Source organism: Camellia sinensis, chromosome 6 (genome assembly GCF_055761805.1).
Source record: "Camellia sinensis isolate YWXY chromosome 6, ASM5576180v1, whole genome shotgun sequence".
Classification (NCBI taxonomy): domain Eukaryota; kingdom Viridiplantae; phylum Streptophyta; class Magnoliopsida; order Ericales; family Theaceae; genus Camellia; species Camellia sinensis.
In genome coordinates, this window is record NC_138966.1 from 188222308 (window position 1) to 188294396 (window position 72089).

The 72089-nt window shown below is 34.5% G+C and overlaps 4 protein-coding genes across 5 annotated transcripts in view; 1 reads left to right on the forward strand and 3 right to left on the reverse strand.

Annotated features, from left to right (window-relative positions):
• Positions 1-5878: 5878 nt before the first annotated feature.
• Positions 5879-10571, reverse strand: LOC114282269 (mavicyanin). The gene is made up of 2 exons (XM_082875662.1): positions 10220-10571; positions 5879-6408 (listed from the first exon to the last, which is right to left on the reverse strand). Exons 1-2 carry the CDS (start codon positions 10398-10400, stop codon positions 6038-6040), a joined length of 552 nt encoding a protein of 183 aa, XP_082731788.1. The 5' UTR covers positions 10401-10571; the 3' UTR covers positions 5879-6037.
• A 14842-nt stretch (positions 10572-25413) lies between these two features.
• On the reverse strand, positions 25414-35053 carry LOC145793916 (protein FAR1-RELATED SEQUENCE 5-like). The gene is made up of 3 exons (XM_082876815.1): positions 35024-35053; positions 26921-27005; positions 25414-26108 (listed from the first exon to the last, which is right to left on the reverse strand). The coding sequence occupies exons 1-3, from the start codon at positions 35051-35053 to the stop codon at positions 25414-25416; spliced, it is 810 nt and encodes a 269-aa protein (XP_082732941.1).
• An 11776-nt stretch (positions 35054-46829) lies between these two features.
• Positions 46830-54490, reverse strand: LOC114287094 (sugar transport protein 13). Its single transcript, XM_082875663.1, has 5 exons — positions 54123-54490; positions 52042-52364; positions 50024-50148; positions 48089-48380; positions 46830-47789 (listed from the first exon to the last, which is right to left on the reverse strand). The coding sequence occupies exons 1-5, from the start codon at positions 54253-54255 to the stop codon at positions 47070-47072; spliced, it is 1593 nt and encodes a 530-aa protein (XP_082731789.1). The 5' UTR covers positions 54256-54490; the 3' UTR covers positions 46830-47069.
• Positions 54491-70442: 15952 nt separating this feature from the next.
• LOC114287042 (phosphoenolpyruvate carboxylase 2-like) overlaps positions 70443-72089 on the forward strand; it is a 7987-nt gene continuing 6340 nt past the window's right edge. For both annotated transcript variants that reach the window (XM_082875664.1, XM_082875665.1), the window contains exons 1-2: positions 70443-70889; positions 71004-71088. In XM_082875664.1, the coding sequence (XP_082731790.1) occupies positions 70726-70889; positions 71004-71088 (249 nt within the window). In that variant the 5' untranslated portion in view covers positions 70443-70725. The remainder of the gene's footprint in view (positions 70890-71003; positions 71089-72089) is intronic.

Consider the following 72089-nt stretch of genomic DNA (forward strand, 5'->3'; position numbering starts at 1 on the left):
AGTGCCTCGAAATGCGTGCACACGGGCACGCAAACCGAGGCGATGGCAAAATGTGATGAAACATGGCAAAAATGATATGCAAGCATGCTAATGGAATTTCAGCATTAAAATATGGGGGAAAACAGTCCCGAAATGAAGCGAAATGACATGAAATGCAAGGAAATGTCCCGAAATGCAACACTAGGCGCCCGAAATGGCCTATAGCTATGCTAAACATGCACAATATGGGCATGCAATACAAAGACAGAAGCTAGAAAGTCCCAAAAAATGCACTTTCACAGTTATAGACATGGCCAAACAGCAAGTATAGGTAGGGGAAAAATAGCATGCAAGAATAGGGGCCAAAAGGGGGGTAATGAAGCAAGTGGCATAAGAAAAACCCAAACTGAAAAATTTCCTTCTACAACACTGAAGATGGACCAAAAATATGAACATTTACAGTATATGGCAGCCTCAAAATCAGTATACAAATATGCTAAAAATGTGATGCAAAACAAGGCTCAAAAGGTGCTATAACATGAAGTATACAAAATAATCACCAAACAGCCAAAGACCCTTAACAAAACATGTAGAATGGACCAAAATAAGAACTTTTTCAGAACTGTAAAATGGCCAAAAACAAAAGCATGGTAGGTTAACTAAACATGCAAGAATGGGGAATAAAAGAGGGATATAACATGAAGTGACCTATGGAAGTCCCAAACCATGAAAGGACCTAAATGAAACATGAAGTATGGACCAAAATAAGAACGTTTTCAGAACTGTAAAATGGCCAAAAACAAAAGCATGGTAGGCTGCCATTGCATGCAAGGATGGGGAAGAAAAGAGGAGTATAAAGGGAGGTACAACATGGAAGTCCCAAATGATGTTGAGCCCTTCTTCAATGTTGAAGAGGGGCTCAAAATAAGCCTTATATCAGTTTACAACATGCTCGAAAATAAATTGCTCATGGGTCAAAAATAGCATGCAAAATTATGACATACAAGAGGATCAATGAAGCAAGTGTATTATGGAGGGCTCAAACAGGGTTGAGCCCTTAATGAAAAGTGAATATGAGCTCAAAAGAGGGCCCTTTTCAGTTAGGGCCGGAGCTTGAAACAAAAAGCAAGTGGGGCTTAGAAATAGATCAAGAAAAAGGGTTAAAAGGGTAAAATTATTACTTACCCTTGAAGACTCAAGCTTTTGTTGCTTCTTGGATGGATTTGCAGCTTCTTTGACCTTTGAGAAACCTTCCTTGTTGCTGGAAATGAGATGGTGGTGGTAGAGCTTGGTGGTGTAGAAGGAATGATGGTTAGGGACTTAGGTTTTTTTTAAGGAATTGAGAGCTATGGAGATGGAGTTCTATATGGGAGCTTGAAGAAGAGTTTTTCTAACCCTTGTAAGTGAGGCCACCAGCTGGTTAAAAGGGTTCAAAAGGGGGTGTAAAGGTGGGGGAGAAGGAGAGCAAAACTCTCCCACAAAATATCCCCCGGATACAGATAATATCTGGGGGATATTGCCCCACAGCTGTAAAGTGCACAGTGCGAGGAACACGGCCGGCCTATCACTTTTGCTGGAGGTGGCCGGCCGGCCACATCACCTAGCCGGCCGGCTAGGGGTCAAAAGGTTCAATGAGATTTTCTGGCCGGCCAGCTACTGGGGAGGTACTCCTATGTGTGTACAACACAATCATGTGGTTGAAAGTTCAAGAAAGTGGGTCAAAGGGGTTCAACATTGGCTCGGAAAGAGGGGGTCAAAAGGGTCAAGTTGAATTACTGGCCGGCCATGAACTTTTAGGGGCCTCCCAGGTGTGTACATCACAGATATGTGGTTGAAAGTTCAAGAAAAAAGGTCCAAGGGGTTCAACATTAGCCCGGAAGAAAGGGGTCAAAAGGGTCAGGTAACCTTAATGGCCGGCCACCAACTTTTAGGGGCCTCCCATGTGTGTAGATCACAGATATGTGGTTGAAAGTTGGCAACACTAACCCTAGGGTGTTCAACATTAGCCCGGAAGTTGGAAAAACGGGCGCCGGGAGGCTCCGGAGGAGAGATAACTGGCTGCTGCAACAATTGCTGGCCTCCCACCCTTCAGTGACCTTCCCTGTGATGAAACAGAGGTACCTACCAAAAATGAACGAAAACCGTTGCAAAACAAATGTTCGGGGGCCAAAACGCGCAGTTCGGGATCCCAGAAATGGGCTGTTAAACACCGAAAGTGGCGTTCGGCCACGAAGTGGGTTTCTGGGACCCCAGTGTCCCTCAAAAGGGAGAAAATAGGAAGTATACCAAAAATCAGAGCAATAGGAGATGGTTAAGCGGTCCCGAACCGAGGCACACGGCCTGACGGCTCCGAAAACCGGGAACCGGGCTCCGAAATGGGCAAAATGGCCTACGGCCACCAAATGTAGCCTACGGACATTGAGAGATGGTCTACGGGACCTCTCCCTCCCCTCAGGAAAAGAAACAGAGAAAACCGAGTCTGGTTCGCAAACCGAGACAAGGCACAAAAAAGGGTTCGGAAGTCCGGAGGCAGGGCTCACGGCCGCGACTCTGAAACTTCTGAACGAGTACATTATGCAACATCACCAAGCACTCAATCGGTGACGTCTGAGTCTTAAGGTCGGTCAAAAATGGGGTGTCTACAGGAAGTTTGATGTATGCAATGGTGTATACCCGGCCAGACATAGCTCACGTAGTTGGCGTTGTGAGCAGATTCCTCCCCAATCTAGGAAAGGAGCATTGGGAGGCGGTCAAATGGATTCTTCGATACTTGAAGGGAACTTCAAAGATGTGTTTATGTTTTAGGGGAGCTGAACCAATTTTGGAGGGTTTTACAGATGCCGATATGGCAGGTGATCTTGATGGTAGAAAGTCTACATCAGGATTCCTATTTACCTTTGCAGGAGGAGCTGTTTCATGGCAGTCCAAACTACAAATGTGTGTTGCTTTATCTACAACAGAGGCAGAGTACATTGCTACCGCAGATGTTGGAAAGGAAATGTTGTGGTTAAAGCGGTTTCTCCAAGAATTGGGTCTACAGCAGGAAGAGTATAGGGTACATTGTGATAGTCAGAGTGCAATTGATCTGAGCAAGAATTTCATGTACCATTCACGCACAAAACACATTAATGTCCGGTATCATTGGATACGAGAAGTGATGAAAAAGCAGCTGATGAAGCTAGTGAAGATTCACACGGACAAGAATCCTTCTGACATGATGACCAAGGGTGTCACCAGAGACAAACTGGAAGTTTGCAAAAATCTGACCAGGATGGACTTCAAGTGAGAAGTCAGTTATCCATGTGGGCGTGGAGGGAGAGAATTGTTAGCTTCATCCACTACCCACATGGTAAGGAGCCCACTATTAACATGGTATGGGTGGCACCATGTGGTAAATGAAGCTGGTGGGGTAGTACCAACTCACCAAAGGTAGATGGTGAGGGTGGCACAACCAAGCCCACTCATGGCTATCACTTCACATACTCCTCTTCACTTGGTTATAAATTGACATGAGTGAGGAGGGGTTGGAGAGAGATATGGGAGTGACACACTGAGCTGAGAATACACAAAGGAGAGTATAATCTGTGAGTGTGAGAGTTCTATAGAGAGTTGTGAGGTGTGAGTTCTGTAATCTCCCTCCAGGATAATTCTATAGTAGATATCTCTCCGTGGACGTAGACATTTGCCGAACCACGTAAATATTCTTGTGTTATTGTGTGAAATTGATTTCTGGTGTCCCATAGTCCTAACATGGTGCTGGTGTGCTTGTATGTTATGTGCTTTGCATGGTCATGGGGACCTCTTAGTTGGCTGATTCCTAGCGAAACCTTCCCTCTCGAGACTAGAACCTCAGGCTTTGCTTTCGCTGTCAGCTCCAACATGTTGATGACTTTCCTGGTGGCTCAAGCTTTCTTATCGATGCTCTGTCACATGCGAGCCTTCATATTTTTTTTCTTCTCGCCTTGGATTTTGGTCATGGGATTGTTTGTGGTGTTCCTCGTGCCGGAAACGAAGGGCGTTCCGATCGATTCCATTGTGGAAAGGGTGTGGAAACATCATCCAGTGTGGAAGAAGTTCATGAATGATGACGGTCCAAAGAGCCAGGAGATGATCTGATCGTGACACACTTATTAAAACTGATTGTTGATACGAATAAGATTTTCTTCCCATTTTTTTGGGAATTGTTTTTAGTGTTTTCATGGAGTTTGTTAATTGGCGTGGAAGATATGTCATGCAAAGCTTTTCTTATGTCCCCCCTCCCTCGAAATTGACTATGAAATTTTAAAGTATAAGAAAAATAATGTGTTTTCATGGAGTTAGTTAATTGTTTTGGAAGATATGTTGCATATATAATTTTTTTTTTTAATGTTTTATTGTTATTTTTTCCCCCCCAAATTGATTATGAAATTTTAAGAAAGTATAAGGCTCTGTTTGTTTTGACGTAAAATATTTTATAGAAAAAATATTTTTCTTGTAAATTGATTTTACAAAAAATAAAATTTGTCTTTTGTTTTTCAGCGTTTAGTTGACGCTTGAAACAAAAATATTTTATTACTTAAAAGAGAAATTTTGATTCAATAAAGTGTTATTTATAACCTTTTAGTGTGTTAAAATATTTATTTGAAAATGTAGTGATTGATAGTCAATTTTGTAAAAAATTAATTTAAGAAATTTTTTAAGGTAAATCATTTTTGGAAAAATGATGTAAAAATATTTTTATTAAAAAATGTTTTACTTACTTCCAAACGATGGAAAATGAAAAAAATATTTTAGATGAAAACAAATAGAGCCTATTGTTTTATTTTATTTTATTTTATCCCCCAAATTGACTATGAAATTTTGAAGTATCAAAGAAAATTTTGGTAGTGTTTGGTTTTAGATTGGAATCATGATTCCAATAAAAAAATTTCAAAACTCTTTTAAAATACTATTTTCAAAACTCATAACAAACTCTTTTCAAATTTTTTTTTTTTTTAAAAAAAAAAGTTTTATTTTGTTCTTTAAAATTATTTTTATTTTTGATTTTTTTTGAAAAAATATTTTTTTCAGATAATATTATTTTTATTTTTATTTTTTAAGAAAAATATTTTATTATTTTTTTTGAAAAAAATATTTTGTTATTTTTTTTAAATATTGGCCAAATAATTTGTTATGATTTAAATATATATGGGTGATTCAATATTTTTTAAAATTTTAAAAAAAAAATTATAAAAAATATTTAAAATATTTGAAATAAAAAATATGAAAATATTTAAAATAAAGATTATATATTTAAAATAAAAAATATATTTTTTAAAATATTTTAAAAAATTTAGCACACAAATGTAGCAAATACAGCGCACATTAAAAAACTAATTAAATATTTACCCTACAAAAATAAAATTAAGAAATTTTTTAAATATTTTAAAAAAATTAATCCAAAATAATTTCAAAATACAACTCAAAATTCAAAACGAAACAAGTTTTCTCTTTTCAAAACTTACTTCAATTTTATTTTTATTTTTTCAAAATACAACTAAATACTCAAATCATGATTTTAAAACTAAACTAAACGGAATGTTTTCATGGAGTTCTCTAATTGTTTTAGAAGATATGTCACGTATATAGTTTTTTTTTTTTTTTTTTGCAAATTGATTATGAAATTTTAAGAAAGTATTACACAAAATATTTGCAAATTTTGTTCGACTGATTTTTTTTGTTTTTTGTGTGTGAATACCACAGGTTCAAAGGCAAAAAGAACTCGCAGCGGATGTCAATATATAACAATTAAAAAATTATTGATCAAAAAAAAAAATTACAATGAAAAAATTAAATATATATATATATATAAATTTTTTTAATTTAATACCACTAATATGGAACTTCTAACATGGCTCATTCAAATCACAAAGAAGTGGTATGTACTGTAACAAATTATTTGAATATTGATAAGTTGTTTTGGATGCAAAATACCCATCTGTGTCTAAAAGTAAACTGAACAATCTCCACTTTACACACACAATGATGAAATAAACTACCCAAAAACCCATAAACTGAACTGAGAGACTCTCTTCCCTGATTAAGCAAAACCTGAAAGAAAAACTGCGAAAACCGCCATAGACAATCCGAGCTTACCAAGAAGCCCCATCAAAGCATACCGTGGAGCAGCAGCACTTGGAGGAGGTGCAGCAGGTGCTATGGTGGCAGGACTTGAAGGGGACGGTGAAGGGGTCGGAGAGAGTGGAGTCCGAGGCACATTGATGTCAACCTTCTGTCCAGCCTGGCAGTGACCGGTGAAGCCACATAGGAAGAGGTGATGGCCGCGTTTGGTGATGGTGATGGAGTCGTTTCCCGTGCTGTAGGTGGCGATTGGGGCTGAGGAATTGCAGGCTTGGTACTCTTTGTGGGTCACTTGCAACACGTTGTGATATTGAGAATTGTATTCGAAAACTGTTTCGCCATTTAACATAAATTTTGTTAGGATAATGTGTGAACACAACAAATATCAGAAACATGAGGTAGAAGTAAGAAAACAGAGAATGACATGTCACAAGATGAGCAGGACTATGGGATTTTAGTCTTACTATTGCACAATATAATTTTCATCCTTCTATTTTCTTTCTACCGATTATTGAAAAATAAAAACCCAAACCCTATCCAGCCCAACCTGAATCATGCATGGACTCATTTACAAACTTTTATGCCCTTTCTCTCCCTTCCTTGGTGGTCGATTTTGAGCTTAAGTTGACTTACCCTGGTCCATGGATTTTTTTCTGATGGATGATATTTTTGTTTAGTAGGGGCAAAATCTTACTTTAAACCATTCAATTTTTTTTTTCCTGACTGACAATTGAATATTTTCCCTTAATCTAAACCTAATTTTTAAAAAATTGGATGCAATTCAACTAAATTGGACCCCAATGCCAAACACCTAACATCCATAAAATTCAGGAAATCTACAAAATTTTGCCCGAATATGTTAAAAACACAATTTAATACAGTGAATCCAGTGCATAAAAACAATAAAATTTAACACAGTAAATTTATTGCATAAATTAATTTGTATATTTAAATTTTGTGTAGCTTTCATTCTCTTACTTTGTCAATTGTATATTTATGTTGTGATGTACAATATAGACTTATTTACGAAGAAATCATTACAAGGGACAAATAACAGATCTAAAATGGTCAAATATAATAAGTAGCAAAGGATAAACAATGTTTTCATTTTCAAAATTTAGTGCACTCTGCCTCTGCCTAAGGTAAGTCCACCCTGCTGAGCTAGGTGCTACGCTCATACATCATGTGGTAAAGTTTTTTCATAACCCAACAAAGTTTGCTTAATTTTCTTTATAGGAAAACAACAAATCAGATTATTTGATTAAAAAATGTTTATAAAAATATGGGATGCAATCATTTTTGGTGAAAAAAATACAACAAAATCGTATCCAAAAAGTTATTATTTGATCTCTTTAGTTTTACCATTTTGTAAAAAAATAATAAATAAAATATGAAAACCGCGCCTGCTAACTATATATTTATAAAATAAATCTAAAGTATTTTAGACATAATCCAGTTGGAATCCACCCTTTGTCTCTCAATTGTACCATTAGGTAAATTTTTTTTTTAGCACGACTACATATATAATTAGAATTACAAATACACAAAATTTCAAAATACACTTCATTTATAATTGAGTGATTAATGTCTAGTGTACATCCCTAACAAAAATTGGTTACTAATAGCTTTGTCATATATGTGTGTGTGTGTTTGTTTGTTTGTTTTTTTTTTTTTTTCAATACCAAATTAATTCATTGATTGTTATTTATATACTATGTTTTTTTTTGTACTATGCATGGACATCTACTGCAAACACAACGTACAACAGTTGGATTTTAAATTCAAAAATGTTGTGTATTATGAAAAAATATTTTAAAATTTATTGCGAAATAAATTATGTAATATAAATTTTAAATTGATATAATTATAATTTATAAATGTTTTTTTTTTAATTTATAATATTACTATCATAATTAATGGCCATCATAATTAAAGCAGTGCACGTGATGATATGATTAGAGTTGGGAGTATGTGTTTTGGGTAATGAATTTTGAAGTGGGGCCATCAACACTAAGCCTCCGTTTGTGAAGTGGGTTGACTTTTTGATTTTTTTGGCTATTTTAGCCTGGGCTAAAAAGTTTGGTTTGGGAATGACTTTTTGGCTTTTTTGACTTTTTTTTGTGAGAGAAGAATGTAATGATTATAGGTTGGATGTGATGTTTTGTTTGTTATGGCTAAAATAGCCTATTTTGTTTTTTGTGACTAAAATAGTCAAAAAAATCTAAAAAAGCCCTTGCCAAACACAGGCTAACTACGCACCACTGGCCACACATCATCAACTTCAAAAACAAAAATATTTCAGAATTCAAGAGCTTTAGAGTTGCTTTAATGAGATGATAATGGTGTGGGTCTTATCTTAGCTCTTGTCTGTAAATAGATTAATTTAGTAATTTTTTATTATTTAATTAAAATATAAATTAATAAAAATTAATATATTTGATATAATTTTTTAATTTTTTATAAAAAAATGTATAAAAAGTAAAGAGAAAAGAAAATTTTTGACTTTTTAATAAAAATTATTGACTTTTTAATTTTTTTAATAACTTTTTAATTTTTTAACTAAAAAAATCACTTGTTAAACAAGGTCTTAATATGATATTTTGATTTAATTTTTTTTGTATTTAGAAGTACAAACTCAATGGAGCTCTGCTTTAAGCTCTATGTTTAGAGCTACTAATCACTACTGTTCCAAAAAAAATAGAGGGATGGATATGATTGATTCGCTAGGACACTGGACCATTGGAGGCGTCCACGTGTCATGAAGTTGGGCCAAACAACAAAGGCCAACTTTGTTGGTATCCCACAAAGCTGTGGCAGACAACTCAAAAGAAGCCGACCACTCAAAAGAAGCCTAAGCTATCAACTACTCTTCTATTTGCATAGGAATATGTGAATGTTAGAGACCCTCTATGGTGTGATGTCACACATATCGTAATAAAAATTTTGATAAATTTTCTAGTCTTAATATTTCAGCAATGCTAAGTATCATGAAAAGTCTTTCATAAAAATGATCATGAAAGATTTATGACCTTTGGATTACACTTACAATAAAACACCACACAGTAATCAAGACAATCTAAGGATCACAAATTTTTTATAATCATTTTCATAAAAAAATTTTCATAATCCCTAATATTTCTCTTAATATTTTTCATATGTGAATAACACTCTATTGTGCTACATGCAAGCCAAAGAAAAATAGAGATAGAGCAGCGATAGGACAATAATAGATATTTTGGCATATTTAAAAGTCTTTTGATTGAATTGTAAGTTGATATTGAATGAGTTTATTATGGCGCTGTTTGGATAGTTAGGTTTTTGATTTTTTTTTTATTAAAAGACAAATTGATTACAAAATCAAAAAAATTAAATCCAAATAAAATATCACATTAAATTTCATAATCATTTTACTTTTTCTCTCACAAACATCACATCTAACCACAAAAAAAAATTCAATTATTTTCCCAAACATAAATTTTTTTGTTCAATTATATTCTACAATTAAAAAAATTTACAAAAAAACTCATTTTCCAAACACCACTGTAACACATTTCTTATTTTTCCCTTCCGTTGCCAGCAACAATAAACTCATGTTTGATCGTCCAAAAAACTAATTTAAAAATCATGTCAATGACCATCAAATAAATGCCATTATATGACAGTCTGAAAAAAAAAAACCAATCAAATAAAGCCAAATTTTTGTTTCAGCCAAGCTGAGAAGAGGTTTTACTACCATGGGTCCCAAACAACTAAAAATCAATCTACTGTTTATGGTTTTCTTTCTTTCTTTCAAGCGTTCTCACCAACCAAACAAAGCAAAAGCGAACACTCTGTTTGGAATTGAAGAATTTTGAAATGCTAGTATTCAACCAAGAGATGCATACATACAATACATAAAGACATATATGCACACACGATACATGTAGATATACAACGATCAAGATATCCGGTCTCTAAAGTTCTTTATTTCCCTATAGTAAATACTAATAGTAATTATGTAAAAATCTCAAAACACATACTTTTTCCACATAATTCAACAATTGCGAGTATTTTAAAACAGTAAAACCGAGTTATTTGGACCTGGAGATCTCGTGCCGATGCCATATAAAACAAAACAGGGAGCATGAAAGAGTAAACTTACTGATGACATCTCCAACATGAAACGTCTTGGAAGCAGCCCAGGCTTTGTAATCAATATTCCCAATGATGGTCCAACCAGCTGAGTCCCCAACCTTGTACACTGTTGCCTTTGAAACCTCCAAGCCAGCAAACATGGCTACCAACAACAGAGCCACCGCTCTACACCCCACACTCAAATCCATGGCTCAGAGAGAGACAGAGAGAGCTGAAGGGTCGTTTCTGTTTGGGGCCCTCTACAAATTGGCTGAGAGAGAGAGAGAGAGAGGGGGAGAGACAGAGCTGAAGGGTCTTATCTGTTTGGGGCCCTTTATAATTTTTTGGACTCACCAATGGTTTGTTTGGAGCCTTCGAATAATGTCAAACAAGTTTGGTAAGATTTATTTTTAATTTATTTTAATTTTTTATTTAATTTAAATTATTTTGATGTATTTAGTTTAACTTAACAATACAGTTTATAACTTTTTGTAAGTCAAAAATCAACTTATTCTTTGAGTGGATGAGGATAAGCTTAATTTATAAGTCAAAAATCAACTTATGTTTATAGCTATAAGTTATAAATTGTTAAGATATAAGTTATAATCACTTTTCTACAACTCTACCAAACGATGTTAGAGACATTAAATTTTGGGTGATATTACATTATTCACACACACGTAGATTTGTAAGAGTCTTACCCATGTGAAAAGTTTAATAAAATATTTAATAGAATATTTGAGATATATAGCACAAAACTAATGCTAACAAGTACTTAAGTTAAAGTGGATTTAATACGTTATTAAGGGATTGTTTGGGATGACCTAAATAAGTGTACTTTTTTTCTTTTTACGAAAAGATGTGCAGAAAAGTAGAGAGGTGATGTGATATAAAAAATATAAAATATAAAAAGATGGGTTATTTTTGAGTCGTCAAACTTGACCTAAATTATTTTGATTTTATTAAGTTTCAAATTTTAACTTTTCATTAAATTGATAATTTTCTAATTTTAGTAATCCATTAAATTGAATGTATTTATGTTTCAATGAATTTTGAATTTGAATACAACTAATATTTTCCATTTTCATGCATAAAAATAAGGGAGATATATTAGAAGGGAAGTGATTGAGACACTCTCCAATCACCACCCCCACTCCCTATACACATGTGGTGGGTGGTGATTGGAGGAGAAGGAAAAAAAGAAAAAGAAAAAAGAAAAATTGGCCAATCAGAGAGAGATGGAGTCAAAGGGAGTGCCTCTTTGAGGGAGTTCAATTCATTTTTCATATTAGAAAATCTTTTTTTTTAAGTGTTTGTATCCTTGTGATCAAAAAATAAATAAATATATTTGTATCCTAATTAGTCTATAAGACATTCTTGTATTTCAATCAGTCCCATTATTTGAACATGTCATCTACCAAATCCTAATTCTCATATTTGAAGTATTTTTTGAATATTTCTACCGTTACAAATATTTTTTTAACAGTTAGCAATTTGGTGATGTGAACATTCATATTTATAATGTGAATATTTACATTGACGTGTGAATGGTCACATTGACATATTAACATTCACATTGATGGTGTGAACATTCATATTGACGGTGTGAACATTTACATCAAGAAACATTCACGCTATAAATGTGAATATTATTAGAGGTATTTTGGTAACTATATCACTCATAAGACTTATTGGAGTATAAGAAAATAATATGAACTAAATGAAACATAAATAGGTGAAAAAAAAATATGAAAAAGTGGCCCAAAAATAATTATTACTTAATATTTAACAAATTTTAAAAACGTAATAAAATATCATTAATTATTCTTAATGACTCATAATAAAATAATAACAATACTATAAACTCAAACTTACGAATCCAGAATTTATTCTAAAAAAAAAAAAAAATTCAATGGTTAAAATTCATTTTACTCATAGACCCTACACTTCATAAATTTAATATCCACCATACGAACACATTCTTTACAAATTAATCAATGATTAAAATTCATTTTATTCATGAACCCCACACTTTATAAATTTAATATCTACCATACAAACACATTCTTCACAAATTATAGGTTGATAAGTCTTGGTCACAACATTTTTCATAACATAGAAGTTATTTTATTATTTTATTTTATTTTTACAGTGACAGACCTTTCTGGTGAAATTACAATTGTTGTCTTCGTCCAATAAAAGCTACTCTCTTATAATTTCTGTTTTGTTGCTTTGTAGATTTATTGGAGATATTTTTTTTGTTCCCTTCTTGTTCATTTCTAAGAGCCATAAAGTAGAATTCTGAATTATCTCATGGATCATAATTACAATTTGTCTCATGTTCGATTATTTCTAAACTCGTGATTTATAGGTTTTTGCAAGAACATTTTTTTTATAAAGATTTTGTCTGGCTGGAAGCGGGAATGGATTGGGGATTCTAATTTTGAGAACGAAAATGCATGTAATTCTTAATTTAAAAAAATTGTTGCAAAAGTTTAAAATACAATATAAAATTTTATTAACACAAAAAAATTAATAATATTACTCTTAATTAGTCTACCATATTCTTTTGTTTGCATTCTTACAAAAATAGTGGTTTTACTATGTCGCTTTATGGTAAAGTAAGTAATTTGAAAATACTATACTCAACATATTTTTTTTGATACATAGAAAAAAAAAACAAAAAAATCTATGATATGTTCGATATTAAAATCTCAAGTAATATTATTTTTAATAAATATGATCAAATAATCATCGTCTATCTTATTACACAATTCAATCTTTATATATTTCATAATTTAAACAATTAAAACATGTAAAATTAACATAAGATAAATCAATCTATAAAGAAGAGAGAGTAATCCATTTCAATAAATATTATCAAATTTTATGAACTTATTTTAAAAAATGTCATGTCAAATGCACACTACCCTTACGCCCTCCCAAGATCCATCATAGGTTGGAGCTTGGAGGTCTAAACTGGGAATTTGAACATGCACGTTGATAGCGAAGGCAAAAAATTTGCATGTCAATTTCTAAACCATAAGTCATGTATCTTGCATTTCGAATATTGTAATTATCAATTAACAAAGGGTAATATTAAACGAACCAAAATAAAAGTCTCATGTTCCAATCAAATTAATCATTTTTTATCATTCTACATTGTCAAGGGATAAAAATATTCTTGTATGTTTTTCCTGGGTTATTTCTGAAGTTCTTAATTAACTTTAATTATGTTTAAATCTTGAATTTTTAGAAACATTTACAAAGGGAAAAAAATGAAAAAGAAAAAATAAACTTCTTTATTTCTCTTCCTTTTTTTTTTGCACCATAATTTAATATCCAAATACAATCTTGATTAATCTGAAAGAAAATATTGGGTGTATAATCCACGATGACAATTTTAATTATTTTTCTGCTAGTTGATATCCCACACCAAGGCTGTTGGGAAATTAATATGCACAATATAATTAAGTAGATAAATCCTAGCATATAATAAGATGAAATCAATGCAGAATTTCCTACTACGTACGTTGCTTAATGCCTTGTTATTATGGGTATCACTTGTTTCTGATTCTTTCTTACTATAGAACCTTATTATATACCAAATCTTTTTATTAAAGTAATTGGAAGACATATTTTAATAGTCTTACCCGTATTAGTTGTATGCCACATGAATGTAATCAATTAGGTTTAAGGCCATTGTTGAAAATCTTGGAAGGAAAGAATGTTGGGTAGTGCCGTAATGACATCCCATACTATAATTTTTTAATTTTTTATTATAGAGAAAAGATTACTATATTTTTACTTCATTCTGGTCCAACCATATTGCTTCATACATTGAAGATGTTAATAAATGGATTTGTGATATACACTCCGCAGGATTTTAATGTGCAATGCAGTACCAACCAGGCCCCACTGATCATTGTGTAATGCTTTCACTTGTAAAAGTTCTCAGTTATGCTACGTAGCTCGAATCTTCCCTTCCCCGAATCCCTCGAATTCAAAACGACGTCGTTTCGTTGTTTTGATTTTTTTTTTTTTTTCAATAACGCAGAAGAAGAAAAATAAAAAAAGAAGAAGAAGAAAGAAGAAGAAGAAAGGAGGAGGAGGAAGAGGAGAGGAGGAAGAGGAGAGTAGCAGAGAGAGAGAGAGAAAAAAAAATCATCAACAACAACATCATTATCATCATCTTCAGATCTTCATCACCATCATCATCAACACATTTTTAGAAGCTGCGATCGATCTGAAAAAAAAAAAAAATGGGCTGAAGATGATGAGGCGGAGGCGGAGGCGGAGGCGACGGCGATCGACCCTCTCTCTCTCTCCATTCCCTCTTCCCCTCTCTTCTCTTTCTCTCCCTCTTCCTCTTCTTCTCTCTGCTCTCCCTCTCTCTTTCTCTCCCTCTGTTTCAGACATAAGGAGAGGAAAAAAAAAAATTTTTTGCCCAAAACGACGTTGTTTTGGGCAGTCGGGGGATTCAGGGGGAAAAATTTCAAGCTACAAAACATTATTCAAAAGTTCTTTGCAGATGTATATGTTGATGTGATTTTGTTAGCTACTCATATAAAGATTTTCTTTTTAGCATAAAAAATTATTGCGGGTGACATTGATGTTGCTTTTTCTCATGTTTAGTGTTGGATAATGGATGGTGGTAGAGTCAAAATTTTGACTCAGAAGGGAAACACTGAGTTAAATTCTTAGCATGATTTATCTTAATTTAATTGATGGTAAGGTGACTAAAAATTCTTTTCATTTGATGGTAAGGTCACTAAAAATTAGTAGTTATGTTTGAATCAATGAATTATTTAATTTATTATTAATTTAATTTTCAAGAAGGGTAGAAAAACAAATGAGAGAACATAAAATATGAGAGACATACCTGAAACTTCAAATGAGCAAATTAAAAAAAAAAAATTAAATGTAAAAGTATAATTAAAAAAAAAATAAATTAAAAAGGGACATGTGCCCGGTCCCTATGTGGCTTTATGAGAAACTTTTCCTCCAATTGAATGATTAATTTATTGTGTCACATAATTTTTGGCACAATTGTAAATAAAGGTTGTTTTATAAATGAGCTATTTTAGTATTTGTTTTTAATTTTTTCTGAAAATAAGTGTAAAAAAATGAGGAGAAGAAGTGACTTTTATAATTCGTTTTTTTTAAGTCTGTTTTTTTTTGTCCTTAGAGAATGTATTAAATAATAAACAAACTCATTTTTAGACTCATTTTGTAAATCTAATAATATGATTGAGAAAATATAAGAGAGAGCGTTACCTTAGATATCCTGTTTGTAAATTGAATCTAATTTTTAAATTTTTATATTACAATGCCCATCAAAGAAACATCATAAAAACAACTATTAGGAGGGACCACCATGTTACGACCCAAACCCATCCCTATAGGTTTAGCACTATAACCGGCCAGTAATCCGTGATTACCGAAGGCCTACTTAACAGTAATAAGAATAATACAGAGTACAGGGGCTGGCAGAAGCCAAAACAGTAATAAAAGATGTCCAATAAGCTGTGACAATCAAAATGCAAAAAGACTTTTCATAACACATTCACATTCAGTACAAAAGCAGTATGTATATACATCATATACAGGCATTCAGGTTAGCGACCAAATCCCTATCATAATAGTACAGTACAAGTCTATACAGTCTATACAAAACAGAGACAGGAAGGGGGAATCTAAACACCCTGAAGCAACCTTGGCTTGGACACACTTGGAACCTCGCAGTGAGGCACGTTGGTTGACTTGACAAAAAGGGAGTTTAACCCAATGCTCCTAGCTCCGATCCGGTGCCTAGACACCTACATATATATATAAACAGTAAGTTAAAGCCCAGTGAATAACAGTTATGTAAAGAGGCTAAGAATGAATGTCATTTCAGTCAATAAGCAGTCATATCAGTCATTTAGAAACAATAACAGTTATAAGTGGTATATCCAATAGCAAAACAGTACAGTAGGTCTTAGCAGAACGAACAGTCAGTTGATGGCCATCATAACAGTAAACAGTAGTGGTTCCAACATGGGAACCGACAGAGATCTCTGTAACAGTAGCAGTACAGTAACAGTAAGTTGCTATAGATACCACAAGTACAGTTCATCAATAGGACATCATTCATTCAGTAAGAAATATCATTTCAAAAAGCAGTACAGTAGATCATTCAGAAAATATTCATGATTAAACATATCTTTACAATATTGTTATTCACAGAGTTCTAGGCTACAGATAGGCTAGTGAGCATCCTCGGATGCCAACCCTACACAGTTACAAGATGAACACACACTAAGTTGCATGTTTGGGAATCAATAACTTAGTCTCTATCTTGACTCGATGTGGTTCTACATCAATAACCTCATTAAGATGCCTTAGACTAGGCCTAAGAATGCCTAGGATGAAATGAGGATGCAAAGATATACTTTAAAACACTTTTCAGAATTTTTAGAAAATAGGGGTTTCGCTCAAGCGTGGCTTTCTACACTCCAGCGGACATGCAGACAAAGGAGCTCCGCTCGAGCATGACTTTTCTCGCTCGAGCAGACTACAAAAATACTGGATGCATGAAATTCACGCTTGATGGGCGCTCTGTCACGACCCGCTCCCCGTACCCAAGGGTTAAACATCGTGATGGCCAGTAACTGATGTTACCTTCGGCCAATTCTTTAAACAAATTAATAAACGCAAGCGGAAGTAATATTTAAGTAAGGGTACCAAAATAATCATTGGAGTTTCTATTTTTATTACAAAATTTATTGACCCAAAAAGGCCGATATTTACATATAAAAATATCAATAAAAGTACTGTGTGTGTCTATTCCGCAACCCGACTTTCCAAAAAGCTATTTCTGAAGTGCATTGATTCCTGAAAATTGGTAAACAACTATAAGCACATGGCAGAGTGAGAAATATTATACCAAGAGTATAAGGGACACGAAATAACCATGGATAGTTATGTAGCCAAAACATTTACATAAACAAATCATTTGAGTAGTAGAAATCATTTAAGTTACAGAAACTGAAATACAGATATTATATAAATATATCACCATAACCACGGTACAGAACAGAGGTCACAGAAGTGACAGTCGGAACAGAGGTACGGATTCAAGAGGTGGCTCGTACGGATTCTAGAGGTGGCTTCCACAATAGTGTAGCATTTAGCTCCGCACAGCACTTTGGTCCGCACAGCACTGAGGTCAATGGATCAGAGGGCCACAAAGTAACCAAATAGAGGCTAATAGTTATTTAAGTCCCCCAAGGCGTGGAACTCCCGTGGTGGTACTTACAAAACATAATTGTTTATAAGGTCATAGTCAAATATTCTTTAAGATATAAAGAGACATATCCATGAGTTTCCTTTTAAGGAAATAGGATTCAGAAATAAAACCATGTAACTGAAATGTTTATAGTTTATAATAATTTAAAAAACATAACTTATATAAAATAGATTTTGGTAAGTCAAAATATACATGAAATACATTTTGATAACTCAAAATATAATATAACTCACCTTAATTTTAATACCAATTCTTTCTTTCCACTACCAAAAACTCTTTCAACCTCCTTATCTTTTTTTTCCTTCGTTTCCTCTCTTTCTTTTCTTTCTCTCCCTTTCTTTTTCTCTTCTTTCTTTCCGTTTCTTTTTCTTCTCACACCAGTCGGATCACCTCCCTATTTATAGCGTCCGGATCCTCTAGAGTAACTCTCTAGAGTGATCCTCTAGAGTGGATGATCGGACGGTTCAGAATCGTCCTCACCAAAACGACGTCGTTTTGGTAAGGACAAAAAAAAAAAAAAAACTTTTTTCCCCATTTCAAAACAACGAATGAGGGTTCCTGTTGAATGCAAATCTGAAATTAGAGAGAGAGAGAGAGAGAGAAGGGCCCGACTCGCCACTGTCGCCGCTGTCACTCGCCACCGTCGTCGCTGCCGCTTGCCACCGTCGCCGCTGCCGCTGCCACACCGCTGGGTCACCATACTCAACAGATTGAAAGAAAAAACCACAGGTTCGTTTCATCCTCTAAACTTCAAAAAATTTAGGGCTTTGATTCAAAAAATTAGGGAAAAAATCAAAAAATATGATCTTACGGTTTTGATTTGAGACCTTTTTACATGATTTATTTCAGATCTATGCTTAGAGGAACCGAACTGTAGATGATTGGAATCATCAAAGAAATTTATGAATATATATATATATATATGCATCTGTGTGTAATGGGCCTGAAATGGGCATTTAATCTGTGTGTAATTTAAATTAATGACACAAAGTTGTAGTATTTAAATTCCAAACATGGGCATCTGTATGTAATTTAAAATGACCCTCTATGTGTATAATTTAATCTGTGTGTAATTTAAATATAGTATTTCTCTGGTTGATCATAAAATAGGCATTCTGAGTTTGGAAGACAGAGGAATGTGAGAGAATGATATATGTAATTAAGTTTGTTTAGAGTCAATGAGCACTAATTATATTTGGTGTTTCTTCACCTAACACTAATTTCACAAATATTATTGTATATCCTTTTGTTTTATTAACCTCTACCACTTGCTACTTTTTTGTCTACAATTTTATATCATGTGCTTTATTAACTCCATTCATATGTTTTTTTGAGTTTTATTAGCACTAATTACCACTTGCTACTTTTTTGTCTACAATTTAAATAGGCATTCTGAGTTTTATTAACTCCATTCATATGTTTTTCTTTTTCAACATACCAAATTTAAATAGGCATTCTGAGTTTTCTTTTTCTTACCCATTTAGTTTCTTGTAAACAAATAATATTAATTCTCTTTTTAAAGTGTGGGAACCCTTGCTTATTTTTCACCACACCTGAGCAGTGATGTAACTAGTGACTTGGAAGAACTCCCTTGCTGATCTGTGATGCACGATCCACATTAGGACTGAAATAGGGTTTTAGCTTATGTCACATGGTAAAGGTTAGATGTCACTTCAACTGTTCTGGTTGGTTGGGATGTTGCAGAGTTGTGTGATTGTGTTTTGAATATGTCATGTATACTCGAGCTTTTTAATTCATAGTTTACTTGTCATTCAATTCATAGGGTTGCTTTAAAGTTGGTAGTGGGAAGTTCCACCTTAATATAATCTTCTTTGATAATATCTGACATTATTAGTTCTGTGAACTGTCTTGTTGACTTGGGCTTGCGAATTAATAGTTCTCTTTTCATTTCAACTTGGCTTGAATGCACCAGCAATTGAAGTTGGACACTCCTAATCAGTATGTGTTTTTCAACACTATAATTACTTGATTTGTCGGAAGTATATGCTTCACATCAATATCTGTTACACTACATATTTGCTGCAAAACAGTAATGCACATTTTCAACAAGTACTAATATAGTTGCTCTTACAATTTCTTGTAAATGCTTATTGCTTTATGTATAAATAATTGAAGAACCTTTTTATTCTTTTTTCTTTTTTCAATTTTCTTTTCCATTTTCCCCCCTCTACAAACCCAATATCCTAAGTATTGTTCCACACCCAAACATAAAATAAAATTAAAGATGAATCTGTTGGTATTTTTTATGCAGATAAACAAATGACTTCATCTTCTACTAATAATACGAACTTGACATTAAAGCCAAGGTTTTGTAACTGTGGAAGAATAGCTTCCGTGCGTATTGTACGAACCAATGCAAATGGAAATAAAGGACGTGTCTATTTTGTTTGCCCAAGAAAATATGTAAGTACCTGTTTTATAAATGAATTTGTTACTTTTTACAAATTTCGTTTGTCCTTTATTGATTAACTAATTCTTGTCCATTGTAGTCTACGAACAACCACTGCAATTACTTCAGGTGGTTCGCAGACGACGACGACAATGCCGCATCAACTTCAACCAATGTTGGACCTCGGTCAAGAACAGAAGAAATTAATGATCTGAGGACAATGCTTGGTGAGCATGATAGAAGGCTTGAAAGGATGGAGAAAATGTTCAAGGCAATGACTTATGTCATTGTATTTTGTGTATTTTTGTAATTTATCTTGTAAATGACTCAATGTAATCTACTTTGTGTATTTTGTGTATTCAAGAACAATGTACTTTTGTATTTTAGGTTTTCGAACATGCTATGAATGTAATGTACTTTTGTTCTTGTTTTGTAATATTTTTTTGGTGCTTAAAAATCTTATGGCTTGCAAAAACAAGTGTATAACAGGTTTGTTTGAGATGAAATCTGTTTGAGATGTATGCTGCGAAATAGAGATCACTCTATTTGGCAGACCTTGTTTTTGACTTTTCAAACAATACATAGATACTTTTCCAAAAACAGGTTGAAATGTATGCTGCCAAATGTATGCTAAAGTTGAAATGTATGCTGCCAAACAGGTTGAAATGTATAACAGGTTGAACGTTTGAGATGAAATCTGTTGAATTATTGGTTTGTGAAATCTATTGAGTGTATAACAGGTTTGTTTGAGTTGAACATGTTGAATTGAATAACATGTTCAATGAACAGGTTGAATAACAAGGTGTGCTACCAAACAGGTTGATTATGAACAGGTTGAAATGTATGCTGCCAAACAGGTTGATTATGAACAGGTTGAAATGTATGCTACCAAATAGATCATCAGTACCAAATGAACAGGTTAAAGTGTGTTGAATTGAAATGTATGCTGCCAAATTGATCTATGCTGCCAAATAGTTGGATTGAGATAAACAGAGATCTGTCGAGACCTAACAGTTCTTACAATCCCATGATGATTCATTATAGAATCTACAAACACTACTTTAGTCTAATTCTGGGACTGTGTTTTGCTCTTTATTTATTGGTTATTTATTATCTATTTAATAATTAACATTTTATCATTCAGTTTCTATGGTCAATTATTTATTAATGCTATAGTTTAAAAAACAATAAATAAAAAAACACCACAAAGGTTTATTTTCGCAAATAACTTTTAACTGCAGCAAAAACACATTTGGGAGGGAATTTTAAGACAAATTTATGTCTAGAACCTACCAAATCTTCCAACTATAGAAGTAATAACAACACCACTTATCTCCAACATATAACAGCCACATTAACTGTAAAACACTAAAATATCAAAATATTACGTACAGTTACACACTAAAATTCAACTCCATATCAACCTGTTGTGGCACTATCGCAAGTCCACAAGAATATACACTGGAGCTATGGTGAGACAAGAGAGAGTGCATTAGGCCTACTTTCACTGTTTAAGCTGACCGCACAACCCAATTTAACATACAAATTAGCAGGTCTTCAGGCAACATCGAAGCTTAACATACAAATTAGCAGGTCTTCAGGCAACATACAAATTAGCAGGTCTTCAGGCAACATTGGAAGAGAGAATTTAGTAAACTGCTTGGGTGGACGAACTGCAGGAATAAGAACTTTCAGGCAACATCGAAGCTTAACCGATACTACATTAGCTCAAATACCTTGTTTTGAAGCCAAAGTTATATGGGGAAAACTAAATGGTCATCATTCCCACGAATATTTCATTGTGCTCTACATAATTTGAATCTATCCCAAGTCTTAACACAACTAATCAGATAGCACTACCTAAAAGTTTCAGGTCCCCTAATTGTGCCCATATGAGGGTAACAGCAGTAATAATGGAGCTATGGTGTCACAGAAAATGAATATGTGAAACAACTTGTGTTTTAGCACAGTTGGCATGCCTTGGTCAGGTTCAATGTTGTTATAACCACCAGATAAGTGGCTGTTATATGTTGGAGAACCTACCAAATCTTTCAACTATAGAAGTAATAACAACATATAAGTTGCAGCAATTTTTTTATGATAAAGATAGTAACAATCCTGTCACAAATTTGTTCGCTCAATCAATGACAGTTACATGCTCGGGCGCAACACCACAATGAATACAAAATTCTCAAAACAAGGTTATCTAAAGATGACATCCAGCCACAGCTTGAGAATAAGAACATACACCGGAATTTTCTGTGCTTGCATATTTTCTTGTAAAATAAAAGAAGCTACAAAACCCCTACTTGGACACCGGCCTTGTGAGCTGAATGGAATGCAGAATCTGCTTCAGCGGTTAATTGGAGTGTGCATCCACTCAACAATCCTACTTATAGCATCACGGGACATCATTAATGTGTCATGTAGTAGAATGCTGTAGACATTTAAACCCTGCAAAATAATAAATTGGAACAAGATGATTTAACAACAAAGACATAAGCCAACAAAATTTCAACATTTCAAGGGAAGTTTTCTCTTGGATATTCCTTTCTTCTCTTGTCCATCTCTTCATTTTGGTGACTTAAATTGTAGGAAGTCACCAATCTATTAAGAACACTTTCTCCTGGATATTCCGTCTAGTTCCCATGTCAAGAACACTCCTGGATTTCATATTTATTAAAAACTTTTTTACTTCATAAGGTGTTCACAAGCTAACATAGGGCATGTAATGCATAAAGCATGAGGCTTATATTAAATAGTAAACTCAACTACTTAGAAATTCTTATCAGGTGCAGGTTCAACTATATCTCAGACGCACTATATCCTATAGCTTTACCCAATTATCAAGTGCCTAACACCAGTACTTCACACATAACATGAGGAGACTCCCTAATAGGAATGCACATCTTGGGCTGAGTCATGCAATCATAATAGAAACAATATCTGAGCTAATAGAAACAATAGCTCAACACAATTACATAACTCTATTAATTACATTGACACGTGTGATGTCATGCAATCATATCTGAGCTCTAAATGATAGTGATGCAGCTGGTTACATTAGAATCTAGCAATGTTGAGACTTGTTTATGGAAAACTAGAAATCAAACTAAGCTAATTTTGCAAAAAACTAATAAATACAATATTTACCATTTCAAATCTGGCATTACGTGCAGAAGCATGCCAAGTGTTGGGATTTGAACTTGGGAAAATCCAATGGGAAGTGGTGTTCATGTCATCAACCTGCATACCATTTTTAACAGAATTAATACAAGAAGTAAAGAAAATAATTACGTAAAGAAATTTATAACTTGAAATTTATAACTAGAAATTAATCAAAATTTCAACAGTTCAAAGGAAGTTTCAGCAACATTTACTGAGTAATTTGAACAGAAAATTTTTAGCAACAGTTTGATGACAAGTTTGAATATTACATATCCAACAAAAATTCACAAAAATTTCCAAAACAGGCGGATTGGCTAAGATGTTGGCGTGTGATCCACATCCCCATGCCCACGGCCACGCCCACGACCACGACCACGACCATATAGTACCTACAAAAAAAAAATAACATTACATCAAAGGAACCATAAAATAAAATGGAACTTTACATGAATGAATGACAAAATAAAAGAGGAAAGGTGAAAAAAAAATTACTTCACTACATGCGGGACTATTTGAAGCTTGCGAGTGATAACTACTTGCATTGTTAAGCAATGCTTGATAGGTTCCATGGACGGAATACATCGATGGCATTGCAAAATGCATATTGTGATGAAGAAAATTTGGCTGCAACAATAACAAACACATATCAATCTAAAATGATAATAGTCAGCTACAAATCCATACTAAAACTTTTTATTAAACTAACTTACATCATAGGCGAGATACATAAATTGAGACGGAGAAGCTCTAACTTGAGGAACACTCGGCGAGAATGGAGGAAGTTGAGGAACACTTGAAAATAAAGGAGCCGACTGAGGAATTAAGGGAGGTGCTTCAGGAGCACTTGCCGAAAATAAGGGAGGAGTTTGAGGAGTAACAGACATGGAAGTTTGAGAAGCATTATGTGAACTTGTTTTATTTTTCTTTGCCAACGCAAGCTCCAAACCACCTTTTGTCCGCCTTCGTCCCTTTCTAGTGCACTCTTTTCTCTTGAGTCCTTTTGCTTGGACTACATTTTTATCCGCTACACCATCCACTTCAAAGCTTTCGGGGCATGTGTTGGGGGGGCTTTCTTGTTGAATAGTATTTGAACAAGGCATATTGAATTTTGTGCTTAACATGGTTTCAATGTCTGCAATTAATTCATCCGCTTTCTCGACCGCCAAATTATATGTTTCCTCACTTTCAGAAGCTCTACACGCTACTGATCTGAATATTGTCATCAATGACCTATAACGTGAAGTTTGATGCAATCTTGCATCAACCTGAATATCATGCCCACACCTACCTTTCACATTTTCAGATCTTGCTTTTTTAGTCCATCTCTTCAGAATATATTGTGAAGGAATCTCTTTCAAATTGAGTCTTTCTCTAAGGATCTTCAAACAATGACTACACAAAATGCCCTTCATTTCAAACTTCCTACAATTGCAAGTGACCGAATCATCACACTCCTGCCTCACCTTTATACCATCACTATCAAGAACCATATAAACGGTACTCTCACCATCATTTTCAATTTTTTCAATGTTGACTTCAAGGGACTTGACATACTCATCCTGAAATTCTTCAAAAATTTTATTTGTGTAAACAGCTGCAGCTTGCTCCATAATCTTCACTTTAATATTCACCCTGGGCAACTTTTGGCATAGAGCATATTCAGCTTGTAACTCTTTGTACCTTTTCTCAGACAGAACTCAATCAAAATGCATGAAAAATTGCATTAAGTTATGATCAGACTGAATGAAATCCTTCAAGAAAGCATTAAAGGATTCACTAAGTTGGGTGCTACTCATGCCCGCACCCCATGCATTTCTAACATATGGCCAACCCCATTTTTCCTTGACCCCAAATGTTAACTTCAACCAATGATTATCTGTTACTTCATACTTGTCAAGCATTTCCTCCCATTTTAACATAAACTCTCCTCATCCTCAATGTCGTACATAAACTTGTATAAAACACTCTTCATCTCCTTATCCTTCATCGCCTTATCCTTGAAGATAGAATTTGCATGCCTTAATGCATTTTGCATCAAATGCCAAGTGCAAAGGTGGTGGGTTGTGTTAGGCATGACAATAGGTATGGCCTTAGCCATTGCAGCATCCTGATCCGTAAAAATTGTTTTTGGAGCCATACTTGACATTGCCTCCAAGAATCTTCTAAAAAGCCATACGAAAGAATCGGCAGTCTCATCATACATCAAAGCTGCACCAAATACCACAGTTTCCCTATGATGGTTTAATCCAACAAAAGACGCAAATGGTCTATGTGCACTATTTAACTTGTAAGTAGTGTCGAAAGTGACAACATCACCAAATTGCCCATAATCCATGATCATCTGAGCATCGGCCTAAAATATGTTCGTAATCTGCTCCTCGTTATCTAATTGGACCGAGTAAAAAAAAGATGGATTCTCCAATGATTTGTCACGAAAATATTGCAAAATGCTACCTGCCTCCCCATATGCTAAACTGTTTTGCCTCTTCGTTCTCAAATAATTTTTTTGGTCAAGTTTTGTAAACCCAAGCGACTCCCTTCCACCAACTTCATTACCCATGAGCTCAAATGCAGCATTAAGACGGATTCCAGATTTTTCGGCTAAATCTATTTCGGTTGCCTGTGATGCAGATATCTTCCTTTGGGATGGTAACATATGCGTACATTCTGCTGGTACGAAGATATGATTATGTTGTTCAACAAAATCACTAACAAAAAATTTCTGAATATTCCTATCCCACTTAATGACAACTCGGGCTTGACAACCAGTCCTCACTTCCTGCCTAGGATTTTTTGTTAATGAATCTCGCTTGTCGACAACCCGAAATCCTTCCTTATTACAAACAAATTGCCTTGAAGTGATTTGCCCCTCTTTGCTCTTGTTTACATAACCCCTTCTAATACTAAAGCCCAACCTTCCTCCATAAGTATTATAGAAATCATATGCTTCTTGTTCTGTATCAAATGTCATGCGAACTCTAGGCTTCCAATCACACTCACCCCCGTCATTCTCATGATTGTTAGGTTCCATATCAATGTGCCAAGTCACTTAAAAATAAAAAAGTGCTCAATATTAGCATAAAAACTGTATACAAACCGAATAAGATAATTAACGAATAACAAACGTACCACCTGAATATATATAAACAAACTAGGAAAAATTCTACTAATTAATAATTTTTACACTCTTATGATCAATAATTACTAGACCATATCAGGCCAAATAAGAAATGAAGCAGATAAATTCACTAGAAAGCATCAGCTACCTTTCCATATTTCTAACTAGTCATTTTCTATAAATTGAAATCCCATGTTTGCTAACTAAGAGTTCAAAGGAAAATTAGTGCAACAAAACTAAAAAAACTGATCATATGCTTACTTTAATTTGTATTTCCTTGGGCCTTAAATAGAAAATACTATAATAATAAACATTTTAAGTTTCTTCTTCTTCCTCACATTTAATTAGAAACCAAATTGACAAAAGGAAAAACAAGCACAATAGACACTTCCTAAATTAATAATTGACAAAAGGAAAAACAAGCACAATAACTTTAATTTTAGTTTATTCTTCAGCGTTGAGATTGAGGAACTGATGAGTGACAAAAATGGGAAAGAAACAGAAATTCCATTTTTGAAATAAATTCAACTCTTAATCTCTTATCTTCAGTAAGCATTATTTTATCGGCTACCAAACAAAGGAGGAGGAGGAGAAGATTGGGGAAAATCTCAGATTCTGGGTGAGGGGAGGAAAGTGAGAAATTTACTATTCCCAACAACATAGATAGGAATCCAAAAAAATTAAACCAACAACGAACCCAAAAACATTACAAAATGAAAATCAAATTTTGAAACAGCTATACCTGAAACAGAAAAACAAGATGCAACTTGCTTGAAGAAAAATAATTGATTCCAAATTCTCTGAAACTGATTCCAAATTCTGTGAAACTGCAATAGCAGAGAACATCAAATCATCAGCTAAATTGCAAAATCGAACTTGATTTTATTCTGATTTTTTCAAATACCTTTTTATACTTGGGTTTGTCTTCACAACAACGTGAATGAATTAAAGGAATATTGCGAAATTGATAGCAGATTTAAAAAGTGAATTCAGAGGAAGCTTCGATTTTTTGGGTCTTGAGATTATGAATATTGAAATTGATAAGTTGATTTCTAAGAAATCGAGAACATTTCAAAGCTTGAATCGTCGGGATTCATATCCGATTCCGATCTCGCAAAGCCAGAAACTGATCTCCTAGTTCAGATGTCATCTAAAAACTGCTTCAACATCTCCTGGAAATGTACCTGTCCAACAAAAATTGAGTTAATTACGAGGATTGATAATCAAAAGATGGTAAAAAAATAGGAATTTGTCCCGATTACAGAGCTCCGAACAAGCCTTTTCTCTGTAATATGGAAATGAAACAAACAAATCTTCATGAACAAGTAAAGAAATCAAAGCCAAATCCACTTCAAATCCCATGTTCCCAAGTCTCAGTATTTTTTTGTCCCAATATACTCTCAACTGCATCATTTCTTGGACATTTTGAGAAACAAAATTCTCGAGATATAAAACTATACTGTTCAAGTGTATTGAGACAAATGAATAAATAGATTTGATAACAAAAGAATCGTGACTGAATAGATTGATTTATATCATAACAAAATACCAAAAAGGGCAGGTGTGTGTGTGTGGAAGCAAGCATTGAAAATCTCTACACAAAAAAGACAGAAAATCGAAGTTAGACAACAATTTACAAACCTCAATCGCGAGCTCCAGATCTTCTAACAGAAAAGCGAGTTCAACATTTTAGTTACTAAATCTCATCGAATTTCCATGAAAATCTCTCTGTTTTTTTGTAATTTTCTGAGAAACTGGAAAGAAAATTGAGAGAGAAAAATAGAGAAATAAAAGGAGGTTTGCTTCTTCCCGCTGGAATGATATTCCGACGGGATGCACGGCGGGGGCGACCTGTAATTTTCCGACGGGATGCACGGCGGGGGCGACCTGGTCTGTAACTTTTCTTCCCTCTCTCCTTTCGCAGGTCTGCTTCTTCCCGCTGGAATCATATCAAACAGCCTGGGGGGAATTTTCAAATGGGGAAAAAAGTTTTTTTTTTTTTTTTTTTTTTGTCCTCACCAAAACGACGTCGTTTTGGTGAGGACGATTCTGAACCGTCCGATCATCCACTCTAGAGGATCACTCTAGAGAGTTACTCTAGAGGATCTGGACGCCTATTTATAAGGGAGGTGAGGCCATTGGTTGGCCTACGCGTGGCTTTTCAAGGATTTGATTCATTATTATGTAGATTTATTTTTATCCTTAATAGATATTTAAGATAATTATCTTTTGACCCAATATTTTAATATAATTATATAAATTAATTAATTCTTAATTAAATTATACATTATTATATACTAATAGAAAATTAATTATTTATTTTAGTACCGCACTCATTATTATTATTATTATTTATATTATCTATATTATTATTATTTATATTTTGACCCTTAAACTTTTAAATAATTATATTATTTTACAAAATTACACATAATAATATATAATAAATTATATATTTTCCGAACTGAGATTAAATAATATTAGTATAAATTCTACAGAATAATTAAAAATCTGGATCGTCACAATTTTCCCTCCTTTTAAAATTTTGTCCTCGAAATTTGTCATATGTAAGCTATCCGCTGCGCACTCTGATAAATATATACTAGATGATTAATCTGATAGAAAATAGTACCTCTAAAAAAAAAATTTACCAAAAATAACTCACTGTCTAGTTGTCAAAATTGGTTTGGGCCAAAATGAGAAATAATTGATGACTTTAAAAACTTTTCACTCGTTTTATTTACGATAAAAAAATAAAAAAAATAAAAAATGAGAATACAATGACAGAATCATATGCAAGAATCGAAAAACTTGAGATAAACTTTTCACTGATGGAAAATAGTTTCAAAATTAGTATCGTTATAATTTGAACCTACTTTTAAAAAATATCGAAATAATTTTTTTTTTTTTGAATACTGAACTGAAAATTCCATGTATTTAATTATATTATAATTTTAGTAGGTGCTTGAGCCCGACATCCTTCTTTTCTTGTCCTTCTTTTACTATAACAAATATAAATTATATCTAATATCCTTCACAAATTAGGCATACTAAAAAAAAAATTCTTATATATATATAATCATATAAAATTATAATATAATTAAATCGACGAACAAAATATAATAAGTCGGTACTAATTACCCGTTATCTGAATTCTTAAATATGGGCGTGTCCTATGCTCCAATGATGATTTTTTTTTTTTTATAAACCGTTGCTCTGATACCATTTGTCACGACCCGCTCCCCGTACCCAAGGGTTAAGTATCGTGATGGCCAGTAACTGATGTTACCTCCGGCCAATTCTTTAAACAAATTAATAAACGTAAGCGGAAGTAATATTTAAGTAAGGGTACCAAAATAATCATTGGAGCTTCTATTTTTATTACAAAATTTATTGACCCAAAAAGGCCGATATTTACATATAAAAATATCAATAAAAGTACTGTGTATGTCTATTCCGCAACTCGACTTTCCAAAAAGCTATTTCTGAAGTGCATTGATTCCTGAAAATTGGTAAACAACTATAAGCACATGGCAGAGTGCGAAATATTATACCAAGAGTATAAGTGGCACGAAATAACCATGGATAGTTATGTAGCCAAAACATTTACATAAACAAATAATTTGAGTAGCATAAATCATTTAAGTAACAGAAACTGAAATACAGATATTATATAAATATATCCCCATAATCACGGTACAGAACAGAGGTCACAGAAGTGACAGTCGGAACAGAGGTACGGATTCAAGAGGTGGCTCGTACGGATTCTAGAGGTAGCTCCCACAATAGTGTAGCACTTAGCTCCGCACAGCACTTTGGTCCGCACAGAACAGAGGTACGGATTCAAGAGGTGGCTCGTACAGATTCTAGAGGTGGCTCCCACAATAGTGTAACACTTAGTTCCGCACAGCACTTTGGTCCGCACAGAACTGAGGTCAATGGATCAAAGGGCCACAAAGTAACCAAAGAGAGGCCAATGGTTATTTAAATCCCCCAAGGCGTGGGACTCCCGCGGTGGTACTTACAAAACATAATTGTTTATAAGGTCATAGTCAAATATTCTTTAAAATATAAAGAGACATATCCATGGGTTTCCTTTTATAGAAATAGGGTTCAGAAATAAAACCACGTAACTGAAATGTTATTATAGTTTATAATAATTTATAAAACATAACTTATATAAAATAGATTTTGGTAAGTCAAAACATACATAAAATACCATTTAGTAACTCAAAATATAATATAACTCACCTTAACTTTAATACCCCACTCTTTCTTTCCACTATCAAAAACTCTTCCAACTTCCTCATCTTTTTTTTCCTTTTTTTCCTCTCTTTCTTTTCTTTCTCTCATTTTCTTTCTCTCTTCTTTCTTTCCGTTTCTTTTTCTTCTCACCCAGTCGAATCACCTTCTTATTTATAAGGGAGGTGAGGCCATTGGTTGGCCTACGCGTGGCTTTTCAAGGATTTGATTCATTATTACATAGATTTATTCTTATCCTTAATAGATATTTAAGATAATTATCTTTTGATCCAATATTTTAATATAATTATATAAATTAATTAATTCTTAATTAAATTACACATTATTATATACTAATAGAAAATTAATTATTTATTTTAGTACCACACCCATTATTATTATTATTTATATTATCTATATTATTATTATTTATATTTTGACCCCTAAACTTTTAAATAATTATATTATTTTACAAAATTACACATAATAATATATAATAAATTGAATAATGCTTGGGGACCCCCTTTTGGGGGTCACCCCCTTACCCCCCTTTGCCACGTGGCGGGTGGTGATTGGAGGGGCAGGAAAAAAAAGAAAAAGAAAAAGAAAATGTAACCAATGAGAGAGAGATGGGGTCAAAGGGGGTGGGAGGAAAAGGGGGGATGAATCATTGTTGTAATAAATTATATATTTTCCGAACTGAGATTAAATAATATTAGTATAAATTCTACAAAATAATTAAAAATCTGGGTCGTCACACGCTCGACCTCCGCTCGAGCGTGAGACACAAGCCCTCGCTCGAGCGTGCATTCTCCCGCTCGAGCGGACTGTAAACACATGCAAAGTACTGGATACATGCATTTCACGCTCGAGCGTTACCTTTCCCGCTTGAGCGGACTGCATAAACTCAGAGTGTACGCTTGAGCGTGAAGTTCCTCACTTGAGCGTGGATCCAAAATCTGGAATTTCCAGATTTGTCTCCAAGCATGAAACTCAACATTCAAAGCATCAAATTCGATCATTTTGGGCTAATTTTCTGAAAAACACTTTAAAACTCATAATATGACATATTTCAAAGATCAATATGCAAAATCAAATCCCAAAAGTAGTTCAATTGAACCCATTTCTAAACAAAACATCAAGAACATGATGTACATGCAACATGCATGAATTTAATCAACTTTAAAGCTTCTAATACAAGAACAAATGAGCCAATCCTTCCAAGAACATGCTGAATTCATGGACCAAAGCTAGAATATGGACATACATGTGAGGATTCTATGAAAACAACCTCAAAACTCAACAATGTATACATGCATGCATGAATTCCTACTCAATTCAACATATTAAGCTAATTCATGCCTTAAATCACTAATCTTACCATGAATCATGCAAGAACAACTCAAACTCACAATTAAAAGGGTGAGTCTCCTACCTCAAGTTTTCAATTCAAGGTATAGAAGCTCAATTGCAATCTACTCTTCAATTCTTCAAGTTCTCCAAGTAAATCTCTAGATGAAACCAAACTTCTCCTTTCTCACTCTCTCCTACGATTTTGGTCTCTCAAAGATGAGCAAATGACATGAAATCAAGCTCTAGACAAGGTTTAACAAAGTGGCCCACTAAGTGGCAAGATGGTAGATAAGTTCAACTAATATAATTTAACATTATTTAATCCAATTTAATCATACCAAATCAAATTTCAACTAAATTCACCATAAAATCACATTAATTCTAATTAGCATAAAACACTAATCAGTTTCAGATTCGGCCGCCGATAAGGTCTTCAATTTGCAGTTTAAAACATAAAACATGAAGAGATCATTTAGCAGTCAAACAGATAGATTTGCATTTAAACTAATACACTCAATCAATCAGTTCAGAATTTCAGTCAATCAGTCACTTAACATGCTTAATCATAGATTAGCACTAATCAGTGGTGAGGGTTTTCACAGTCTCCCCTCCTTACAAAGAGTTTGGTCCTCCAAACTCGAATTATTTTCGTTTTGGAAGAATACTGGATTTAGTGGGAACAATTCAGGATATCTCTTCATCATATCGTCTTCCCTTTCCCAAGTGGCATAAACGCCACCATGGTTTTGCCAATCGACTTTCACTAACGGAATCTCTTTGTTCCTCAATTTCTTGATCCATCTGTTTACAATCTGAATAGGCCGTTCCTCATAAGTGTAGTCGTCACTTAGCACTACACGGGTAGGCTCAATAACATGAAAGGGATCCTGAAGATAATCCCTCAACATTGAAATATGGAAGACATTATGCATATGCTCAATTTCAGGAGGAAGCAACAAATGTTCCTCAATAGATTGGGACTTTACTATAATGTCATCAATATAACACTCTAAATATCCTCTAATGAGATCATGAAAGATAGTGTTCATAGCCCTTTGATATGTAGCCCCAGTATTTTTCAGACCAAATGGCATTTTAACCCATTCCAAGGTGCCAATGTTCCCAGGACATCTGAATGTTGTCTTGTGGATATCCTCTTCTGCAATGCAGATTTGGTTATAACCAGAGTGCCCATCCATTATTGATAAAATCTTGTGCCCTGCTGAACTGTCCACTAATAAATCTACTATGGGCATGGGGTACTCATCTTTTAGAGTTACTAAATTCAGGTTTCTGAAATAGATGCATACCATCATTTTACCATTCTTCTTAACTACAGGCACAATATTGGATAGCCATTCAACATACCTAGCTGTCCTAATAAAGCCTGCCTTAAGGAGTCTAAGAATTTCCTCCTTGACCTTCTGAATCACTTCAGGACTCATCCTTCTTGGTTTTTGCTTGTATAGCTTGAAATTAGCTTTCATGGGGAGCCTATGTTTTATTAATGACCTGTCCAACCCTGACAGTTCATTATAAGACCATGCAAAACAATATTTATATCTCTTTAAGACCACCAACAATTGGTCCCTGTCAAGAGCACTTAACCAAGTACTAATGTAGATGGGTTGCAGTGTAGAACCTTCCCCTAAGTTAACTTCTTCCAAGGGGTCTTGTATCTGAGAACTCACTGATGCTTCTTTTTTGATTTTTTCTATCTTCGAAGCAATCTCCTTGCTTTGTTCTGCTCCCAGTTTTTTTGATTCAACATCTTTGCCCTCATCTTCATAGACAAAGTCTGTCCATAAGGCTTCTTTTTCCTGTATCTCCTGGACTTTTGTTTCAATATCCAATGTATAGTATTTATCAAAGGCCAAAAACGTGACCTGTTACTGCTCCTGCTTGCCAACTACCATGGCTTTTTTTTTTTTGCTCCTGCACCTTCTGGACTATTGATTTTACATCAAATATTGAGAACTTAATTAAAGCCAAAGAATTTCCTCCTTGACCTTCTGAATCACTTCAGGACTCATCCTTCTTGGTTTTTGCTTGTATAGCTTGAAATTAGCTTTCATGGGGAGCCTATGTTTTATTAATGACCTGTCCAACCCTGACAGTTCATTATAAGACCATGCAAAACAATATTTATATCTCTTTAAGACCACCAACAATTGGTCCCTGTCAAGAGCACTTAACCAAGTACTAATGTAGATGGGTTGCAGTGTAGAACCTTCCCCTAAGTTAACTTCTTCCAAGGGGTCTTGTATCTAAGAACTCATTGATGCTTCTTTTTTGATTTTTTCTATCTTCGAAGCAATCTCCTTGCTTTGTTCTGCTTCCAGTTTTTTTGATTCAACATCTTTGCCCTCATCTTCATAGACAAAGTCTGTCCATAAGGCTTCTTTTTCCTGTATCTCCTGGACTTTTGTTTCAATATCCAATGTATAGTATTTATCAAAGGCCAAAAACGTGACCTGTTACTGCTCCTGCTTGCCAACTACCATGGCTTTTTTTTTCTTGCTCTTGCACCTTCTGGACTATTGATTTTACATCCAATATTGAGAACTTAATTAAAGCCAAAGATCTGGCCTCCTAGGTTTCATCTTTTTGCCTACAACTAGGCATCATTGTCATCCTTGGCGACAAACTCTTCATCAGCATTTTCCTGGACTAAGTGCTTCAGGTGTGTTAATTCCTCATCATCCGTCACTTCGGCTGATCCATCAGGTTTTCTCAGTATACTGAGTGGTGTCACTCCTTCAGTATACAATTTGGCCTCTGCAAAATCTGCACAAGCTATGAAGGGTTGAGAGTCTGCATTGATCTCCTCTGTCTCTCCATTGCACAAGGCCATCATTATCTTTTGATGTAGAGAGGAAGACACACATTTGTTGGTGTGAATCTAATCCTTACCAAGTAGAGCATTATACTTAGCATTGCTGTTGATAATGAAGAATGCTATCATGCAGTCTCTGGTTCTTACACTCAGGTTGATGAGCAAAATACCCTGAGCCATCTGTTTATCCCCAACAAAACCAGCAATGGTTGTGCTGGTTGGGATTAATCTGGGGTTCCTGTTTCCTAGTTTCTTCAAGGAAGATTTCGGAAGCAGGTTTACTGCTGCCCCATTATCCACCAATACCCGGTTCGTCTATATCCCATCGAAGAAGGCCTTGATATACAAGGGTTTAACATGCTGTGTCATGGATGTCGTAGGATATTCAAAAGGGTATGAGAGGTTAATACTCACCTCTTCCTCGCTCTCGTCTTCAGTTTCCATTGGTGTGGCCACTTCGGATTCGTCTTGCACTATCCTAACCTGTGAGTCCTCACTAAAAACTGGAATTAGGTCAATCTCCTGACCTTCTTGGTTTTCATCCTCAGTTTAGAACTCCTGTGGCAGTATATGCACCATATTCACCGACACTGGAAGAAACGAGCCAAATTGGACCACTGGCTGTATCTGCTTCTTTTATAGGCCAACTTGTTTAATTACTTCAGAAACATGTTCCATACTGCATTCTGGCACTTCAGTACTAATGACTTCCTTCGAATGGTCTGTTTCTACTGGTTTTTCGACCAAAAATGTTTGTTCAGCCATGAAGGCTTCAAACATTTCCTCCTCAACCATCTCTTTCCTTTGGCCTAGGCCAACTTCTCTCTCTGTCTCACTATTGCTTTCCATCAAAGCCCTTTCCACTCCTGCCAAACTGGATCTTTGTTTAGTTTTCAGTTCGGAGTGAACTTTGGCTAACTACTCTCTGCTGCAACTCTTTTTGCCTCGAGGAGTCGATTTTGGACTATGATCTAACTTTGGACTTTTTTTTTCCCTCTGTCTAGCCCTTTTGGCTAAACCAATGAAGAGTTTTCCCCATTTTCTTTTAGATCTTTCTGGTACTGAGTGTACCTTCGTTGGATTTTTCTCCTTTGGGATTTAGAAATCACTGGGAACATATTTGGTTCTTTTGTTTTTGGATGCTTTAGTAACACCCAATTATTTGGAGCCACCAGAGGAGGTTTAACCATCCTACCCTGGTCTCCAACAACATTTCTTTGGGTAGGTATTTCTTTAGGTTTGTTCTGCATGACAAACCAATCTGGAACTCCAGGTACCCATGAACCCACTAGCTTAGTTGTTGAACTGCCTCTTTCTTCCTTTAAAGCCAGTTTTGAAGCTGTCTGTGAAAGCCACTGCTTAGCCCTGACTCCCTGTTTGGGCCTAATTCAGGCCTTTCATGAAGGTGGCCACTTTCTATCTTGTGTGAGGCTGGTTTAGAGGGCCAATCTCTAGCTTTGATCCCATAACTTGAGCCCAATTCAAGTCTCCTTTCAGGATGATTGCCCTTCATTCTGTAATAGTTGGGTGATCTAAACTCATGTAGAGGTCTCTTACCCTTAGAGTGCACTCTAGTGGCTGTTGGCCCATCCATGAATGGCTGATGCCTAGGACCAGTTTGATATGATCTTTTTTTATAAGCACTAGTTGGTTTGGGACGTGTCTGCACATCTTTGTAATACTGCTTCCCATCAATCGGAAGCCTTTTCAACGACTTGTAGCTTAACCTGCATTTGGGACACATTCTTTGTATGACAGCTGCCTCTAAAGAATCATCATCCAGTACCTCTTCAACAGAGCCTTCCCTGTGGTCTGCAAAGCCCTGTCCATCAGCTGGTGAACGTCTAGCATCTTTCTTGACAGTAGTCTGGCTGGCAACATGCATTTGCACATTAACCTCTTCTAATTCCTTCAAGGATAAATTCTAGAAGTCTGGCACAATGACATTAGCTGCAACTTCTCCAATCTCTGGAAATGGATTAGTGTCAATCCCCATAGCATTTTCTGTTTTAGCTGGGAATTTTAAACACCCCTTTCGAATATGTTATTAGATCATGTCTCGAAAAATAATACAGTTTTTAGTTGAATGAGACCAAGAATTATGCCATTTACAATACACTTTTCCTTTTAGTCCTTTTGGAGACGGAATTTTGACTCCTTTTGGTAACTTTAGGATGTTTGCCGCAAGCAAATGATCAAAAATGTTATCTGCCTTTGTTAAATTGAAAGAATATTTCCTATAAAGGTCTTTATTTTTAAACTACTGGTCTATTGTTGTGTCTTTATGAATTAATGTCTCACAGATCACAGGTTCTTTCCCTACGATCTTTGCTGCATCAATCTCATAATTAGGATCTCTATAATACGTCTTGTATGATGCATTACTTCGATCTTGTTCTTCCTCCAGTAATGTTTCATATCTAAACACCTTATAGGTTAGTTCCACTAAGTCTCTAAACTCAGTTGAGTTAAACTTCTTTCGAAGCCTAAACTCTAAACCATTTTGAGCCAATCTCACGAATTCAGGCTCTAGTTGAATGATCTTACATTTGTTTCGTGCTATTTTGAATCTGGCAATAAATTGGGCAGCCTTCTCATCAGACCTTTGACTCAACCTTGCCAAGTCGGTAATGGAAACTTCTGGCTCCGTTTAGAAGAATTGGACATGAAATGCCTTCTCCATTTGTTGCCAAGCTTGGATAGAGCCAGGTGTAAGGTTAATATACCATACAAAAGCTACACCAGTTAAAGAATTTGGGAATAGTCTTAACTTCATGTAATCATTATTGGTAAATTCACCACATTGGGCAGCGAACCTAGCAATATGCTCTACCGTTGACTGGTTTCCATTTCCATAAAAAAGAGCAAAGTCTGGTATTCTAAACCCTCTTGGGTATTCATATACCCTATCTATCCATTTTGGATATGGTTTCCTATACACAGGAGTTTGAACCCCCCGAGCCATCGGTCTACACATCTCTCTAACAATATCAGCAATTTGATCCCTAAGAACCATATTTTGTGCTTATTGAACCACCACTGGAGGAACAAACACAAGATTTGGTGGAAAACTTTGTGCCTGAGGTCCTCTTGGTCCATAGGGAGGTATATTTGGGACTGGTTGTCCCTGTGGTGTTGACTGCTGTTGAGGGAATGGGTGACCCCTCTGAGCCTGTCCTGCGAAAGGTGCTGGAACAGGTGTTGTGTCTCTTTCAATCGCAGGAAACCCTTCCAACCCCCCGGGTACAAATTCGAACAAAGGATTAGTGAACCCCTTCGTGCCAGGTATAGGATTTGGAAACATCCTTATGCAATTTTCTTATGTTGGCCCAGATCCCCCAATTTGCACGACTTCACTATTAAGTAATAAGGCATTTTGATTTGTCACAGGCCTCGAAAGAGGCTCATACCAAGACTGAGGTGATGGTCGTTCATAGTTTTGATTACTAGTTTGACCATTAGTATGTCCATTATTTTGTATAGGCTGTTTATCACTAGCCAATCTTTGCTGAGGGACATTTGAAATTTCCTCCATATGCCTTGTGTTAGTTGGTTGATGGGTATTTATTCGATCCATAAAGGATATTGCCCATCTTTCCATTGTGTTCATTAACTGCTATCCCATGGCATCTACTAGGCCTCCCCGTGGATTTATTGGCTAAGTAGATGGAACAGTGGATGGTCCAACTACATGACCTCGTCCAATATTTTGAACATGTGGTACTTGCTCTGAAGTGCTAGTCTGTTCGACCATAGGTTCTGATAAGACAGGTACTTCCACAGGATGTATTATCACATTATCCTTTGGATTAGGAATTTCTACCTCTCCTTCCACACCTTCTTCCAAGCATTCATTTTCTCTTTATCTCCTATGTCTAGCCATTTCAATTAGTCCCACCGGGCGTGCCATACCGGATTAATCTTTTCAATAATCTCGTACGGTCTGACATATCTCGGTGCTAACTTGCCTTTAACCCCAAAACGGGTCTGGCCTTTCATCGATGTCACTTTAACAAAAACGTGATCACCTACTTTATATTCTCTGTCTCGCCTTCGGACATCTACATAACTTTTCTGTCGGCTTTGTGCGGATTTCAATCTCTGTTGAATCAGTTACACTTTTTCGGTGGTTTCTTGTACAATCTTGGGCCCAAACAAAGGCTCATCTCCAACTTTTGCCCAGCAAATCAGAGATCGAAATTTTCTGCCATACAAAGCCTCGAAAGGCGCCATACCAATGCTTTTCCAATTTCTCTGAAAATCAACGACACACATTCTCAGTAAATCCTCCAGAGTCTGGATGGTTCTTTCTGACTGGCCATCTGTCTGAGGATGGTACGCACTACTCAGTTTCAGTTCAGTACCCAGTGTTGTCTGTAGGCTTTGCTAGAATCTCGATGTAAACTTCGAGTCCCTATCAGAAACAATGGACACAGACACTCCATGCAATCTAACAATTTCATCAATATAGATTATAGCCAATTTGTCTGCATTATAAATTGTTTTGACAGGTAAGAAGTGAGCAGATTTAGTCAGTCTATCAACAATAACCCAAATTGAGTCCATACCTTTACTGGAGCAAGGTAAACTAACAATGAAGTCCATAGTGATATGTTTCTATTTCCACTCCGTTATCAGTAAGGGCTGCAGTAAGCCTGCGGGTCGTTGATGTTCGGCTTTAACTTGTTGGCAATGAAGACATTTCGACACAAAGTCAGCAATCTCTTTCTTCATTCCCGGTCACCAGAAATTCAGTTTCAAGTCTTGGTACATTTTCGTATTTCTTGGATAGATAGACAATTTTGAATTGTGGCCCTCTTGCAGAATTCTTCTTTTTAGTTCAGAATCACTTGGTACACATAATCTTCCCTGAAATTTTAGTACGTTGTTCTCAAATTTGAAACCCGGCCTCAGCTTAGATTCTCGTTCATCGATGATCTTCTTCAAGATGTCATCCTGTTGCTGTTTTTCTTTAATCTCTTCAATAAGTGCCAGTTGAGCAGAAATAGCGGCTAAGGTTCCACTTTGTTCACGCAAAACGATCTCAACTTCAAACCTTTCAAGGTCACATAGTAATTCTTTCTGCCCGGTAAGTAAACAAACTAAATTTCCAACTGATTTCCGGCTGAGCGCATCAGAAATGGTGTTGGCTTTCCTTGGGTGGTATAGAATTTGCATATCGTAGTCTTTTATCAGTTCTAACCATCTCCGTTGTCTCATGTTCAGTTCTTTCTGTGTGAAGAAGTATTTCAAACTCTTGTGGTCTGTATACACTTCACATGTTGCCCCATAAAGGTAGTGACGCTAGATTTTCAATGCAAACACTACTGCAGCAAGTTCCAAGTCATGGGTTAGGTAGTTCTTTTCATGTGGTCTCAGCTGTCGGGAAGTATACGCAATAACTTTACCATTCTACATTAAAACATATCCCAAACCCTTATAAGAAGTATCACTAAATATAGTATAACCATCTGTACCTGAGGGTAGGGTAAGAATCGGTGCAGTCACAAGTCGAGTCTTAAACTCTTGACAGGCTGATTCTCTCTGATTAGTCCAGTCAAATGATATCTCCTTTTGAGTCAATTGAGTCAGTGGTAGGGAAATTTTGGAGAAGTCTTTGACAAACCTTCTGTAATATCCGGCTAAGCCTAGAAAACTTCAGACTTCGGTGACATTTGTCGATCTAGGCCAATTCACCACTGCTTCAATTTTCTGCGGATCAACTGATATTCCATCCTTACTGATTACATGTCCCAAAAACATAACATTGTCAAGCCAAAATTCACATTTTGTCAGTTTAGCATACAGTTTCTGTTCTTTTAGGGTATATAGGGCAGTTCTCAAATGATGTTCATGTTCTTCCGTACTTTTGGAATAAATTAAAATGTCATCTATGAAAACAACTACAAATTCATCAAGGTATGGCTTGAAAATTCTGTTCATAAGGTCCATAAATGCAGCAGGTGCATTGGTAACTCCGAAAAGCATAACTAAGAATTCATAATGTCCATACCTCGTTCGAAAGACGGTCTTTTCAATGTCCCCTGTCGTGACTTTCAACTTGTGGTATCCAAATCTAAGGTCAATTTTAGAGAAAACTTGGGCACCCTGTAAATGGTCAAATAAATCATCAATACGAGACAATAGATATTTATTTTTCACTGTTACCTTATTCAGTTCACGGTAGTCAATGTAGAGTCTCAATGAGCCGTCTTTCTTTTTCACAAATAAAATCGATGCGCCCTACGGTGAAGTACTGGGCCTGGTGAACTTCTTATCTAACAACTCTTGCAGCTGAACTTTCAACTCTTTCAATTCAGTCGGTGCCATTCTGTAAGGAGCTTTAGATACTGGCTGTGTACCCGAAATCACATCAATGGTGAACTCAATGTCCCTGTCAATCAAATCCCCTGGCAAATTATCTGAAAAAACATCTGGGAATTCTCTGACTATAAGAATACTGTTCACAAATACACAACTTATAGGTACAGTCAATACACAACACAGATACCCTTTACAACCCATTTTAATCAGTTTAAAAGCTTTCATGGATGAAATCAGATACGGGGGAGGTACTACTCCAACTCTGTTAAACACAAATTTAGGCAATCCAGGTGGACGGAAAACAACTTGTTTCGTTACACAGTCTATGGTAGCATGATATTTTGTTAACCAGTCCATTCCCAATATCACATCAGAGTGATCAAGATTCAGAGGCAGTAAATCAATATACAAATGAACATCTCTAACAATAATTTCACATGCAGGGTACATATAAGCACAAGTCATGGATCCTCCAATAGGTGAAGATATAGCTAGATAGTTCATAGGTTCCAGTGGTCTATTTAATTTTCACGAAAAAGCATGGGAGACATATGAATGTGTAGACTCCGAATCAATCAGAACATAAGCATTTTGAGCACAAATTGAGAGTATACCTGACACAACGGTCTTGGTATTCTGCACATCTCCTGGTACGAGTGCAAACACTAGGCCTTGCCTCATAGGCTCTTTTCCAGTGGCTTTAGAATTGGGTTTTGGTGCAACAGTTGATGCTGCGGCGCTGGCTGCAGTTTTACTATTGCCTTGAGGAGCAGAAGGGCAATCTTTGACCATATGGCCCACTGTGCCACACCTGTAACAAGCACCTGAAATTTTATAACAAACCCCTTTATGTTTCTTACCACATTCAGAATAGGGCGGTATGGAACCACTTCCCTGACTGGAACTGGTTGGTGACCCTGTATTTTGCTTTTTATTCAATGAACTGTTCCAGTCTTTCTTAAACTTGAAGCCTCGTCTCTTACCACGCCACTCGGTCACTGGTGTTTCAGTCTGTTTCAGTGCCTCGATGTTCGACTCAGCCATTATTGCTCGGTCAAGAACATCTACATATTTCAGTAGATTCAGAACATTGATTCTGTCAAGGATTTCAACATTAAGGCCACCTTCAAACTTCCTGGCCTTTTTGTAATCGGTATCCACCATATGTGGTGCATATCTGGCGAGTTCAGTGAATTTCGATTCGTACTCAGCTACGGACATAGTGCCTTGTTTCAGTTGTTCAAATTCAGTCACTTTTCGGTCCTTGACACACTGTGGAAAGTATTTCTCAAAGAAGGCTCCCTTAAACTGAGCCCAATTCATGGCAGTATTGGTGTCGCGGACCAGCATCCACCACCTTCTGGCCTCTTCTTGTAAGGTGAAGGTAGCCAGTAGCACTTTGTGTGCTTTAGAACATGGAAAGACTTTAAACAATTTCTCAGTCTCTAGGACTCATGCTTCGGCCTTCAGCGGTTCGAGGCCTCCTTAGAATGACGGTGGTTTCATTTTACTAAAATTCTGCATTAGAGCAATTATATCATCATTCATATTCGGTTCTGGTTGTACCGGAGGAGGTGAGGGCTGTTGGTTCTGTTGTAGCCTCAAGGCCTCAGTCAACATTTCAACTGTTCTTTCTAGCCTTGCCATTCTGGCGTCAGATGATTCAGTTTCATTAGTAGTTCTTGCATTCTCCATTTCACTATAGGCAATTATGGCAATAATAAATATAGGCAGTTGCATACTTTAAACATATTAACACGTTAGCATATATATTCATGTCATGACCACACATACTTTTTCAATGCTCATGCAATGCCCTATTCACTTTTCTACGACATCCTATAGCTCATTTGGACACATGTGTGCAGTATAACTCGTGGTTTGATATCGCTCTGATACCACTCTGTCACGACCCAAACCCACCCCTATGGGTTTAGCACCGTAACCGGCCAGTAATCCGTGATTACCGAAGGCCTGCTTAACAGTAATAACAGTAATATAGAGTACATGGGCTGGCGGAAGTCAAAACAGTAATAAAAGATGCCCAATGAGCTGTGACAATTAGTATGCAAAAGACTTTTCATAACACATTCACATTCAGTACAAAAGCAGTATGTACATATATCATATACAGGCATTCAGGTTAGGGACCAAATCCCTGCCAAAACAGTACAGTACAAGTCTATACAGTCTATACAAAATAGAGACAGGAAGGAGGAATCTAAACACCCCGAAACAGCCTTGGCTTGGACACACTTGGAACCTCACAGTGAGGCACGTTGGTTGGCTTGACAAAAAGGGAGTTTAACCCAATGCTCCTAGCTCCGATCTGGTGCCTGGACACCTATATATATATATAAACAGTAAGCTAAAGCCCAGTGAATAACAATTATGTAAAAAGGTTAAGAATGAAAGTCCTTTTAGTCAATAAGCAGTCATATCACTCATTTAGAAACCATAGCAGTTATAAGTAGTATATCCAATAGCAAACAGTACAGTAGGTCTTAACAGACCGAACAGTCAGTTGATGGCCATCATAACAGTAAACAGTAGTGGTTCCAACATGGGAACCGACAGAGATCTCTGTAACAGTAGCAGTACAGTAACAGTAAGTTGCTATGGATACCATGAGTACAGTTCATTAATAGGACATCATTCATTTAGTAAGAAATATTATTTCAGAAAGCAGTACAGTAGATCATTCAGAAAATATTCATGATTGAACATATCTTTACAATATTGTTACTCACAGAGTTTTGGGTTACAGATAGGCTAGTGAGCGTCCTCGGATGCCAACTCTACACAGTTACAAGATGAACACACACTAAGTTGCACGTTTGGGAATCAATAATTTAGTCCTTATCTTGACTCGGTGTGGTTCTACATCAATAACCTCATTAAGATGCCTTAAACTAGGCTTAGGAATGCCTAGGATGAAATGAGGATGCAAAGATGTACTTTAAAACATTTTTCAAAATTTTCAGAAAACCGGAGTCTCGCTCGAGCGTGGCTTTCTATGCTTGAGCGGACATGCAGACAAAGGAGCTCCGTTTGAGCGTGACTTTCCTCGTTCGAGCGGACTGCAAAAATACTGGATGCATGAAATTCATACTCAACGGGCACTCGACCCCCGCTCGAGCGTGAGACACAAGCCCTCACTCGAGCATGCATTCTCCCGCTTGAGCGGACTGTAAACACATGCAAAGTACTGGATACACGCATTTCACGCTCGAGCGTTACCTTTCCCGCTCAAGCGGACTGCATGAACTTAGAGTGTACGCTCGAGCGTGAAGTTCCTCGCTCGAGCGTAGATCTAAAATCTGGAATTTTCAGATTTGTTTCCAAGCATGAAACTCAACATTCAAAGCATCAAATTCGATCCTTTTGGGCTAATTTTCTGGAAAACACTTTAAAACTCATAATATGACATGTTTCAAAGATCAATTTGCAAAATCAACGCCCAAAGGTAGTTCAATTGAATCCATTTCCAAACAAAACTTCAAGAACATGATGTACATGCAACATGCATGAATTTAATCAACTTCAAAGCTTCTAATACAAGAACAAATGAGCCAATCCTTCCAAGAACATGCTGAATTCATGGACCAAAGCTAGAATATGGACATGCATGTGAGGATTCTATGAAAACAACCTCAAAACTCAACAATGTATACATGCATGCATGAATTCCTACTCAATTCAACATATTAAGCTAATTCATGCCTTAAATCACTAACCTTACCATGAATCATGCAAGAACAACTCAAACTCACAATTAAAAGGGTGAGTCACCTACCTCAAGTTTCCAAATCAAGGTATAGAAGCTCAATTGCAATCTACTATTCAATTCTTCAAGTTCTCCAAGTAAATCTCTAGATGAAACCAAACTTCTCCTCTCTCAGTCTCTCCTACGGTTTTGGTCTCTCAAAGATGAGCAAATGACATGAAATCAAGCTCTAGACAAGGTTTAACAAAGTGGCCCACTAAGTGGCAAGATGGTAGATAAGTTCAACTAATGTAATTTAACATTATTTAATCCAATTTAATCATACCAAATCAAATTTCAACTAAATTCACCATAAAATCACATTAATTTTAATTAGCATAAAACACTAATCAGTTTCGGATTCAGCCGCCGATAAGGTTTTCAATTTGCAGTTTAAAACATAAAACATGAAGAGATCATTTAGCAGTCAAACAGATAGATTTGCATTTAAACTAATACACTCAATCAATCAGTTCAGAATTTCAGTCAATCAGTCACTTAACATGCTTAATCATAGATTAGCACTAATCAGCGGTGAGGGTTGTCACACACCAAGTCAACTCTTTTTATCAGCGCAATTGCTTTTAGGATAATTCTTATGTGTGCAAGTGCATATCATATGTACTTGTGTAAATTCTCACAAATACGTAAGTTATATCACAAAATTGTATAAGTTCTCACAAATATACTTAAGTTGTGATTTTTAAAATTTTTATGAGTTAATTTATAGGTTAAGTTACGTATATTTATAAAAATTTACATGATTTCATAAAATAACTTACACATATTTATAAAAATTTACATAAATACATATGATATACACCTTATACATCCAAGCACTCCCTTTTATTTTATCCCAAGGCCTATTCATTACACTTTGATCAGACAATTTCACATTGGTCATTTTCATACACATTTTATGAGCAAGTAGTCATGCTCATACTTAGGTAGGTGCAAATATCTCAATCAATTAATATATAATTTCATAGTTGTAGGGGCGTAGGTGGTCACATATTAAAAGGTGGTTGTGGGTAAACCATCCTGTCAGTGCTAACAAGAGAGAGAGAGAGAGAGAGAGAGAGAGAGAGAGAGATGATGAAAAATGAACAATTTGGAAGTGGCCTCCAAGTATGGTCATATATATCGGTGAAGAAGCCTAATTCTTTTCTTTTCATTTTTTTATTTTTTTTCCGTTTGGGCTTTGGGTTGGTTATTGAATTCTCTTTGATTCAGAAATGGGTTGCTATGGCTCAGCGCTACAATTGGGCTAATTTATTATAAGTAACAGTTGGGCTGATCCATTCATTAATTCAAGGCCTTTGGGCTGGCCACTCTGTTTTGCAAACGAATTAATAATTTACTTTATAAAATCACTATAACAAATTACATTTTTAGTTTTAGAGGCAAAAAATTAAGAAGGAAATTATTTTTTATAGACGAAATACTTAATTGTTAAAATTATTATTTTGTAATTTTATTAATAAAATTAAATATTTAGTAATAAATTACAATCATTTTTGGGACCAAAATTTCAGTCTGAAAATGTATACATTTTTTGCACAAAATTATTTTTTTCTCTGCATTTATTAGTAGCATTTTTAAAATTTTGTAGCTAAAGGTCCATTTGTTTGACCTTTTGATCTTCTAATGTTTTTTTACACTAAATTTTTCACTTTCAGGTATGAAAATATTTAATCCCTAAAATCTTTAAATGTGGTAGTGAATATTGCAGCAAATCTGAATCTTAAAAACTTGTGGTTTAGGATTGAGACTCAGGTACACAGGGCTGGCATATATATGATTCTATTTGCCTAATTAATGGAAGAAATGAGAATTTCAAGCTAAAAGATTGCGAGGAAATGTCAAATGAGAGAGCATTGGATCTTATAGGAATATTTTGTGTTTATATTTCATTCTGACTTTCATTGTTTGCCTTTAACGCTGCCATATTCCCTTGAATCCATGTAATGGATCCTACCCATGAAACTCAATGCCCATATCATTTTCCTATCATTCATATATTGCTGCAAACATCTAAAATTATTCAAAAGTTACTCATCAAAATAATTTATATTTTTAAAAATGTTACCACCACATATTGTCAAAAAAAAAAAAAAACAAATATGAAAATTCTGTAAAATTTCATATTTTCTATTTAAATTTTCTGTCATTTGCATTCCTAGCTCAAGACACATGGACCCACAATATAAATTTAAAAAAAAAAAAAAAAAAACAGCTTAATGGTCTTGGAAACTAAATTGAAACTATACACAACAATATAACTGATAAAACATGTGTATCAATTCATTTATTTCAAGTATCCCTTCTAGTCTACCACAAAATGTTCCTTAATAGCTTCAATTTCAAGTTCTACAACTGTGACGCATGGTTAAATCCATTGCTATGACCATTTTTCTTTGCAGCACCATCAACTTTCCCAATCTCTACCGCCACTTCATCATCATCATCCATGAACCTCTTCCACAACCAGTGCTGCTTCCACACCTTCTCCGTCATCTCCTCAATCGGCACGTTCTTCGTCTCCGGCAACAAAAAGAACACAAAGAAAGACATCACCAAAACCCAACCCGAAAAGAACAAGAAAATCCCAAACTTGAAGTGGCAGAGCATCGAAAGAAAAGCCTGCGCAATCACAAACGTGAACAGCAAGTTTACACATACCGTCACGCTCTGGCCTGCTGAGCGGGTCTCCAGCGGGAACGTCTCGCTCGGGATAAGCCAGCCCAGCGGGCCCCACGACCATGCGAAGCCTGACACAAAAGTGCACACCATGATGACTACAAAGATTGCGTAGCCACTGTGGAGGTCGGTAGTGTGGTCCTTGACTTTCAAGCCTAGGATTATGGCTATGACTGATTGGGAGAGGAACATTTGGACTCCGGCTTCGAGGAGGAGGAAGCGGCGGCCCACTTTGTCGACTGAGTAGATTGATACGACGGTGGAGATGACGTTGACGGCCCCGGTGATGACCGCGGAGTAGAGGGAGGCGTCGTTTTTGAATCCAAGCGTATTGAAGAGAACTGGAGCGTAGAACATGATAGCGTTGATGCCTGTTAATTGTTGGAAGATCTGTGGAAAGCATTGCATGAATTAGTATTGCAAATTATAAATTGATTTGTTGCAATTGAGGTACCCTTTTTATCTACCTATATAGTGTACACAAAGTCCGGCGCACACTGTAACTATTGGAACAGTTTCTATCTTATTTAATTGTTTTAATTCGTAATTGCTTATCTAATTGTTTTACTCGAGTACATGTAGCGTGTGCCAACACTAGTAATGTTATGTTAAACAATGGATTGACACACTCTCAATTGCATAGTTTTTGAATTGGGAAACTAGTAAAGAGAATTGTGAGAAGAACAAACCTGCAAGAACACAGCGATGATGAGTTGGGGCCGATTCCTCCTCTTGAGGAGATTTCTGAAGGGGTGCTTGACTTGTTTGGCTACACGACTAGCCTCGACAAGCTCCAAGTACTCAGGTTCAACATTGTCAATGCCGCGTATCCTTTTGAGCACTGCTTTACCTTCATCAAGATGGCCACGCTCGATGAGGCTGTTGGGGGTGTCAACCACCAAGAGGGCTCCCACGGTTAGGAGGACAGCGGGAATTCCGGCCAAACCCAGTGACACCCTCCAACCCCATCCTCCTTTGATCCTGTGGTTGCAAGGGAGACAAAAATTATAGTTCAGAAATACAGCAATGGAATGGACCAGAAAAAAACATTGTGCAATTGAGATTCATCTCAGAAGGTAATTTATTTTTCTTATTACTGAAAATACAAATAGTAAGTCACATAAAAAAAAATACATGTAAAATCTGTGTTTTGTTCCTTGAGACCACCAAAAAAAAAAAAAAAAAACTAATAAAAGTTCATTTATGTATTAAAAATCTTTTTATAAAAATATTATGTCCCCCCATCTTTTTATTTTTTATTTTTTAAATTGAAATTTCTCATTTAGTATGTAAGCCTTCATCTTATCTTGGGAAGGTTAATTAAGACATCTACATAAAAAGGTTTTTCTACTTGGTATTCCTCGCCACCAAACCCTTGGCTATTCAAATAAAACACTTGTAGGGTAGTGGTAGAAGCCTAAAACATATGAGTCTGAGTTTACCTATTACCTACCACCAACATATATAAGTTTTGCTTGGTTATTTGGTACAAGTCATATTCTGTATATATATATATATATATATTTTTTTAATCAAATACAAAATTTGTTAAAGTAAAAATTTAAAAAATAAAAATGATTACTAAGAAGTAAATAAAAAATTTAATTAATATTTTTTAATTATCAATTTTTAACTTTGAAAATAATTACACTAAAAATATCCATATATATGAAATCTTTGTTATGTAAGATATTTCAAAAGGTGGACCAGCCTGCCATGACTTTGAGACATTGATGAGGGACCCTTGTGTCACAGCACAACCCTATTGTTGGAGAATATGGCAGTTAGTTAGGCATGAAAAGTCAACACAAACCTAAGGATTTTGGACTCAAAAATTGTTTGTTTAATTCCTATCAACATTTGCTAACATCATCTCACAAACCAGCTGTGACACTGTATATGGATGCACATGTACAGTTAATGCCCAATCAATTTGAAGATCATACTCTATAAATACTTCTATTTTAAGGTATAAAACAAAACAATCAAAATTACAGGGGAAACAGAGATTAATCTGAATAATCTCTATTCCGTTTAATTAGTGCAACTTATCAATTTGCCAAGGGAATTTTTTGGAGACAAATTATACAGATGGTTCGTGTAATTTGTCTCATGTGTCCATTTGATTTATATAGTTTCAATTGTATCAATTTTGTCCTTAATTTTTTCATATTGTGTCAATCTAATGCGATTGAGAACATACACTAACAAATTAGACCAAAAAAAAAAAAAAAAAAAAAAAGAAAAAGAAGAGCAAAATAGTTCATTTAAAAGGGGATATAGCATTTCAAATTGGATGGTTTACTTTTCAATCGCTTTGAGAAGAGTAAATGACTAATTTTACTCCTTGATTTTAGTTTAATTTAAAATGTGCCCTATCAATTAAACTAAACTGATACAATGTGTTAAATTTAAGGATAAAATTGATGCAATAAGAATTATAATGATTAAATTGACGAAACTCCATTCTTTTTTTTTTTTTTTGATTTTGTGTTAGAATATGTAAAGCATTTTTGCATACAACTTATGATATAAAAATAATTTAAATAAATTGATGCCAAATTGAAAAAATTGTTTATGATTTCTACTTGGGGGGGACCATTACTATGAAATGAAGGACTTACTTGCTAGTGCCGTAGTTAACAAGGTTGGCAAAGAGAATGCCAATGGTTACGTTAAGTTGGAATAAAATATTAAGTCCTCCACGTATTCTTGTTGGTGCTATCTCTGATAGGAACAGTGGTACTGCCTGTAAATAAATTCATTCAAAAATTTATCCAAAAAAAAAAATACAATCATCAAATCTGAAATTTGACAAAAATAAAGGAACCAGCAAATCATCATCTACTATCAAAGCCCATAAAATCTGCAAAATGTACAAATAAAATCTATATAAATCTGCATTGGACAACTAGGGAATAAAATACACTTTGCACTGCATTGAGGTGCTTTAATTTATATATTATACAAAAATAAAGTTATGGCATGGCATACATTGACATGACATAACAATTTAATATTTTATATATAGTGCATCACATGTACAATGAATTATTGACGACATGCTATCCTCTCAAATCTCTTTGTACATATTTAAATAGGAATCTCAAAAGAAAAAGGAAAAAATTGAGTAAAATGTATTTAAACACAATTTTAATTTTTTTTCAAATTTATAATTCAAACTTAATTTAAATTACTTACGACTGTCATTAAGATGACCCTAAAAGCAAATGACAAATTTGTACATGATTGAGGCCATAATTGCACAAAAATGGAAAGTGGGATCAAAATAATCAAAGTTAAATAGTGACGGCATATAGATTTTTCAAATAAAAAAATGATTTGAAAAGGAAGCATCTATATCAAACACAAGATTCATAGCCTTTGATCATTGCCCCGGGAATAAAGTATACAAAAGCATAAAGGCAAAGAGAAATTACTTTAATGTTCTTTTTTTCACAAAGGAAGATGTATGGAAATTGAATTTAGAAAACTTTTCCTGACAAAACCAAGTGAATTGTTGGACATGCACTTTAGTCTATCTTTGTTTGGTTCCAAAAAGGTCATCATCACATGTTTGAACTTCAAACAAAATACTCAACGACACATCTAAAGACCCAAAAAAAAAAAAAAAAAAAGGGGTGGAAAAACTTGTGGGTGATTAAGACATGGTGGTGATAAAGACTGAAAAAAAGGGCACCAATAGTTTGAGGACATAGTTGATCATGTGACCCACTCTCTCTTATCGAATTCATTCTCTCTCTCTCTCTTAGGAGGCCCCTCCTTTGTCTAGTGGACACTTGTCCCTACATGGCGTGTCCAATAATCAGACAGATTTACTCTCTACCGAGAAAATTGGTTCTCGTTGTTTCATCGAATTTTTTATTATGTAATTTGATTTGTTTAAAATTTAAAAATTAATGAAAAATTAAATCGTATCTATATACCAACTAATTCTTACTCATCATCAGATTTGAAAATAAGATCTCTCACCAAAACAAATCATATATTTTAGAAAATTGTTAAGGATTTCAAATGTTTTACTGATATAGTATTCATACTATGTGGATTCTATGTAAGACATTTAGGACCCTATCATTACTCTATATTCTAATTTTTAATTCAGATATCTAATAAATCTTACTTATCATGAAATTTGGAGCTACGATCTCCCACCAAAATGAGTCAAATCTCCCAATTATTAATCAAAATATCAAATAACCTTACCTACCATGAAATTTGGAGAGCATCTAAATACATCAATCAAATTTCTCTCTACATCTATATGTACAATTGTTTCTTCATGAATCATAATGCATGGAGTAGATATAAAAAAAGTAATAATAAAATGTGGGTCTATTAGTAACTCCCTGAAATTAGGTATGAAGTATCAATTAAGGGAAGTTCTAAACAATATTAAAAAATATTTCTTTATGCCCATCACATGCATTGATACCCCCTTATGCCTTAACAAGATAACTCTTGAAATGTTGGTGAGAGAGAAACTTCATGGTAGGTTTAAAACCCCTCATTTCACCAACTAAACATTAGTCCACCACGTGACATTACAAAAATGCCCTCAACAAACATGGAATAACCAACAAATTTTTTTTGAAAATAGTAGTCAAATTAGCTAACAAACCTGATTAGCAAAACCAACTCCACAGCCAAGCAAGATCCTTCCAACTATGAGCATTGCAAGATCCTGAGCTGAGGCATTCAGTACCACACCAATCAGAAATAAAATGCCGGCGATCAACATGGTGAGCCTTCGTCCCAGCCTCCTCGTCGTGTAGGATGCGAAGAAGGTCGATGTCAAACCGGCTAAGTATAGTGATGATGTGAATAATTGTAGCCCTTGATTATCGTATTTGCAGTAATTGCTATCAAGATTTCCCTCTTTAGTCCTTCGATATACCACCGGGAAGAATTTCTTCAAGAAATCATCCATGGAAGTTACCCCTCCTGTATTGTATAATGGAATTACAAATTAGAGATCATGCATATTTAATGTGAACCTTTGCACTTTTTACGTGATTTTTATGCGATTTAACGGGTTTCTTATTTTTCATTTGTCATAGGAGAGAGACAAAAAAATAATTAGAGATAAGACTTTAGCTTTGAATATGTATCTTGTGACAAATATATATTTTTAATTAAAAACAATGAATCACAACATTAGCGATAGAGGTGCAGCAGGCTTATTATTTTCCATTCCAAACATAATTTTTTCACAAATATCTTTAAAATTCCCACACAAAAATAAAATAAAATAAATAAAGCATCACTACTTTTAGGCCTTGTTTGAAAATCGGCTTTTTCAATAATTTTTAACAAAATTAGTAATTTTTAAATTTTTTTATGAAGTGACAACAAATTAATGGGTTTGAAAATTACTTCTTTTTAATTGTATTGAAAAACATGAATTATTGAGATGTTTTGATTTTTTTTTATTAATTTTTTTTTTTTTACTGTTTTACTGCCTTTTGAGCTTTCATATTATTTTTTTTTTAATTTTTACTTTTTATGTATTTTAATCAAAAAAATTAAGTTGCCAAACGAACCTTAGAATAATTGAATTCTCAAAATTACCCTTATGCCACGGGACTAGGTGATAGATATTTCGGTTCGTTAATTTCCTGTTTGGTTGGAACCCCACTTGATGGGAGGGAGCGAAGGAAAGAAGCATCTCTTCGTGGTCCTCGCGTGCCTTTTTGGTATTTATATTTTTAATTTTAAGGACTAATTTAGAAACAAGATATTTTAGTAATTTTTTATAAAAAAAATATGTAAAAAAATAAAAATAATAATATAATAATTTATAATATTTTTTTTAATTTTTAAACTAAAACATATAGTTACTAAATGAGTCCTAAAATATCGATAATAATATATATATATTTTTTTCACTTACCAAAATCACTACTGTTTCTTAATAAAACTAATAAATTGATGCCAAAATTAAAAACTTTTGCCAGATCATCGTTAACTTATGTAACTCCACAAATTAATATAATTAATAGCAAATATTAAATACAACTTCACAAGGCAGAGATGTAGGTTATATAATTTGAAAAAATTATCCAAAATTAAATTTGACTATATTAAAATTAGAATAGGACCCTAAGATTATATGAATCAAATTGAATGATTTAGAGAAAGAAGGTACATACCACTCTAATTCTATATTTAAATACAGTATTATCAATACATATATGTGTGTATATATATATATAAAATAAACAAATGTACAGAATTAGAAATCTCATTGATCTCACTTATGTTATATCTGATTCATGATTTATCGATTTGGGTAGAAATCTGAAAAAAGAATGAAAAAATGAGGGTGAAATATGACATATCACGCATTTTTTTCCTTTCTTTTTTTTTCCTTTTCAAATCCATGTCCAAATCCATACAACCTTATTGATGAATAGAGAAGAAATTCTACCAAGAGGGACATCAACAAACAGTGTGTAGAGATACATAAATACATAAAAAAACATATAGGTGGTGACAATGAAGAAATAATAATGATAAAAACAAAATACATAGATTTAGGAGATGTTTGGCATGATAGATGTAAGTGTATAAGTATAATTATTTGGATTAAATCACATTTTTATTTTTTTCACCTATTTTTTTTTAAATTAAAAAATATATTTATTTAAATCATTCTAAATGTAATAAAAGTGGTATGAAATGTAAGTAGTAGGTAGGAACCTGAAACGCCGACGTCGTAACCAAACATGAGACCTCCGGTGGCGGCCATAATGCAAGAGATGATGACTATGGGGGTGATCTTCGCCTCGAACTGTGTTCCTTCTCCTCCGGCCGAAATTCCTCCCCCTGCCATAACTTCGTAGAGAGAGAGAGACAGAGAATGGGTGTTAATGTCTTCTCGTATGGTTGGATTGGATAAGAAGCGAACAAAACGTGTAATGAAGAGAGAGATGAAAAGAGTTGATCTGTGTATAGGGGTATATATAGAGAGAGAGTTGGGGGTTAGAAAATGGATGAGGTGGGAGTGTTGTGGGGATGACCACTGTAATTTTTCCACGTGTTCTTCCTTGACGGCTGGCTAGTCAACCAACGTTTCTCTCTCTCTCTCGGCCTTTGTAGTACAGTACTGCGTGCGTTTGTGTGTGAAAGCATCGGACCAATGGTTTTAGACCTGACAATTCGTTGCAAAATTTTTAACAACTTGTATTTGGTTGAAAAGTTTCGGAAAGAATTTGAAAAGAAAAAAGAAAAAAATGTAATTAAAATATAAATAAAATATATTTATATTTTATTTAATTTTACATATTTTTTGTTTTGTTTAATAATTCTTTAACCAAGCATGGTATTAAATTTTTTTTCCAATTTAACTCATGATGATATAATTTAATAAGTGTTAATTTTTTTATTAATTATGCATTTAATTATATAAGATTTATCACTTTTATTACATTATTATAAATACATTTATGAATATAAAATGTAAGTTTTTAACATGGTTGGCTTTCGTTTGGTCCCCACTATGCAATCAATTTATACAACAAAATCAAGAAGAAAAAAAATATCATCCAAAATAGATTGCTTATTGATTTGGTATCATTGTAATCTTTTAAGCGTCGGTATATAGACTAAATTTCGCAACACCGAAATAAGAGAGAAATATACCAACTCTTAGTATAAGAGGTAGTTACAATCAAAGTACAATACAATCAATTTCGTCATTGGAAAAATAGACTAATAGTCGAGCCCTTGAAAAATCCAATCTGGCTTACTTGTGTAAAAAGAAAGCTATTTTTCCACTCTACCACCATCCCAGTGGTACAAGAAAAATTATTAAAAAAATGTTATGTCATAATATTTGCACACCAATTGTGATAGAGACTTTCACACATACATGACCCCCACAACCTTCATTCTCATTTCAACCACTTATTAATGTGAGTCTCATACATATATGAGTGAATTCTACACACAAAAATCAAATTAGGGTTCCAAACAATTCTCTTTGCACACTTGTGTAAAAGAAGGATACTTTTTCACCAACACTAGTGGTACAAGAAAAATTTTTAAAAAAATGTTATGTCATAAAATTTGCAAAAGTTAGTTATACAGGTGTATACTTAAAATTTTAGCAACAATGATTCATTCCACTAAAAATATCACCACTAATAGCACTAATGTATTAAAAAAGTAAAAAAAAAAAAATACAACTTCAAGACCAAAACATCACATCATTAATAACGGGACCCACTGCCACCTAATTAGTGGGAGCATTAATTAGTGCTCCCAAGCATTTTTCAAATTTTAGTGATGTGGATCATCCAAACTGTTTTATTAATGTAGTTTTTTAAATATTTAACATTTGCAAATATTGAGTTGAAAAAATAGTTGGAAATGAGAAAACTAAACCCAAACTTTCACCTCTTCACAAATAGGTATTTCAACAATTTTTTTGCAGTTCAAAAGTTTAAATGTATAATTTTAAAATTAAAAAAATAAAAATAAAATTTAATAATAATTGAAGTGTAAAATATAAATATTCAAAAAATATAGTGTGTGAATCAAATTGATTTTAGATTTAGTTTTCAATCCACTAAATTTACAAACTTTACATTTTGGGCACATTTTAATTCACGTTTTTTTATTTATTTTTTACTCCATAATTTTAGAGAGCCACCATTCTCACTTCATTTTATTTCAAATACACTTCCTTCTTTACTCTTTATTATATATAGTTTATATTAATATCCTTTCACAAAAAATATATTTTATGAAAAAATCAAAATTATAATGATATTAATTGACAAAAAATAAAGTGTATTTGAAATAAGTGGAGTAGGAATAACGACTCTCTAATTTTATTTCATATCTTAACATTGGCATGACAAAGAAGGAAAGTTTAAAAAATTATCATTTTTAGTAGATCTGATTCTAATAAAGACTTTTGTTGTTCAATCTTTTTCTAAAGCTTCAAAATAGAAAATAGAAAAATATTTTGGGCAGAAATACGAAAACTATAAACGGTCACTTCTTTTTTTTTTTTGGTATGGAAATTCTATTTATATGATATTACTCTTAATAAAATTAAAAATTAAAAATCACAAATTTCGAGGCAATAAAGATAAGGTTTAATTAATAAGTCATTCAAATCTTGTTTATTGAAAATAGGGCTGAGTAAGGAATTCGTGAAATCCGTAATCCGATTCAGTCCAGTCCAATCCGATAGGTTTGGATTGGTTTTTGAATCCGCAGTTCGGTTCCGGATTGAAGAATTAAAAATCCGTAGTTCACAGATTGGTTCCGGATTGAATCCCACGGTTTCGAATTGAAACCGATCCGGACCGTATACAAATAGTCTATATTTTTATTATACATCCTCCCCCATAGTATCTTCTCTTATTCTATGTAAAATCTAAACTCAAACCTAAAACCGTATAATATCTTCTTTTATTACTTTTGTTTGTTAGTTTTAAGTTTTAATTTGCAATGGTCTAAATACTTATGGTGAAACCAGTTTTCTTATGGTTGTTTAAATTCTAGAACAGTATGTCGTTATTATAGAAAAACATGTTGCTATTATGGAACTAATATAGCGCTATGTTTATATTTTTATGGAATTCAAGTGTTATATATATATATATATATTTGTTATTTAATTATGTGAATCCGTGGTCCTGAATCGATCCACTCCGTATTTAAATGGATTGGTTCGGATTGGTTCCATGATTTAAACGGATTGGATTGGTTCCAATTTTTCAAGAACTGTAAATAACGAATTGGTTCTAGTTTTACCCCAATTCGGTCCAATGTGGACCATGCTCACCCCTAATTGAAAAGTACTCTAATTTTGAGGATAAAGATAATTGTTACAAAAATAGATATGTGTCACCTTTTGACTTTTAACTTATTTGTGTCATATTATCTTTTTATTTTTTGAGCAAAGATTCTCTCTTGGCTCCCTATTTGGTGGGTTATTGGGCCCATTTTTTGGCTCAATTTTAATAATCTGAACTGCTCACATTTTAGAATTTGTCATGTATATCATATCGATCGAATATCGAAAATCACGTGAACTAAAATTTTTATTAAACAATAAAAATGTTTATTAATTTTTTTTAATAAACGATTTTTAATTCTTTCAATATCTGATCAACTTAATTTTTTACAAGTATAATATACATGATAAATTTTAAAATATAAACGGTTTGAATCATCAAAATTAGATCTAAAAGTGGACTTAATGACCCACCGAATAGGGAGCCAAGAAAAAAAATCCAGGGAGAGAATCCTTACTCCTATTTTTTCACATATTTTTTAAAATAAAATTTAAGAAAATTAAATAATCAGCTTTTAACTTACTTTCTCAAAACAACCCAAAGTGATCTTTAAGGTGCTCTTGCTTACGTGGCCTAGATGGATTTAAATTTCATAGTAAAATGTTGAATATATTGCATCAATAAAATTTAAAATTAAAAACTACAAATTTCGAGGTAATAAGGATAAGGTTTAATTAATAAGCTATTCAAATCTTGTTTATTGAAAAGTATTCTAATTTTGAGGATAAAGATAAGTGTTACAAAATAGATATGTGTCATTTTTTGACTTTTAATTTATTTTGTGTCACATTATCTTTTTATTTTTTGAGCAAAAATTCTCTCTTGGCTCGCTATTTGGTAGGTTATTTGGCCTATTTTTGGACTCAATTTCGATAATTTGAACTGTTCACATTTTAAATTTTATCATGTATATCATATCTGTAAAAAATTAAGTCGATTGGATATCGAAAATCACGTGAACTTAAAGTTTTATTAAACAATAAAATTGTTTATTAAGTTTTTTTTAATAAACGATTTTTAATTCTTCCAATATCTGATCAACTTGATTTTTTTACAGGGATAATATACATGATAAATTTTAAAATGTGAACGGTTTGAATTATCGAAATTGGATTCAAAAGTGGACCCAATGACCCATCAAGTAAGGAGCTAAGAAGAGAATCTAAGGAAAAAATCTTTACTCATACTTTTTTACATATTTTTTTAAATAAAGTTAAAAAAAATTAAATAGCCAACTTTTAACTGACTTTCTAAAACAATCCAAAGTGATATTTAAGGTGCTCTTGTTTACATGGCCTAGATGGATTTAAATTTCATAGTAAAATGTTGAATATAATGACACCATTACATCATGTGAGAATTAGGCTAGATATTTGCTGTTACACTTTTCTTTCTCTTGGGCCCATGTGACAAGGACCTAACATCAGGTCGGTGATACTTTCAGTTTTCCCATATTAGTGAATTTGTATTATCGAATTCAAATAAAAAAAAGTTGGCTGCCTCTTCCTCATCTCCCATTGGTATGATTTTGTTTTCAATATCATTTTCCTTAAAAACTGAAAAATGGTTTCACAACTTTCTCTTTGGTCCAACCCATCATAATTCATTACTCTAGGATGTAATTGGATTACAAATCTCTGCACTTATTAATGGAAAAAGAAATAGGAAATAGAAAAGTGTATAAATTGGAAGCCCATTTTTTTTAATGAAAATCTAATTTCGAGGAATTAAATTTATATTTTAGATTTCGTTTGTTTCAACGTAAAATATTATATATATATATATATATTTGTAAATTGATTTTATATAAAAAAAAAAAATTCGTTTTTTGGTTGACACTTGAAACAAAATATTCTAGTACCTAAAAGATAAAGTTTGAAAATGTAAGTGAGAGTCAACTTTGTAAAAATTGACTTACGAAATTTTAAAAGATAAGTAATTTTTGGAATAATAATACAAAAATATTTATCTTAAAAAATGTTTTATTTACTTTTTGTTCAACCAAACAATGAAAAATGAGTAAAATATGTTTGATAAAAATATTCTACGTCAAAATAAACGGAGTCTTAATGTTATTTAGATGCTTGGCTGGACTAAGAATTTTCTATGAAAAAATAATATTTTTAAATAGGATTAATTACATGGAGACCCTCTAAATTATTAAAAAGTATCACTTTAATCCTCTGAACTATACAAACATACAAATAGACCCCTTAAATTATTGCAAAATTTCGCTTTATTCCTTAAATTATAAAGCATACAAATAGACTTCTTAAACTATTGACATATTTCATTTTGAACCCTTCCATAAGGGTTCCAACTAGTACGTTTTTGTAGTTTGTAGGGTTTATTTGTACGTTTTTATAGTTTAGGGAGTCAAAAAGATGCTTTTCAATAGTGTAAGGAGTTAATTTGCAAACTTTTATAATTTTAGAGGTCAAAATAATATTTCTCAATAATTTATAGGGTCTTTGTGTAAATAACCTTTCAAATATTGTGAATTAATATTTAGCTTTTTTTTTAACTCAATGGAAGTGTTGCCTTGCCTCCTTTATGTTTTGACAGCAGTTGTGTTTTAATCCCTTTTATCTCATCAAAAGATCTCTACCATCAAAGTTCTCCAGATAACTTGAGGCCAATAATAGATATGCATCATGGTGTCAACTGTCAAAAAGTCAAATCAATATTTCAATAATGTATCAACAGCTAAGAAAAATCTTTAAAAGAAACCCACTTAATTGCACTTCATTTATATATATATATATACACATATGTGTGTGTGTATATATTCAAAACAAGAACAATGAAATTTCCTATGTTGTCATTTTCGTAGTGAATTTTAAGACTTCAAATGTAGTGGCTCCCTAAACTTGTGCTAAAAGATCACCATCTCATCACACGCTTTTGTTAACCAATTCAAACAGATTTTTCAAAATCTTACATACAGTTCTTGCATTCCCAACGTCTTCTTTATTTTTTTTTCCCCTTCACATGAAAGCAATGTCAATATTTATTACTAAGACATTCAAATGCAATTTGTTGAGGTAAGGTAAGTTGGCGCTATAACTATTTGATGATGGGGAGAAAACCAAGTATACTTTTTCATAAATCCGTTAGCACATTAACTAATATTTTTTTGATAACATAAAACAAAAAAAATAGTAGTCTAGTGGAGAGAACGTAGCAAGGAATTGTTGATTAGTCTAATAGGTTGAAAGCTAATACCTTTTATCAATTCAACAATGTTAGGTATCATGAAAATTTTTCATGAAAATAATCATGAAAGTTTCGTGATCTTTGGATTACACTTAGAATAAAGCATCACACACTAATCAAGCTAATCCAAGAATCATAAATTTTTCATGATCATTTTCATGACAAAATTTTCATGATCCCTAACTTTTCCCTTATCAATTTATTTTTTAAGTGCTCATCATACTAACATGTATATTGTTAATATTTTTCTATAGTTTAATTCTGTAGGGTGTGTTTGGTAACGTTTATGCTTTCAGTTTATATTTACAAAAATTTTATAAAGTGATTTTTGTTTATTTTTAGAAAAAATAAACTACAAACGCATTTGGTAATTGACAAAATGTTTAAAAAAATTTAAAAATATAAAAAAGAGTGAAAAATGGCAAGTGGTGGCAAGTGACGGTGGAAGTCGGTGGTGGAAAGTGGTGACGGTAGGTGGTGGTAGTGGGTGGGGAGTGGTGGTGGTGGGTGGCTGGGTGACGGTGGCGGGTAGCGAGTGGGTGGTGGTGGTGGTGGTAGTGGGTGGTGGTGCCAGGTGAGTGGCGGATGGCGGGTGGTGGCGGGTGGGTGGATGGGTGACGGTGGCGGGTGATGGGTGGTAGCGAGTGGGTGGTGGTGGTGGTGGTAGCAAGTGGATGGCGGATGGCGGGTGGTGGTGATGGGTGGGTGGGTGACGGTGACGGGTGGTAAGTGGTAGCGAGTGGGTGGTGGTAGGTGGTGGGTGGTGATGGTAGGTAGGTGGTGGGTGATGGTGGTGGTGGTGGCGGGTGGCTGGTGGTAGATGGTGGTGGCATGTGGCTGGTGAGTGGTAGTGGCAAGTAGGTAGTGGGTAGTGATGGGTGGCTGGCGGTGGATGGTAGTGGCGGGTGGCGGTGGTGGTGATGGCGGCGAGGGGTGGGAGGTGGTGGCGAGTGGGTGGTGGGTGGTGGGTGAGTGGGTGGTGGGTGGTGGGTGGTGGTGGCAGGTGGTGGGTGGTGGTGGCAGGTGGCGGGTGGGTGGCTGGTGGTGGCAGGTGAGTGCTGAGTAGTGGTGGCAAGTAGGTGGCGGGCGGTAGATGGTAGTGGCGGATGGCGGCGGCGAGGGGTGGGAGGTGGTGGCGAGTGGCTGGTGGGTGGCGAGTGATGGTGGGTGGTAGGTGGTGGTGGCGGATGGGTGGCAGGTAGCTGGTAGTAGTGGGTGGCTGGTGGTGGAAGGTGAGTGGTGAGTGGTGGTGACAAGTAGGTGGCGGATGGTGGTGGCGGACGGTGGATGGTAATGGCAGGTAGATGGCAGGTGGGTGGTGGGTGGTGGCGGCGGCGACGAGGAGTGGGTGGCAGTGGTGAGTGCGTGGCAGGTGGGTGGTGGGTGGTGGGTGGGTGGTGGTGGCGGCTGGTGGGTGGTGGCAGGTGGTGGTGGGGGATGGGTGGTGGTGGCGGAAGACGGTAGTGGAAAATGGTGGCGGGTGGTTGCTAGTGTTGGGTGGTAAAAAAAAAAAACTCAAAACTCAAAACGGAAACACATTTTTTATGTTTTCATTTTTTGGCTAAATTTATAAACTGAGACCATTGATTTATAAATAAAAAATTTTATCAAATAAATTTTTATTTAAGTTTTTAAAATTTTTATAAATATAAAGAGAAAACTGAAGACACAAATGTTATCAAATGGTACCGTAATGTTCACCATGTGATGTAAGCCTGGACTTGGGTGATGAAAGATTGAAAAGGATGCTAGGTTTTTCTTTCGTCTTTATTTATTCATTTATTTTTTGGTTCACATGGATTGTGTGGTTGTTTGAGGACTGATAGTCCAATGACTAGAACAATTAAAAGAATGTAATCCATAATCTCATTGATGGCTGCATTAGAAATAGGAAGATTGCTTGAAATATTGATCCCCCTATAGAAATTACAGCCTCATATTGTTTTTAAGATTTACTATATAAGACCATGATAAATTGATTTTGTTTAATAATTTTGTTTTTTTTTTTAAATCCATTTTATTGAGCCAACCATCACATATATATATATATATATATATATGCGGTGCAGTGTACCCAATAACAAAATTTCAAGTCATGTCATTTTTAATATCACTGTACAATTAGTCAAAATACAATGTTTAATTGTATTGTATTATGCACATATTTTGCAATTAAAATAAGACTGATTATTATCATCATTGTGGTTGTTGCTATGGTTGTTTATTATTATTTTTTTCACTGTACTTATCGTTACGTGATTATAATAAGTCCTTTTATTTTAAATAATAACCATAATTGCATTAATAATGAATATTACATTTGCATCACTTTTTAAAATACAAATAATTTATGTTCTTAATTGATCATGTACAAGTGACACCAAATAGAATTGCCATCTGTTGACACCAAAAAATAATTATTTATTAATTATAGCTTGTTAATTATGGCTAAGTCTCGTTTAATTGATTGTGACTTGTCAATTATGACCAAATCTAATTTCATTAATTGTGGCCTGTCGATTTTGGTTTATCAATTTAAATCATGACCATCTTCAAAAATTTACTATGGCCATAATTATATTATTATTATTATTATTATTATTATTGCTAACAGTGTTCCTAAGCTTGCACGAAGGAAAATGACAACGTGGATGACTCTGGAACAACGTGGGACTTGGAAACTGAAGGAGGTGAATTCAAAGCATAGTGAGTCATAGCACCAAACCAAGGAAAGAAAAGTGAATCATGGGACGGCACTTCTTAGTGACACGTTAAAAGATGAACAAGTGTGACTTTATGGTAAGAATGTGGATTAATTCAAGGACTTGTGGGTTGGTTTTTCATTTATTGAATAACTGTTTTGAAGAACTATTTGGGCAGTTTTCGTTTGAAAATATGCCTATAAAAGAGTAAGGGGATAAAAGAGAAAGACTTGCAACCAAATTCACAACTAATGTGAAATCTAAGAGTAGTGTAATCTATTTAGGAGTAGTCTATTTTAACTTAGGAGTAGTTCATCTGTAATTCAACTTTTGTACTTAGGCCTCGTTTGGCAAGAGGCTATTTTAGCCAATTAGCCAAAAAGTTACTAAATTAGCCAAAAAGCCAACAACCCATACCAAAAAGTCAAAGATTCTCTTTTCTCTCTACTTTTTGCACATCTTTTCGTAATTAGCCAAAAAGTCATCCCAAACATACAAGTTTTTTTTATCTACCTTTTTAGCCAAATAGCCAAAAAGTTACTAAATTAGCCTGTTCCCAAACGAGGCCTTAGTTTGGCCCTGTCAATTGTAATCATTTTCAGACTTGTAATTTGATTCTTGAAATTAAGTGACAAATTTAAGTGTTATTCAATTGAATTTCATTTTGGTTGCATTTGTTTCTTCGCATAACAACTTCCAAAAAAGTCATTGAATCTATCAAGGCATAGGACATCAACCACATTGCTTGATCAGTTTGTTTGTGAAAATTATTTTTCTTGTCGATGGTTTGGTCATATCTAACGGAGACCAACAGAGGCAGTAGTGAAGAGATGCGATGCTGTAACGGTAGATGGAAGTGTTAGGGGACGAGGTAGGCCTAGATTAACGTTGACTAGCGTTATAAATAGAGATATGAATCTACTTAATTTGACCAATGAAATGGCCTTTGATAGGGCCGCGTGGAGAAGAAGGATTCATGTAGCCGACCTCATTTGATGGGACTTAAGGCTTCGTTTGGTTTGGTTTGGTTTGGTTTCGACTCTTCCTTATCGATTTGACTCAAATCAGATTTTTACTAGCACATCCTAACTAGTATTGAGATTCTAACTCAAATTACTCTAATTGGTTACTCTAAAAAAGCATTAGGAATCAAAATTCAACTCATGTAAAGAAGATACAAAAAAAAATTTGGTGCAGTACCTTATATGCAGGTTGTAACAATTTTCTTTAACACTTGCTAGTTTTTAAGATGACAATAGTTCCATAGCCTCCATTGTCAATGTCAACAAACACGTGTGTATAGCGTGTGGAATTTGCCATGCCCATTGGTATGAACCCTTGCAGGAACCACACAAATATTTGATACGACGTTGAATAATTTTGATGAACATGAATCTTCTCTAACTCTTTCTTTATCCAATCATTATATTATAATTGAATAAAAAGAAGAAGGAAAAAAAAAATGTGATAGAGAGAATCATTTTTTAATTTTGTCATTGGAAGGGATGGCGAAAAAAAGATTGACTTCAACGGGTGCAAGCGCAAGGGAGGAAGATAGAGAAATTTGAGTCTTTTTGAAGTCCAAAACAATTGAAACATTTTGGAGCAGCAGGTTTGGAATTTAAAGTAGGGGTAATTATTTAATAATTTCGAAATATAAACACGTGGCATTTTAGTATTATAATTGGTGAAAAAAATAGATAAATACAAATTGATAACATCCTATAATTTTCCTCAAAGTAGATGTTTTTGGTTTTGGTTTTGTTTTTGTATAAGAAAGAAGAGATAAGGATCATGTAAAGGAATTGGTTGACCAACGCTTTTTGTCATTGATTTTCCCACGAGAAAAAGCAAGTCCCCGCGGGCATAACAACCACCACTACTACTTTATTTATTTTTATTTTTTTTATTCATAGGGAAAGAAAAGAAAACTACAAAGGAAACAGAGTACTAAGGTATACTTCCTTAACAAACAGAAGATGACCCAAATATGTCTGCAACAAGCAGGTTCGCAATCTCACTAGGAGGGTCATTCTAAGGATGTGGGCTACGTTATCTCTTCATCAAGAATTTGGTGTCCTCAAGCAGAGCCCTTTGCAGAAAGTGTTGAGAGAGTTCACCCTGAATGAGCTTGACAACTTGATCTGAATCTGTCTCAATGCATATGCCTTTCATCCCTTTCTCAAGCATTATGGTTAAACCTCTATAAACTCCCCAAAGCTCAGCCTCCATGCTAGTTGCATCCTCCAGTTTTCCATGATAACCATGCACCCAAGCTCTTCGTTCATCCCAGAAGAGCCCCCGTATCCAACTGGGCCAGGATTGCCCTTTGAGCACCCATCAGTATTGAGTTTGATTCTCTCTGCAAAAGGCAAAAGCAAATTAGTTATTCGATCTAGGGATTGTCCGGTAAAGTGGTCAAATTGGAAAGCTTCATAAGTCTCTGTTGCTTGATATTGGATGTATCGGATAGCTTCTTGTACATTCCCTTCCTCCTGTCTAAAAACAAAATTGTTTGTGTCCTTCCAAATTCTCCAAATGGTGAATAAGAACACAATTCCCCAAGGAATGTGGTAGATCTCATTTTCCTTGTTATTCAGATTGTGTTGAAGCCATTGTTCCAGAGGTTGTCTCTCACTTGACCTTACCTGAACAAGATTTGTTCTGTAGGATGAACAACCACTACAATTGGTAAAACCAACCACAACTTTGCAAAAGAATTTTATCCAGAATCATAAAGCTTAGTTGAGATTTAATTGATTATTGTATAATGAGATCTATAAATAGAATGAATTCAGAAAATGTATTTTAATTTTTTTAAATAAAAATTCTAAATATATAATGTTATTTATTCTTTATAATTCTAACGAATTTGAATCCACTACTAGTGTATCAAAATCATCCTATGGTTTTGACCCAAAAAAGAAAAAGGAAAAAAAAAATTGAATCCTTAATCATCCCTAACCAGCGACCATTCCCTCCTTTTGCCTTGTTCAAGGATCAATGTTTGTTGATTTTCTTCAAGTATGAGCCATTGCTGCTCTAAATATAGTTTCTTTTTATTTTTCTGGTTGTAGTAGCAAGAAAGAAGGCCCAACAATGGTGATCCTCAATTTTATATTTATAAAATTTCTCATTAGTTTTAGAAAATTACATCGAATTATATTTTTTTCAACATTAAATAAATACAAAAATCACGTCATTTTGTAGTACAAAGTGCAGAGAATTCTGATTCTAGTCCAGATTTTTTTTTTAAAAAAAACAATTAACATAAATCGTTGTTAGTTTCGTAGATTTCTAGTTGTCTCTCACTTTTTCTTTTTTCAAATAAGTAAATAATTTATTTGTTATATGCATATTTTTTATACACATAAAAACTAGAATAACTGGACATTATTTTAAATCAATGAACTATGCTAACAAAAAATATGGATCATCTCCTTTTTCATGTGACTCACCTTTTAATTAAATTCCCAATATTATATATACATTTTTTTTTCATCAATAAAAAAAAGAAGTCGACAGGAATACAATATATTTTCTAAAAATTTGTGCGCCCTCAAATGTCAAATCCAAACCACATGCGGAAAAAAGACTAGAAATATCACTAGACCACCATCCCTGGTGGTTATATATATATACAGAGTTATGTCAAATAGGTGTGAATCGTTGGATAAAAGACCTACACATATGTATCCAGCTATATGGTATGAAATGTCTACTATCACTGATTAATTAATAAGTAATGTTACGTATCATAAAAAAATATTATGAAAATAATTATGAAAGATTCTCTACCGTGAAATTATACATACAAGAAAACATCACACACTAATTAAGGAATGAAAAATCTTTATAAAGTATTTTATAATATTTTTTTCATAATCCCTAATATTATTCTTATTTAATAGTTATTATATTCACATTTCTACATATACATTGAGTATTTGCTTCGTATCCATGTTATTAATTTAGATAAAAACGCAAAAGTGAAAGTATCATGATGTCTCGCAATAAGGAAGAAATGAAAAGTTGTGACAATCAATTCAAACAAAAAGGCTAAACATGGATTTGTTATGGCAATTATATCTCCAATTCATCACCATACACTCACAACAAGATATATATTCTGTTATATAAATCACATAATTCATAACCATTATATTGCACTTTTATTTATTCAAAATATTTCTAAAATTGATAACTGTTAAAATTCAGAATAATTATCAAAGAATTTTGTAATTCAATTCTCATTTCCAAAACTGTTACAAAATTTACAAGTACAATTACAAACATATGATATCATCATTTTTTCTTTTTAAATCAAGATTGCAAATCATCATTTTGGGTAGACTTTTGTTATATATTGCGCATTGCAATTCCATTATTCTAAGGTTCAAATCGTGTTACACTTTAATTATAAATATATGATGTGATACATATGCAACCTATCCTGATAATATTGCACTTAAATAAAGCAGAAGAGAAGTGACCAGAACCACTTTAGAAAAACGTTTTATTATTAGATTTATTATTTTAACTTCTAGAAGAAATTTTATTGTTCAACACTGTAACCAAGTAGGTAAACCCAGCTTTATTCTTACTTTACTTTTCCATTTGCCCAGCTAGAAAATCAAAAATTATCATATGGATCAAAAAGATTACATGACTGTATGTCCATTTAGTAGTATTCTTTTATTTCTTCGTCATTTTTTTATATTTGCAACCCAATCTTTTCATAAATATTTTAATCAAACCACTAATGCGCGATTCCTACAAATGATTAAATGTAATGTTGGATCAAAAGGGTTTTTTTTCTTTTTTTTTGGAAGAAACACTTTCAAAATTTCTTTCTGAATTTTTAAAAATTATTTTTGCACAAAATTGGAAACATCTGAAAACAATTAATCCTTTCGGTAAAAACAAAAATAAAATTTGATAATGGGTACCAAATTGTTTTCTTGACATGTTGCCAGTAGAAATTCCGTGAAGGGGACATCATTTAAGATAGAGAAGGGGCAACCCCATAATCATTGTTACACAAGACTAATGCAATACAAACTATAAGAAATTCAAATTCTTCGATACAAAACCTAACAATATCACACATCACTTTATTGGCACCATAAATCTATAATTTTATTATTTATATAATTACAGAACAATTAGCACCCTCCTACCAAGTTGTCGCAAAAAATATGACATTTTGAGACGGCACAACTTGCCGTCGCAAAAACTGTGACTTTTTGAGACGGCACAACTTGCCGTCGCAAAAAATAGAGTATTTGAGATGGCATAAAATGCTGTCGCAAAAAAAAATTAGAGTATTTGCGATGGTAGAGATTGCTGTCGCAAAAAAATAAAGTTTTTGCGATGGTACAAGCTGCAGTCGCAAAAAAAAAAAAAAAAAGTTGCGACATTAATAGGTACCGTTGCAAAAAAATAAAATAAAAAAAAATATATATATATATATATTGTGGCTTTGAGACGACTTCATATATATATAGTCACAAAATGGTTTAAATAAATGCAACGGTATTTTTCTATCACAAAAAAAATTTTAAAAAAAAAACGACGTCGTCTTACTCTTTTGAATATTTCTCTTTTCACCCATTTTTTCATCTTCATATCTCTCTGGCTTTGTCTCTTTTCTCTTTCTCTCTCTTACTCATTACTCTTCTCTGTCTGCCTGTCTCTCTCTTTCTCTATGTGTCTGTCTCTCTTCTCTCTCTCTCTCTCATTCATCACTCTTCTCTGTTTGTCCGTCTCTCTCTTTCTCTCTGTGTCTCTGTCTCTCTTCTCTTTCTCTCTCTTACTCATCACTCTTCTCTGTCTGTCTGTCTCTCCCTTTCTCTATGTGTCTCTGTCTCTCTTCTCTCTCTCTCTCTCACACACTCATTACGCTTTTATGTTTGCCCGTCTCTCTCTTTCTCTCTGTGTCTCTATCTCTCTTCTCTTTCTCTTTCTCACTCAACACTTTTCTCTGTCTGTCTGTCTGGCTATCTCTTTTTCTCTGTGTCTCTCATCTATCTCTCTTCTCTCTATCTCTTTCATCTATCTTCTCTCTCTGTCTCTCTTCTTTTTTTTTCTCTCGCTTTGTCTATATCTTTTTACCCATTTTTTTCATCTTCCTCTCTCTCTTTTCTTTCTCTCTCTCATTCATCACTCTTTTTTCTCTGTCTGTCTATTTGTCTCTCTCTGTGTCTCTCATTTATATATCTCTTCTCTCGTCTCTTTTCTCTCTTTGTCTCTTTCGCTCATCTCTCTTCTCTTTATCTCTCTCACACATCTCTCTTCTCTCTATCTTTCTCACCTCTCTCTCACTCATCTCTCTTCTCTCTGTCTCTCTCGTTCATCTCTCTTCTCTTTCTGTCTCTTTTTTTGTCTTTCATCACTATCTCTTTATCTTTTTTTTCTCTCTCTCTTTCTCTCTCTCTCTCTCTTCTATTTCTCTCTCTCTCTCCCACTATGTTCGCATTGCTCACTCTCTCCTTTTCGTCTTCTCTATTTACTGAGCTCTCTCTCGATTTATCGATCCACTACAAGAAAATACACTTTTAACGACCACTTTGTCTCTCTCTCGCTCACCACTCTGTCTTTGTTTCTCTCTCTCTCTCTCTCATCTATCTGTCTCGCACTCATCTCTCTCTCTCTCACCACCCATTTCCTCTACCACCTTCACCACTACTGCAAACGCCATTTCACTACTACCACTACTACCACGGTTGCCACTTCACCTCTACGACTACCATTACTACTACCATCGCCACCACTCTACTACCACCACTACCACTATTGCCACTACTACTACTATCATTATCTCTCCTTCACCCCTGTCACTCCATCTACTCTACCACTACCACAACTTCACCACTTATCTCTTTCGTCGTCATCACCACCACCACCACCACCGCCATCATCTCTTATCCACCACCTTCACCATTACTGTCGCTTCCTTTCCTCTACCACAAAATATTACCTCTACTTCTACCAAATAAAAAATAATAATATATTTTTTTCATTAAAATAAAAATAAAACAAATAATTTTTCAATCTTAATAACTAAAAAAGAAAATGATTTTTTTAAAAAAAAATTCATTAACTACAAAAAAAAAAATTATTTTAACAAAAAATAATTTTTTTTGGCAACAGCAACCCACGTCGCAAAAAAAATAAAAATAAAAAAAGGGTTAAACTACGTTATTTAAGTTTGTTGTTTAAATTTCATTTGTGACCGAATTTTTCTTTTTTTTTTTCATTCCCGCTTTGTCCCCCCCTTTTTTTTTTCCATTCCCATTCTGTACCCCCCTTTCCTTCTTTTTTTTCCATTCCCGTTCTGTACCACCTCCCCCAACCCAAACAAAAAATCCCCAATCTCAAACCCCCCGCCCAAAACCAAAAATTCCTAATCTCTTCTTACCCCCCTTTCTCTCGATCGACGACGACTCTATTGTCATTGCCAAGTCATTCTCTCACACGCTTAACTTGGCTAACCTCGCTGAGGAGGTTTAGATTGCTTGCTGTCGACGAATCAAGTTGAAAAAAGGGGATTTTGCTGATGAGAACTCGGCAATGACTGAATCAGACATTGAAGAAACTCTCAAGAGACTTGTGGGGGAATTGAAGAAATCTCCTGAAGAAGTTTTTGATGCTCTGAAAAATCAAACTGTCAATCTGGTCTTCACTGCTCACCCTACTCAATCTGTCCGTAGATCTTTGCTTCAAAAGCACGGAAGGTTTGTCATTAAATAGTTTGCAATCTTTCATTTGTGTTGTCAACGTGTTATAATCTTTGATGCTATGAATTGTTTTTTATTTGCTTTGATCAATCCCTTATTTTTTTCGGTCAGGATTCGTAATTGTTTAACCCAATTATACGCCAAAGATATCACTCCTGATGATAAGCAAGAACTTGATGAGGCTCTACAGAGGGAGGTAAGTTTGACTGCATAATGCATTAGCTTATATATGCAATCATGCTTTGGCATTTTTCCCAATACGTGACAAAGATGATGAAGAAGTCCTTAAATCTCACAGATTTCTTTATTTTTTGAGAAATATTAATATTGAGAGAGAGAGAGAGTGATTGAAAGACTAAACATAGACCTTTTTTTTATTTCAATATCTTAAGCCTTACAATGCTACTCCATTATATAGGAGGTTTATGCAATATGATCAGATGGAGGCCACGAGGCCACGAGGCCAACACAAACAAGCAGGCCACGAGGCCACTACATATTTAACTATACATTAATATATATTATATCTATATCAGCATACACTCACCGAAAGCATATGAATTAAATAAAGCATATGAATTAAATAATCACCGAAAGCATACACTCACGTGGCTTGATTTTCAACACTCCCCCTCAAGCAACGTTGTAGATGTTAATCATGCCCAATTTGTCCGTCAGATCTTCGAAGTTAACTCGAGCAAGAGCTTTGGTGAGAATGTCAGCTTTTTGACAGTTTGTTGGAGTGTAGCTGACTTGAAAAACTCCCTCTTCAATCTTTTCCTTGATAAAGTGTCGATCTATCTCCACGTGCTTAGTGCGATCATGATGAACAGGATTCTTAGCGATACTGATGGCGGCTTGGTTGTCGCAGTATAAAACCATGGGATGCTCAGATGGAACTCGTAATTCTTCTAACAGTCTGTTCAACCAGATTCCCTCACAGATACCTAGGGCCATAGCACGAAATTCTGCCTCAGCACTACTACGGGCGACCACTGACTGTTTCTTGCTTCGCCATGTAACCGCGTTCCCCCAAACAAATGAACAATAGCCAGAGGTTGATCTCCGATCAGTTACTGAACCTGCCCAATCTGCGTCTGAAAAAATCTCAATTTTTCTATTTGTTGTTCTTTGGAAGAAGAGACCCTTTCCCGGTGTCTTTTTTAGGTACCTCAATATTCTGGTCACAGCAGTCAT

Excerpts from the sequence above, each read along its gene's own strand:
- LOC145793916 (XM_082876815.1), bottom strand. The coding sequence starts at position 35,053 with ATGGAAACTGAAGACGAGAGCGAGGAAGAG. Across the intron at positions 27,006-35,023 it reads AAGACGAGAGCGAGGAAGAG|TTTCACAGAATTTGGAATCA; the intron begins GTGAGTATTAAC and ends CTGCTATTGCAG. Across the intron at positions 26,109-26,920 it reads ATCTTGTTTTTCTGTTTCAG|TGACTTGGCACATTGATATG; the intron begins GTATAGCTGTTT and ends TTTATTTTTAAG.
- LOC114282269 (XM_082875662.1), bottom strand. The coding sequence starts at position 10,400 with ATGGATTTGAGTGTGGGGTGTAGAGCGGTGGCTCTGTTGTTGGTAGCC. Across the intron at positions 6,409-10,219 it reads TCATGTTGGAGATGTCATCA|TTTTCGAATACAATTCTCAA; the intron begins GTAAGTTTACTC and ends ATGGCGAAACAG.
- LOC114287094 (XM_082875663.1), bottom strand. The coding sequence starts at position 54,255 with ATGGCAGGGGGAGGAATTTCGGCCGGAGGAGAAGGAACACAGTTCGAG. Across the intron at positions 48,381-50,023 it reads GTTAACTACGGCACTAGCAA|GATCAAAGGAGGATGGGGTT; the intron begins GTAAGTCCTTCA and ends TTGCAACCACAG. Across the intron at positions 47,790-48,088 it reads TCATCGCTGTGTTCTTGCAG|ATCTTCCAACAATTAACAGG; the intron begins GTTTGTTCTTCT and ends TGCTTTCCACAG.